Source organism: Podarcis melisellensis (genome assembly GCF_964234715.1).
Source record: "Podarcis melisellensis genome assembly, chromosome: 4".
Lineage (NCBI taxonomy): Eukaryota > Metazoa > Chordata > Lepidosauria > Squamata > Lacertidae > Podarcis > Podarcis melisellensis.
In genome coordinates this window covers 63654274-63725598 of record NC_138531.1, presented here as the reverse complement: position 1 = coordinate 63725598, position 71325 = coordinate 63654274, and the positions used below count along the sequence as shown (strand labels likewise).

At 44.0% G+C, this 71325-nt stretch overlaps 3 protein-coding genes and 1 long non-coding RNA gene across 13 annotated transcripts in view; 2 read left to right on the top strand and 2 right to left on the bottom strand.

Moving 5' to 3' along the window:
* Window positions 1–298, top strand: part of BCL9 (BCL9 transcription coactivator) — a 96456-nt gene extending 96158 nt beyond the window's left edge. For all 6 annotated transcript variants that reach the window (XM_081907853.1, XM_081907854.1, XM_081907852.1 and 3 more), the window contains one exon: window positions 1–298. This exon is cut by the window's left edge and continues 1860 nt beyond it. The gene's annotated coding sequence lies outside the window, so the exon portion shown is untranslated.
* Window positions 299–2037: 1739 nt separating this feature from the next.
* ACP6 (acid phosphatase 6, lysophosphatidic) lies at window positions 2038–16039 on the bottom strand. The gene is made up of 10 exons (XM_081907891.1): window positions 15614–16039; window positions 11264–11392; window positions 11052–11182; window positions 10662–10741; window positions 7909–7996; window positions 6076–6211; window positions 3605–3705; window positions 3229–3324; window positions 2620–2779; window positions 2038–2191 (listed from the first exon to the last, which is right to left on the bottom strand). The coding sequence occupies exons 1-10, from the start codon at window positions 15815–15817 to the stop codon at window positions 2078–2080; spliced, it is 1239 nt and encodes a 412-aa protein (XP_081764017.1). The 5' UTR covers window positions 15818–16039; the 3' UTR covers window positions 2038–2077.
* A 12244-nt stretch (window positions 16040–28283) lies between these two features.
* GJA5 (gap junction protein alpha 5) lies at window positions 28284–46403 on the bottom strand. 2 transcript variants are annotated; one of them, XM_081907904.1, is made up of 2 exons: window positions 45970–46403; window positions 28284–30480 (listed from the first exon to the last, which is right to left on the bottom strand). In XM_081907904.1, the coding sequence occupies exon 2, from the start codon at window positions 30453–30455 to the stop codon at window positions 29346–29348; it is 1110 nt and encodes a 369-aa protein (XP_081764030.1). In that variant the 5' UTR covers window positions 30456–30480; window positions 45970–46403; the 3' UTR covers window positions 28284–29345. The 2 variants fall into 2 exon arrangements, with proteins under 2 accessions (XP_081764030.1, XP_081764029.1); XM_081907903.1 differs by lacking the exon at window positions 45970–46403 and adding an exon at window positions 38230–38722.
* On the top strand, window positions 44366–51898 carry LOC309368105. Of its 4 annotated transcripts, none has more exons than XR_014167536.1 (4): window positions 44366–44498; window positions 45357–45437; window positions 46492–46541; window positions 50100–51898. It is a non-coding gene; the product is annotated as an uncharacterized lncRNA (long non-coding RNA). The 4 variants fall into 4 exon arrangements; XR_014167537.1 differs by lacking the exon at window positions 50100–51898 and adding an exon at window positions 49182–49332; XR_014167538.1 differs by lacking the exon at window positions 50100–51898 and adding an exon at window positions 48454–48652.
* The last annotated feature ends 19427 nt before the right edge of the window (window positions 51899–71325 follow it).

The following is a 71325-nucleotide window of genomic DNA, read 5'->3' as shown; positions in this document are numbered from 1 at the left end:
TCATTCTGAGAGTGTTGCTACTTTCAGGAGGAGGCTGGACTTTGACACTGTTACATTCTACAGTAGTCTTACTGTTCGTTCTCCTTTTCTTAGGAACCCCCCCCCCCCCGGTGACTTTATTAATGTGGGAGTGGAACAGACACTAAAAGTTAACCTGACCTTTTTTGTGGCTATCTTCTTTTTTTTTTTTTGTTCCCCAGCGTAAAACGTTCTCTGTGTAACCTCCATTAAATTTGGTACAAAACCACTTGCCAGGGCTGTGGTGTCAGAAAAATAAAATATATTGTTTCTTACAAAAGCTATTTCTTTCCTCCTTTGCTACAATCTAGCTTGCTTCTAAATATGCCTGTTTGTATCAGGTTTAAAGTGCTTGCGTATATGAGTTTCAGATCGCATCCTTCTGATAAGGTTTTTATGTTGCACACGGGGTAGGCTGCTTCTTAAACCCCTTTCACCCTCTCTCGGTGTAGAAGGGCATGGCTGTGCTACCAGTCTCACCTTTGTCGTGGGGGCAGGTTAGCCTTAACATGGGCGCACAGGTGAAGATCCCCTAGCAGTGAGCAGCTGCTCAGGAACAGAGATATCCACTCTAGTCAGGCAACCAGAAAATGAATTAAGTTGTAAAATGTTTACCTTCAGTAATCCAAAATAAGTTTCAGATGAAGATCTCCAACTCCAAAGCCTGAGTACTGATCAAGCTGTAGGTAGTAACTCCCATTTCCTCGGAATCAGTTGTAATACAATCATAGTATCAACTGAATATTTGAACAGCCATGAGTTTGGTATCTGTTTACTACATTCATTAGGAAAGGGCCAGTGAGCTAGCACCTTTGTATATAAAAACCTTGAGACTTCTTACCTCTGTTTCAACAACTAACCTCACCTACCCCAGTATGCCTTTGGAAGATCCATATTTGTGATGTGTCAAGTTTTCTCCAGCTACACAAAGCAGGTTCTTCCAGGATGCATTTCCCTTTTACTAGAGGGAGCAAACTATTAATAACCCTATGTTTCAGGTACAGAGGTTGCTGTAGCATTTGCACTGATTCGGGTCGTCAATTTGTATTCCCTATAACCCACAGGGCACAACACCAATCTGATTCAACATGCTTCTGTTACAATAAGTAACAGCCATTTTGAATACCCAGTGACTATCCACCTGTCTTGTCTTTGGGTTAGTTATATTAACATTGCTGCCTGCTTTTAGCATTCAGTCTGACAAAGTGCTTGTATCCAATTACATCTTTCCAGGCTTCTATCGGCCCGCTTCCATGTTTTTGCATTTTAGCTAACTGTAGCATTTCCACAACAGTTCACCTCTGGCCTACCTAGCCACATCAAGCAACACTTCGGTTATAAAGTGAATATGGCAATAATTATAATAAAGTGGCTGGTTGAAGGTTCCAAGGAAAGAGACTTTGCCCTGCTAATGGCTGTAGCTTCTGACAACAGCAAGGCTATATATAGGTGTCCTGGAATGAAAGTTAAGCTCCAGTAAAACGCCTTAATTGAGAATTTTGAAAGACTAGTTTAGTGGTTCAGTTTAGCTGCTAAAGGACCACAGGGAACTTAAAACAAAGAGTAGCACTAGCTTCAGCACATTGAATGTCTTAGTGGAGCTCAAAAGCAAATGTAGCAGTAGGTGCAGAGCGGTTGGTGTCCAATTAATGTTCTCTTACTGACAGGCAATTTTCAGGAACCCCCTGTTTCCGGGTTGGGATCTTTTGGAGCAGCTTTGGCTAGGGCCAGGGATTATTTAAAATTGCCTTGCCTCCCCTTTTCACTGGTGTATGCCTTCTGTCAGCAGAGGGCTATCACTTGGCTGCCATCTGCAAGATTCCATTAATTTGAAAAACTGGGTTACAGTAACAACTTTTTGGATATTAAGCCACCACCAACTCTTACCGCAGCCAGGGACCCAATTTTCAAAATGTAGCAGCAGCATTCATCCCTGGTATACTTTACATTACTTGAACTGTCCTGTTAGCAGAGTTAAACCAGAAGTAAATGACACTTTTCTTTATGGCGTTTGAAATGTTTTAGTATTACTAATCATTTATCTGTTCTACGTCTCTTCTCACTGAGAGCAAAGCATTTTATATTCCTCTGGATTAGCACTGTAAGTTGAAAGGGCATTTAGAAAATCCTCCAGCGGACAGAGACCAGCTCTGCATCCTCTTGGAACCAGCTCCTGTGGAAAGACAAGACAAATCAACATTTACGTCACCAAAAAACTGCCATTACAAGAGGCCCTTGGGCAAAAATAATAATAATCTCGTACACTTTGTGGTCCTCCAGATTCTATTAGACTCCTAACAGTACCAGTCAGTGGTCAGAGATGATGGGATTTGTAGTCAAGTGACAACTAGAGGGCCAGAGTCCTGATATCCTGACATACAGCATCACTACTGCCAGCCTTGCAAAGAGAGTTGCTTTAAAAGTTACCAAAAGTTAGCTTGAAACAGGTATGAGATCCCCGCATTCCAGATTCAGTGATTTATCTGTTAACAGCCTTTTTATTTAGATGTTGTGCAAGCTAGAGTATGGAATTTGCCTCTGCCCAAATCTCACTTGAGGTCCCATTTATATGTGTAACATCACCACCATGGAGCCTCCTACCTCTCCATTGTAGAGCAGCCGTATAAACCAGTCCTTGGAACGCTGGTAGAGTTCTATTGTCATGTCTGCTGCGTATGGAGGCCACTTGGAATCAAAGACCCCCAGAGCCAATAGCAGTGGGAAGAGGGTAACATCGTGAATAGCATACAGAGCAAGCTTTCTAAAATAAAAGAAGAAGTGACCAATAATTCAGTCTTGCTCATGACATTGTGTATAGCAGCCATTGCAGCTGCATTTTCCATTTACACTGAATCTCAAGTCAGTTGGTAGATATAATAAGCTAAATTGAGAATTATCGGGCTAATAGCATTCCTTCCTCTCCTTTTTGTTCTCTGTCTTCCACATGCGAGCACATAGTTTGTATTTGTTCATATGAAGCTGCTTTTGTGAGCCAGGTTCTACATAACTTCCATTTAAAGTTAGAATATTTACAAGTCACCTGTACCCAGTTAAAAATATATACACAAATCTTAAATGGTGCAATTGTCACTGTTCCATCAACTCCTGCTCCCCTTGATTTGTCCCATTTCCCCTTTCAATGTTTTTAGCTTGTAGATGCTGCTCAATGGGATGTTCTGCCAAGACCGTAAATACCAATAATCTACATACCTGGCCTTGATTTCAGGAGAGGAAGGGTTCATTGCCGCCTTAATGTTCTTCTCTATTATATTGAGTAGAGGACCAACTGACATCTTGAGAGACTCTCTAGTCAGAAATATAACAAAACAGAGATCCATTTTTTTAAAAAAATAATGTTTCTAACAAGAGTTGCAACATCTTTTAACAGTTCTAGATAACTGGCAGAACTTAATCGGAACAGGAGCAAGTTTAAAAGTAAAGGTTCCTGGCTAGCAGGGACACACATGACGACACACATGACTAGTCTGCACAAGAAGTCCATGTTTTAAAACAGAAGAGTGATTCTGTGTTTTGTCTTGCAGATATCCCCAGGCTTACCACCCATACCATCCCTGGGACTGCTCACCTTAAATTCGATTTTGTGACATAAAGGAGTGAGTCTATAGCCCTCTGCTCGATCAGTTCCATGAAACTCTTCAGAATAGGGCAACTAGGCAGATCATGTGCCTAAAAGACAGCATAGTGTGAATTAAAATAACAACTCTAAGGCTGCAGTGACAAATGGCACCACTACTTTAGATCAGGCATGGACACACATGTGCTTATCGTTAGATATCATAAAATGGACATGCACTTGAACAAGTTGTGTTAGACAAGGAACTAGGCCATTCCTCTAAGTTTAAAGACGAAGAACAATGTGAACAGATAGATATATGAATAGTTATATTACTGTTACAATAAGCAAGTGAGTGATTCCCTTTAAAAACAACAAGCCTTTAGTTTTAACTTGGACAACCTGAAAACATCTTCATGTAGTGGACAGATTTCAGTTCAAGACATATGAATGGTCCCATTCATATGTCTTGATTACCATTTCCTCCCATGTCTTATGTTACCTACTACAATGCTGGCTGCCACAGTCAGGCAACGTAATTACCTGAAGTGGCACAATATTCATTTTGTTTGTTTATTTAACAAATTTATATACTGCTTACTTCAAAAAGAAAGACCCAAGCAGTTTACAAAAGCAATATAAAAACCAAACAGCAAGTTACCATACATACTCGTGTATAAGCCGACCTTTTCAGCACATTTTTTTATGCTGAAAAAGCTCTCGGCTTGTACTCGAGTGAGGGTCCCCTTTGCCACTGTCAGAGGTGGTGGCGGTGGAGGAACGAGCAGCCCAAAACCAGCCCTTTCTGGCGGCTGCTTCCTCCTCTGCCTTTGCCGCTGTCAGTTTTCTGCTTGTTTGTCTGTTAGTCGCCATCTACACGCACAGGCACTCCGGCCCACCAGGAGGTTTGTGGTGTGGTGAACCGGCTTACACTCTAGTCAGTAAGCTTTCCCAATTATTTCTGTGGTAAAATTAGGTGCCTCAGCTTATATTTGGGTCGGCTTATACTCGAGTATATACGGTACAGTAAAAAATTAAAATATAAAATCAGTAATTTTAAAACAATTGCATAATGGGTCAATGCATCTGGCTGTTAACCAGGAGGTTGGTGGTTCGAGCCCACCCTGGGACAGCGGTGGACAGGATTCCTGCATTGCAGGGGTTGGATTTGATGAATCCCAGGACCTCTTCCAACCATAGAATTCTATGAGACTGGATCAGAAGGACAACAGTAGGATAGGGGAAAGTTTACAATGAGGAACCTAGGTTTCATTTCATTTCATTTCCTACAAGTTTTAAGTATTCAGTTCAGTGAGGCGTATTGTACAAAAATGGCTTTCAAACTCGGCTGCAGGAAACCCTGGGGTGGTTAGAAGCATCTCAGAGAAAGAAGCTCCATAATGACGGTGCACGGTTTTTTCAGACAATTCCTTAAAGAAAGGGAGCCCTGAATGTTGAAAGCACATATTTTTATTGCTGTTACATGCTTTGCTTTTACTGATTGATAATTATACTGGTTTACCCAGCTAGAGCATTATTTTTCCTATTACAACATTTCTAGCCTACTCTATATCTATTGATCTCAGGATAAGATATAACAACAAAACAATCCTTGGCCACTTAAAAGCCTAAGCATCCGTAATAGTCATGTTCAGGGTGTATTCCCTCTGCTGTAACTGATGTAACCCCTTAAAATGTCTCGGCACGCAAGCTTTTCCCACATCCAGTTGAATCTTTAGTGCCAAACCTGAGATAAAGTGGAGTAGCAGGCCTTTGCCAATATCCCACCTTGGACCACTTACTAGGTCCAACTCAGGATGTGTTATCTGTTCATATGATGCACTGGGGATCAATCTAATATTGGGAGCACAGATACACCCTAAAGAGGGAATTACAGAATTGGGCCCAACCCCTCCCTGATATCATACTAACTGCTTCATGTAACCTACTTCTGTGTCATCAGGTCCTAGGTAAGATCTAAGAGAAATTCAGTCGATTAAATAATTTTACAAGCTACTTTGGAGATTTTCATAAGCAACGACAGCAAGAAAGAGCTTATCTATTTTGCCAGTGTAAAAGGCAACACATTTTGGGGGGATGGAGAGAAAGATAAAAAGGAGAAGTGTTAAAACAATTAACACAAAAGACAAAAAATGTGATGTTTGAGGAGGGAGTTGAAGGAAGACACATGATTTCCTCTCTTGCCAGAGCTGTCTTGGTTTTCCGATTTGCAACAAGAGCTACTCTGCTGAATAGTTGCTAGCACAGAAATGGTGAACACGTGGCCTTCCATACATTGCTTGACTACAACTCCCATCATCCCTGGGCATGGGGTATTCTGGCTTGGGCTAATGGGAGCTGGAGCCCATCAGCTCCTGGGCTGCCACACTGCTCTACTTCAGCACAGCTTCTCTCACTGGCCTGCATGAATCAACTTGGATGGCTAAAGAAAACAGGCTTGTTCCTACGAAGACACAGCATACCTGTTCTGCAAAAATGTTGTCAAAAAGCAGAAAGAAGTCTGCCCCATTCTTGCTGTCAAGGCCCATCTTCTCTTTAATGGTCTTCAGATCCTCCGCAATTCCTGGTTGCAGAAGCAGCACATTGGCCAGCCTCTCTCTGTCAAGGAAAAACGAAAGCTTCAGAATAATGCATAAATGGTAATCTGCACAAGCTACTGTGCTTGAATCCCCCTGCTTGTTAGAAGGGAAAAAAAAGTGCAGGGCTGTTTGGCTTAAAATGATTGCTTGACCAATAGACAACTAAATGCATCAGAATTAGTTACAAAAAAGAAAGAGGTCTTAAGCACGTGAAAGTAATTTTTTCTTTGTTGACTCAGATCTTTTTCAGGGCAAATAACTAAATAGCTCTTGCCTCACTAGGGCAGATGTTAATGACCAATGGTGCACCAGATGTTGCTGGACCCCACCTCCCATCAGCCAGCACGGCCAGGAGTGATGGAATTTGAGAGCCCAGCAACATCTGGAAGGGACCACAGGTTAGCTGCACCATTGTACAAGAGTAGCCTATGGCCAGGGGCACCAAGTGGGGGAGGCGTGGGGCCAGGTCCACAGGGCATGCTTGCATCATGTGTGCACGCCACACTGATGTTGCACGGCCCCAGGCCCCTTCAATTGCAGGGACAAGGTGGCAAGCTTGCCTACAGCCACCTTTGAAAATTCCTAGTTTTGCCACAGCTTCCCTGAAAAGGAAACTGTTTCGGATGCAGTTCTTAAAAGAGAAGCAGAATTGCATATGAGGTTGTTTTAGAATATAGTGATTATAATAGCATCGTATTGGCTCTGCCAGGAGTTAGGGAATTGGCGTTCACTCTCTGTCCCATGGGCTTTTGACACAAGCGTGATCATACTTGCTTTTATTTGAGCCGACTGGGCACCAGTTACGCAGTTCACCGAATCACTAGAATTGTCAAGCAGCATATTAGAGAGCCCTTTCCCATCATAATCCCAGAGGAGCCTACAGCAAGCACAATAGCCGCTCCACAAAATGCAACCGGTCGCTACAGTATAAGTTTGGGGAAACAAATGCTATCATCTGAGCCGTTTAAATAGTCAAGCTGTGAGACACAGAAGTATGGTAGGCTACTTCATAAGTTTTCATTCCAACTGCTTTTTTTAAAATTGAAAATAGTTTATTCACAACATAGTTGCACAACTACTCTAACATACAATAAGAGCATGATTTGCTTTGGCCATTTTGTTCTCGTCTCACAATCTTACACGTCAGCAGCTTTTAGGCTATGCCTAGATCTGACACAATCATTCACTAAGGAGACTTTTGCAATGGCATAAAAAGTGCAGGGAAAGAGGCAAGGTAAGAATGGCAAGCCTGGGCTTGCTTCACAGAGGAACACTGGAACTGTTCTGTGAGGGATGCAACAAGCCAACCGCCCCCAGGAAGTCAGAAGGTGTCTTTCAGGTTCAAGCGTGTATGAAGGCTCAAACTGAAGCATGTGAAAATGTGCAGCTCCCCAGCCCAGCAAACCTTTGCATGCTGACTGCACAAGTTCCTGATAAAGATGGTTCTGAATGCAGCTCAATCCTTCTTGCAAAAGGAGGAGCAGGGGTGGCTAGGCTATGCTCCTCTGCCCAGTTTGAACACTTCTCACATGTTCTTTTAAATGCTTGAACAGATCCAGAACCGTTCACAGGGTTTAGGGGAGCACATTGCTTTTGGCAATCAACTGATGTCATGCATATAATTTAGGTCAAGGTCTTCTGAAAGCCCTTGCTGCAATAACTACTGCACCCTCTGTCTGCACAGTGGCACCAGACAGAATGTTTGTGGCAAGATACCTGTTCATGACTTTCAGTCCATGGCAGTTCACTGGGTTGGGATAAAGGATTTCAGAGTCTGCTTCATCTGTAACTATGGTAATGGGTCCTGTACAAGACAAAAAAACATTGAATGCACTTGCAATTCATGGTTTAAAGTTTCGGGCTGTTGAGAATTAATTCAAACACATCTTGTACTGATTTAAAATAGTTTATAATCCTAGGACAAGCTCTTACCCATCTCGACCCTCATTTGTGCAAAGCTCATTAGGGAACTTCCCCTGCACTTGGGAGCATACAAGTCTATGCTCCCAATTACATTTGTGCTTCAAGCAAGCATTAAATCATGCCTGCAAACTAATAAGGCAAGAGCCCACTGTGCTAAATGCTCAGCAAAGCACACTTATTAACACATGCCTTCAGATACTTGTTGGTGATATATTCTGCTCTTACACAGAACGACTTACACCACATGATTCTCTTACTTGTAAATTAATTTACACCACAGCATGCCATTATCTTAATCAAAGCAGTTTGTAACAGCCACCGTTGTAAACATTGGGGTTTACAAAACCAGAAGTAAGCGCAGTGTTCTTCCCTTCCTAATCATTTCCCAATAATCAGGTTTAACACAGTAAGAGTTTCTGCAAGAAACAGTGGTTTATGCCCAAATGTTTTGGTAGCAGAAGTTTGCAATTTACTTAATCCTAGTATCAAAACTTTTGAGATTTAACTTGTTTGTTCCATTCTTCTTCCTGGTCTCTGTGCAGCTCCACATATAAGTTTGGTGCCTGCTCAGAGCAGCATATGGAATCTTTGAGAGCCGGGTTGGTTATCTGTGGCCCCCTGGATGTGGTTGGGAACTCTAGCTCCCATCCGCTCCAGCCAGCATGGGCAATGGCCCAGGGACGGTGGGAGTTTTAGTCCAGCAACATCAAGAGGACCCAAGTTACCCATCTTTCTCTAAAGCTGGGCAACTAAAGGTTCTGAATAGAGGCTCATTCCCAACCCTCAAGGCGCATGCCACACGCAGTATGGCCATTGCCTTCCCATTTAGTTTTGTTCTGGCTGTCAGCAGCATCATTTCAAACCTTCTCCTTAGGAACATAAGAAGAGCCTGCTGGATTAGCTAAGGTCCCACCTAGTCCACAATGGCTGACCAGTTGCCTATGGGAAACCCTCAGGCAGGACCTGAGTGCAACAGTGCTCTGACCACCTGCAATTCCAAGAAAATGGGACTAATAGCTGGGTCAGCCTTCCCCAATGTGGTCCCCCCCCATGTTTTGAACCACAACTCTGATCATGGGAGTTGGGAGGAAGATGGAACTAGCCAATTTCCCTTTCTGCCCCCCTTTTCCTTCTCATTCTTTCTGCCTGCATTGTCTCTTTTTTCTGTAAATTTTGGGTTTATTTTAATAACAACAATAAATAATAATAATAATATACCGCCCTATGCCCAGAGGTCTCAGGGTGGTTCACAGAATAAAGTCAAAATATAAAACCACAAAATACATAATCAAAATAAAGAACAACCTCCCAATACCTCCCCCCCCAAAAAAAAACACATTTTAAAAGGGCATAGAATGTCAATCAAATGCCTGGTTAAAAAGGAACATTTTTGCCTGGTGTATAATGAAGGTGCCAGGTGAACTTCCCTGGGGAGAGCATTCCACAGACAGGGAGCCACTGCAGAGAAGGCCCGTTTTTGTGTTGCCACCCTCTGGACCTCGAGGAGGCGGCACATGAAGGAGGGCCTCAAAAGATGATCTCAGAGACTGGGTAGGTTCATATGGAAAGAGGCAGTCCTTGAGGTATTGTGGTCCTGAACCGTTTTAAGGCTTTATAGGTCAAAACCAGCACTTTGTATTGGGGCCGGAAACTAACTGGTAGCCAGTGCAGTCAGACTAGGATCGGTGTAATATGCTCAGACCGTCTTGCTCCAGTGAGCAACCTGGCTGCTGAATTTTCCATCTCCTTCAGTTCTCAAGGGTAGTAGGGTGTCAATGGTGCAATGGGCATGATGCAAGGTGTGCTGACTACGGGGGTCAAGCTCTCTGCTGTATCAGAAACTTATGATTGATGTTTGCCCTGCCTGGGTAAAGGGAGGCATGGAGAGGATACCTGCATGCATTAACAAAGGATTGTGAAGCAGGCATGCAGCAAGAGGTATACTTGTGGGAGCAGCAGGGGTCTGGGCCCTTCTGAGGCCAGCTCTGCAACACGCTACTAGCTCCTGGGCCAGATGCAGTTGCCATTGTGAGCTCACCTACTGAAAACGTTCCCAAAATGATGCAGTGCATGAGCTGCACCCAATTGCATGACTGTACAAATAAAAGCCCACCAACACCACAAACCTTGCAAACTACATCCTCTACCCTAGGAGTTGCAGCAAGGGAGCCAACATAGCACTCCTTTTCTGAGTAGTCACCAGTTCCTTCTAAATGTGAAATTCCTCATTTAGCGTGCAAGTGTAGCCTATCAGAATCCACTAGGGCAGTGTTTCTCAAGCTCAGGTCCCCAGCTGTTGTTAGACTACAACTCCCATCATTCCTGGCCATTGGTCCTGCTAGATAGGGATGATGGGAGTTGTAGTCCAACAACAGCTGGGGACCCAAGTCTGAGAAACACTGCACTAGGGTATGGCATAATAGACAGTGATAAACAGAAGATCTAGAAAGAGAACAGTGGTGTAAAGGGCAATGATCTCTGTTAGGAGAGAGACTCCAAGGCAGGACTGCGAACAGAGGAGCAAGGAGCTCCTCTTCATTGCTGACCTTCTTTCTGCTGTTGGAACAGCCCAGCTAGCAAACACCGCGTGGACTCCAGATTCCGAACAATGTTAGTGGAACGGACACTGAAAGACAGAAGGCAGCCAATGAAATGGGAACACAGTGGGCTGCTCCCTGTACAAAGTGACACGGGGTGGGACTTGAGGGGTTTCAGCAATCTGTGAGCCACCAATATGGCAGTACCAAGCGCTGCTATCTGTTCTAGCTGGAGATTCTTAACAAACTGAACACAGTGGTGTGGGGAAAAGCAAGCGAGGACTTTGGATGAAACTTTGCTAAGGCTTATGATGCCGTGTGGGCTGGGAGGGAGCGGAACAGTCAGCAGGAAGAGCAAGAAAGCTGTTAGGAAGGAAATTGGAGTGTTCAGAGACTCACAAGACCTCAGAAGGTTTGAATGCTGGCGAGAGGAAATGGGTCTCCTCAATGTAACGTCTCCTTAGCCGTTTCCCCAGTGCAAACGTCTGCTGCATTCCTACTTTCGTCAGCTGGCCTGCATTCACTCCACCCTGGGAAGAGAAAAGCTCTGTTGAATGGCTGAAAAAATAAATGGAGATGCAACATTTCCAAAGGAATACATGTTGGGTCACCTTCAGCACTGTTTTTTTGTAGCTTTCTTCGAAAGGAGAATAAGGTCTTGGCCCACCAGCCAGGTTCGTTACTGTGTAGTCAAACTTGGTTTCGGCAGGGGTCTCCAAAAGAGCAGGGTCCCATGCCACCTGTTCCAAAAACAAGGATGAAGGAAAAGAAAAAGCATTTGAGTAGGCAACCTGGGACCTTCAAATAGCTAGAAGAGGTTGACAACCCACTACTGTGGAAAATCAAATTTATTTCAGTGGGCTTAGAGGCATGGAAAACTCCGCAAGCTTCGTGCTAAAACATCTCATTCAATGCTCAGGCTGTGCTACTGCAAGAGGAGCAGGCAGTGACACATTTCACAATCTTCTTACTCCAGGATTTTGAAATATACAAAAACATCAATGTAGGCATACTTTCTGGGTGTGCCCATGCATGCTCTAATGTCTTGAAAAAGGAAAAGTGGCTGCGGCCTCAGCAATGTTTTTACAATGGCAGTAGGAGCGCTCCTACCTCCGTGTTTGGAGAAGCAGTCAGAGCATGGCAAGGCCTTCTTGGCTGGCTCTGCTTTGTGTGTGTAACAAGAGCAGCAGCAGCAGCAGCAGCAGCAGCAGCAGCAGCAGCAGCGAATAGCTTGTTCCTGTGTGTCATTCTTAGACTTTGTGGAGGAGTAGGAGTGGGGTCAGCCTGTGAGGAGTTTTGGGTTTGCTTTGGGGATGACTCAGAAGCCATAATGCAAAGTAGTCACTATGGGATGGGGGGGGCGCAGTTGGGCTCCGTGTGTTCACCTGTGTCTCCATCCCTTCTTTTTACCCCCCCCCCCACTTTGTGTGTCTTTGTCTGTTGTTCTTCAGCCTTGTGCTCGCTCTCCTTTTGTTCGGCTTCATAAGAACTGTGTTGTGTTTCAATTTAATTTACTGGGTAAGCACAGCCCTAATGAAATGTGCTGCACATGCCTTATGGACACCAACATCAGGAAGTCTTGCGAAAATAGATCTCTGCAGAACTGCCAGGGCTAAAATACTATATTCAACTCTTTTGCTGGTTAAAAAGTCAAGAGAGGATTGCTTGCAATTCTTTTAGTCAGGGTTACAAATACAGAGAACCAAGTCATGGTCCTTGCTCAATGCCGCAATTATAGCATCACCTATGGCAGGTGTTCCTACCCTGCTCAGCTGATTTGTGGAGGACAAGGCTATCAATGGCCACCTGCTATGGGGGCTACGTTCTACCTTCACTGTCCAAAATAAAATACCTCTGAAGACCAGTTATGTGTGGTGAGAGCACTGTTGCACTCAGGTTCTGCTTATGGTACTCCCATGGGCATCTGATGGCCACTGTGAGAACATAGTGCTAGACTAGATATGCTTCATCCAGCAGGGCTCTTAAGTTATTAAACAGCTGGTCCTCAGAGGAAAAGCTGGTAGGCTCCCAATCCTTGCCCTATTTCAAGCACTTGCCTTTGGAAACACTGCAACACAGAAAATACAAATGCACATATCTGGAATGTTTAAAATATCAGGGTTTCTCTGTATTCATCCTAAGAAGCGTATCTGCCATCAATAGTTCTTGGCCACTTCCCCAGAAATTCCACTTTAAAGTGTATGGGTTTCAGAACTTTAAAAAGAGCAATCTCAATTTCTTCACAACTGCACTTCCTAATGATCTAGGTGGTAAATCTGCTAAATCTGTTCATCACCAGAAGTTATCACAAGTTGCTAGGTAGAGCCAAGAGAGGAACATGGTGCATAAGGAAAAATAAACACAACCATTAATTCTATTCCAGCTACAAAATCAAGAGGAAATGCAGGTGTTGGGTAAGTAGTTCATATACTGGGTAAGTAGAAGTTGCAATGCCTTCTCTCATCACCTGTTTATGAAAGACAGTGGCACAGACAAACTTTGATCTGGTTGAAGCAGAGTGAAAAATTTCCAAATATGACTATACAGCCGCTCTGAGCCCGGCTTTGGCTGGGGAGGGCGGGCGGGATATAAATAATAATAATAATAATAATTACTGGTTACAGATAGGTAGCCGTGTTGGTCTGCCATAGTCAAAACAAAAAAAATTCCTTCCAGTAGCACCTTAAAGACCAACTAAGTTAGTTCTTGGTATGAGCTTTCGTGTGCATGCACACGGGTATCTGAAGAAGTGTGTATGCACACGAAAGCTCATACCAAGAACTAACAGGTATCTGAAGAAGTGTGCATGCACACGAAAGCTCATACCAAGAACTAACTTAGTTGGTCTTTAAGGTGCTACTGGAAGGAATTTTTTTTGTAATAATTACTGGCTGATTGATGTTCACTGCTATCCTACACTACTGCAAATGCATATTTATGCATGCATCTCCTGAAGTTAAAAGGGAAAGAGGCAAGCACCCCAATCAATTATTTATAGTACTTGGTTAGTTAGCCTATGGGTTGGTAACATTCAAGATAGGAGGAGATGCACAAAACAAGGCTATAGCGAATTGGCACTATAAATGAGTCACTATCCTTACTCATCAATAGGCACGTAACATACATGGCCAGTGGTCAGGGATGATGATGGGAATTGTTGTCCAGCAATGTCTGCAGGACTGCACACTCCCCATCTCTGGCATACAGTTGCATTTACACCTTCCAGCGCTCACAATCTGGGGCTGCAGCACCCAGCTGGTAATGAAGGAAGCATCTCATTGTTGACAGGCAGCAGAGCAGCCCAGGTTAGCACACCCCACCAGTATGAATGGCAGGCATTAAGCAAGTGACCACAATAGAGTTGACCTCACATGGAGCTCACTCCCTTAGCTCTGCAGCAGCCCACATTTTAACATAATTCCCACGTTTGTTTCCATGTTCTCTATGCCAAGGCACTCTGGGGCAAATATCCACTTTATCAGATTGTGGGTTGGCAGTATAAAGGTGTCTTATTGCTGTACCTTCTGTACTTTGGCCTGCGTTCCGCTTGGTGGCTACTGGCACTGAGCAAAGCCAAATTTTCCACCTATGCTTCCTTCACCTGCTGCCTCGTGAAAATGCCCACACTGACAGCCCTGAGCTAGTAAGCTCAGCAACCTCTGCTGCTCCTCGGACCACTTCCGCTTCCTCCAACCTGCTCCTGATGTGCCAAATGGCTTTTTAGGTCAGCTGCAAAAAAAAAAATGCAGCACCTTCTTTAGGAATTGATTGCTGTTAGCACCAGGAATTTCCAAGCCCAGGGCATCATCAGCTCCACTAGCATTTCTGCATGAACATGCCTGATAATTATTTGGCAAGCTGCCGCTTTTCATGCTAATTTACAGCAATTTATTAGTGAGACAATGTAGCAGAGATACTTTTAACACTTAAGGACACAATATTAACATGTTCTTTTAACCCCCCCCCCCTTTTTACCACTATCACAACCAGGCACCCCCAATTAGCTGTTTCCCCCCAGTTTGATCTTGGCTGAGGCTTGCCTGTGTTGCCCAGATCCAGGGGCAGCATCAGAGGGGGCGGTACCAGGGGGCTCCACTCAAAGCCCCCACTTGCTGAGCCTCCTGGCCCTGCTGGACATCCTTTTCTCATTGCCCACCTGCCCTCTTGGGAACAGGAAAGTTGCAAAGCATCAGCTGTGCATGCAGGAAGTCCCAAGTTCAACCCTGGGCGTTTCCAGGTAGGACTGGGGAAAGCTCCTGCCTGAAGCATAGCCAGTGTGGACAACGGATCAGCGGTCTGACTCTGTAGATCTTGCTAGCCAGCAAACAGCGAGGAGAGCAAAAGGGACCCTCACCTTGTGCTTCCCACTTGGGTGGTTGTGTGCATGCAAGTGAACAGACAGTGTGTTTGTGTGTGTGCTGGGGTGCTGTCTTGAATAAAAGATGGGGGGCAGGTGACCCCCAACCCCATATAATTGATCACAAGGCACTGCAGGCACACATACTATTTGAATCACAATGCCCATCAACCTGGGGGGCAGCCACCTCAAATATTTTATTGGGGGGGGGGTCAAATAATATTTTACTTACCTAGGAGTTGGCACCTATGGTGGGGGGCAAGAAGCCAAGAGGGGTCGAACCAACCCAGGGAGGGGTATATTGCTGAATGTCGCCCCCCCCCAGCTGATGCTTCCCCCATGGCCCTTGTTTTTGGGAAGGGCCAGAGGAAAAGGGAAATGCCATGTATGCATTGACTGCATTATTTCTGCCTGGGGTTCAAGGCGGCATAGATGGTTTCCCCTCTCCCCATTTCATCCCGACGACGACCCTGGGAGGCAGGTTCGGCTGGACGGCAGACACTGCCTGGCCCAAGGTGCCCCGCTGGTGGCCGCGCGGGACGGCGAGCCCTGCTCTGCCAGCTCCGTCCCTCTCCTTCCACCCCCGGGCGGCGGGCCCCCTCACCTGCTCCACATCGGGGATGGGTCTCAGCGGAGTGCGGGCGCCGTGCCGGAAAAGAACCTGCACCAGCTTGAGCTCCAGCGGGTCGTCGTCGTCGCCGCTTCCGCGCGGCGCTTTGCTCCTCCTGGGCTCGGCCAGGGCTCTCCTCTTGCTCGCTACGCAGTACGCCAGGGTGCCCAAGATGCCCACGCGAGCCCACAAACTCATGCTGACGGAGCGAGGCAGGTGGCGCGGGACCCTCGCAGCGAGTCCGAGAGCGGAGCAGCCCGCCGCTTGCGCAGCTGCCGGCAGAGTTGCGAAAGCAAAAGTTGCTGCTGCTGCTGTTGCCTCACGGGAAACCCGCCTTCCTCTTCCAGCGCTGGCGCGAGGAAACGCCGAGGCTCGCGGAACAGAGACCTCCTCCCTCCTCCTCCTTTTCAGCAACGCCGCCCGGGTGCAGCTGCTCGCCGGCAGGAGATTCGGCGCCACCCCCCAGGAGGACCCTGGGAAATGCGGTTTCTTCAGCCGGGCGCCTGCCCCGACCAGGAGCCACCAGAAGACTACATCTCCCAGCGGGCGTCGGGGCGCTCTTTCCCAGCCGGTCACGTGTATGGCGTGGGAGTTCCCACGGCCGGGCTTGTGAGCATGTTTCAGCCGGCGAAGTGGGAGGACAGCTTTGCCTGCGGGCTTAATCCGCCCTCTGGTTGGTCTCTGCAGCAAACATGAGAGGCAGTGGGATCTGAGAGATGTCTCGCTTCTCTCCCCAGGACCATTCACTGAACCCATATGGGCGATCTTGTTGTATTCGTCTTATTTATGCTCTCCCATCTTGCTGGGTTTTGCAGTGTGTCCAGTTTTCAAATTATTAGTGAATGCGTAGGGCACTTTATTCTGCTTTATCCAGTTAGCTGCCGTTCCTTGTCTCTGGGAAGTTCTGAACACTTTCAGCCGAATCCCACGTATGTAAGTCCAAATTTGTTCAGTGGAATTTACTTGCATAAACCTTTTCCCCATGATGCGGAGGGGGAGGAAATGCATACTGGATTCGCAAAACATTTGTACGTGCTTTTCATAAATATAGATTTATAAAGAATTTCTTTAAATAGAGAAACAGGACATTTCACCACAGTGTGGAAGACTATGACCAACCAGCTGTGCAGGCGCTAACTGTTGATGAGCAACTTCCAAAGTCCCTGCTTTCCATTCTTAAGGTTATTGTGCAGATCGAATCTGACTTGTTCTCAGTGGCTCCAACTGAGATGTATGGGTCAACCTGTATGGATGCCACTGAGAGGGTGGTGAGTCGTAGGACCTATTCCACATGCTGGGATCACCAGAGGCAAGAGTTTCTGCAATATACATGCCTGTCCATCATAATATGAGCATTTCACCCATAAAGGAACAATGCTGGCTTCTCATTTGATTATACTGGCATAGGCACACACACCTGGCGGATACAGTATACTTCTGAATACCAGTTGCTGGAAACCACAGGAGATGAGAGTGCTGCTGTGCTCAGATCCTGCTTGTGGGCTTCCCATAGGCATCTGGTTGGCCTGATCCAGAAGGCCTCTTCTTCTGTTCTTCTGCATGCATTCAGCATGATCTAAGCTCTTGTCAAGTCAGAGGAATGTGTCGGTACAGCCATTCATGCGCACACACCATATATATTGCTCCATGACACTCTGACTTGCCAAGGGCTTTTCACGAATCACTGGGTGAGTGGCATGGCATGGGTGTGGGCAGGGTGGCCCAAGGCATTTTGCCACCTAGGGCAAAAATGCTCCACTCCCCTGCGCTGGAGTCAGCAAACTCAGTAAGGATTGTCAAGAAGAAAGTAATCTTGGCAGGAGCGGAAGTGTTCCACAGAGCTTCGCTGCCAGTCCCTCTCTGTTCTTAGAGGCCAGGGAGACCAGTGGTAAAGCTGGGTCACGGAACTGGGGTGCCATGCTTTGAGGGATGCTGCCTGAGGTAGCTGCCTCATGGGGCGGGCAAGGCTCTGAGTGGGGACTTACCAAACCAGACTACTGCTCTCCTCTCAGTCCTTTTTGGAAGGGACAGAGGATAGGAACTAACTGTGATGGCCTGGGGCTCGGGCTCGGACTTGGAACCAGAGGAGTCTCAGTCCGCACTGGATCCTTTGCCTCAGGCAGCATCTGAACCAAGTCTGGGGCCTGATTCTGAAGAGCCCCAGTCTGCACAGGTTCCCCCACAACAAACATCAGCTGGGCCGAGTCAGGGGCCTGAGCCTGCCCTGGCTCCAGATGCAGGGATTACCTCATTGCCTTCAGCCGGGCAATCACTTACAGCTGCTCCCTCCACTACCAGTTGGGTCAAGAGAGGCTGAGGCGGCCTCTGGGTCTAGTAACCCAGCGACATATCCCGAGCTGCAGAGACTGAGGACTGAGAGAAGGAGAGATCTGAGTACTTGCAGGAGGAGTGCTCGCCTTTGGGCGAGACAGAGAGGTGAGTCACTGGGGGATCAGGACTGGCCGTTACCCCGACAAAGATAAAAGGCTGTTGGACCCAGCCCCAGGTTGCAGGAGCAACATAGCTGTTTGCCAGAACCTGCCTTAGACCCTTTGCCTGACCTTGCCTGGTTTCCTGCCTTGGCCCTGTCGGACTGACTCCTTGCAGAACCCTTGGATACGGGACCGGACCTGGACCGCGTTGCTTGGGTTACCCCCGGGCCCAGCACACTAACCCAAGTAGAAAGCTGCCACCTGGCTTTATTTATTTATTGCATTTATATATCGCAGTTTTCCTCCAAGGAGCTCAAGGTCATGTTCATAGTTCTCTTCCCCATTTTACCCTCGCAAAATTCCTGTGCAGTGGGTTTGGTTGAGAGTGAGTGGTTGGCCCAAGGTCACCCAGTGAACTCCATGGCCAAGCGGGGATTTGAACTATGATATTCCAGATCCAAATCCAACACTCTAACCACTAAACCACACTGCAGAAAGCTTTTAACTTAGCTGGTCCTGTCACTGTGCAGAGGACATTCCCCGCAAACCAGAGGCTTTTGGGATGTATTTTCACTTTATGCATTCTGTGCCTTTATCCATTCTCTTCCCTTTCCCCCAAAGCCCTGCTGCTGGTGTCGAGGAAAGGAGGAGGTAAGAGAAGTAGTAGTATCTAATATGAAATTATAATGTGGGTTTGCATAAAGTGTTCAAAATCTTTTTGTCCACTAGAGAGCAATAGTGGGATTTGGAAATGGATTGTACTGCTCAATAAAAACCCTTCTGTTGGGTAGAAACCAAGAGTGGAAAGCAGTTCCTTCTCCTTTTAAGTGGTAGAAAACAAAGCAAGATTTCCCATCCAGCCAAGTTGGGTATTTCATGGTCTCTTCATTTAAGCAGTAGGCAAACTCTGCACTGTAAAAAAATATTCCTGGGTTTAAAATGAATGTCCCAGAGAGAGGGGTGGGGGAAGAGGGTGTCACGGGGAAAGAACTAGATAAGGAAAGTAATCTTCCTTCTTGTCAACAGGCAATCATAAAAAATATTTAACAGCTGACAATTCCTTGTAAATAATATTTTATCAATGCAAAGCAGTTCCACTCCCGGGTTCCCTTCAAAACCTGTACATGAGAATGAGGGAAAATGAGTGATGGTAGATAGCTACCAGGCAGTGCTAATTGGCACATTGTAGTGGCAATAGACCTATAAGCAGTCAGAGGTGCATATGGGGACCAAGTATGAAAAGTGTGTGTGTGTGTGTGTGTGTGTGTGTGTGTGTGTGAGAGAGAGAGAGAGAGAGAGAGAGAGAGAGAGAGAGAGAGAGAGAGAGAGGCAGACAGACAGACAGAGAAATTGATCTAGTTGATGATGGGAAAGCAGTGCAGAGAGTGTGTGCACACATTCTGAACTAGGCAAGTTTCTCAGATAGTGTGCGTATGTGGAGAAGATCCAGCATTTAATCGGAAGAGGTGCACAGTTTCACAAATATTGCCTTGAATGGGTCAGTATAATTGGTAAAAAACATTTATAAGCCCTATGGCACTTTAATTGTGAACCGTTTTATTGTTACTTCAGTAAAGGCTGAGCATTTCCACCTGCTTGGCTCCATTAAGAAGCTGTTCTATAGGCAGTTGCCTTCAGGTGCCTGCCAAAGGTATTATGCCAAAACGAAAGTAACTGGGGAGCCCTCCAGACCGTTCTTTCATCGCGGATGTTTCTGCAACATGTTCTTGACACAATAACACTGTTTTGGGGTGGATTTATTCTTCTTTAGGTTGTTCTGCAGTGCTTCCCCAGTGCTGCTACATTATTTCTACCTGGAGGGGATATAGTGCAACAAAAGTGAGACAAAAATGAAATGGGGTAGTTGTGATATAAAAACTTACAGATTTCAGCAGGAAGTTAATGAATATGGACTGATCAGAAACGTAGCAATGTGACCACCCCAAAACTTTGGCAGATTCAGACAGCATTGAAAGTAGGATCACAAATAATCATGAATGCCCAATAACAAGGGTGCCCAGAAGGGGTCCTTGGTACTTCTTCAATGGTTACCCATCCAGGCACTGACCAGAGCCAGGCCTGCTTAGCTTCAGCAAGAGTGTTGGCCTCATGTTCTGTCAGACCTGGGGAATTTGTAAGTGAAGGAACTATTACAAAGACACCTCAAAATTCCATTGTTTCTCATCCATTTCTCAGGTAGCTGGGGAAGATTACATAACAATATAGGCGTCTCCCCACTTACACTCGTGTGACTTGCGCATGGCGCTGTATACATGTGGCACTGGGAAATAATTAAATAAATCAATTTAAACTGCAAAAAGGTGAGGACTGTGGGGAAATGGCTTGAAAATAGTGAGAAAACTGAAAAAAAAAAAATGGCCTGAAAAGAGTGGGGAAACATCTAGTAATCCAAAACATTTTGGGGTACCAGTCTACTTGTCTACTTCTGAATCACAGCCAGGCACTTTGAGGTAACGATCTACCCCATTTGTTGTTGCTTACACATTGTCCTTCAGTGATGAGGAAGACTGAGAGCCACCATTTTTGATAGTCTGGCGAATGCTGCTGGTTTTTTAAAAGGGGGTTTCAAGGTTTTACAGGCTTTTTCTGTGGTGTTCCCCACTATATGCGATTTCACATATATGCCCGGTACCCAAGAACGTATCCCCCACGCCTGTATGTTCAATCTTAAGCATTTATTTGCTGTCATAAGTTTGTTCTAATGTGTAATGGTGTTGAAAAGCCTTCAGTCATTTTAAAGGTTTGAAAGGTAGTAGACTCCCGCTGCTGCTACACCCGATAAGCAATTGAAGTAAATAAAGTTTGGTACTCCTATGTGGACCATGTTTCTCATCCCCTTCTGCACTGCTTTCTGTTTCCATTGCCATCCAACTACTGGACATGAGTGGGGATCCAGCAATGGATAGAGAGGGCTTTAGCCTTGTCTTAGGGATCATGGTATGCACATTCAAGACATTGCTCGTCTTCCCAGCTGTTGCATGTGTGTTATTTTCAGAAGCTCAGTAATCCCTGGGGGGGTCATGGGTGGAATTGTGTGAATATGCCGGGTAGCTGAGGTGCAGAGGCTCTGGGAGTCCCTAAGGCAAGAGCATTTCAAAGAGATGATATCAATTTGCAGCCTGGCAGAATCTTGAAGAAAAGAGCAGAAGATTGGGTAAGAGTAGGCATGGCTTTTTGAAGGCAAGATACTGAAGGAGAAAAAAGAGGTTGCAATCCTATAATACTTGCCTGGGAGAATGTCCCATTCAACTCAGTGAGACTTCTGAATATAGACAGTGCAAATCACCACTGGAATGCATAGGTTCCTTCCAAAGGGCTGTAAGAATACACTGGATTTATGAATGGCCATGAGAATGCCTTAAATTAAACCAAGGGTGTGACCCATTTCGAGATTTGTTTCCCAACAGCACCTGTCTCTCTCTTAATATCTATTTCCCTACTTCTGAACATATTTTTAGCAGATATGGCTCCAACTGATTTGAAAGATGCTGCAGATTATAATGGTGCCTGGCCAGGACAGCCAGAATAGTTATGTTTGTCAAAGTTTCCATTATAAATCTCCTTTTTTTGAAAGGTTTATAACTTCTCGTTCTATTTGTAGCTCACAAATACCCTCTTAACTTCTTTCTCTGTCTCTTTCTCTTGCTGCGTTCCTGCCCACTGATGGTTATCAGTTAGGCTTGAAATGGGGTTTTCTGAAGTTATCAGGAATTGTTTGGATGCCATCACCTTTACAATACATGGTCATCAGACAATGTCAACTGTGCTTTTCTGCCAAGCAGACTGCGATTGGCAGCAGGTTGGTCTCCCTCCTGACAATGTTCTTGGGCAGGGCCGACCCAGCCATTAGGTGAGGTGAAGCCCATGCCTCAGTCGGCAGAAGTCCCAAATGGTGAAACAAAATGCGCCAAAATGACCCTGTTCTTAGGTAACCCTGGAAGCACCCTGGTCAGGAGGGAGGTAAGGCTTGGTTAGGCAACCACCCCAGAACTAGCAGTAGAAGGTATTATGAGCTTCATGTTCTTGAAGGTGTCTCTGCCTCAGAGAGACAGACGTCTTCCTTCTTCAGGAGGAAGTTGCACAAAGAAGGGGGGTGCCCCCAACCCCCCCACACCTTTAAATGTCCAGCTTTTGAGTTCCAGAAAGTCCCCTTTCCCCCCTTACTCTCCCCAGTCCAACCCACCTTCTTCAGTTCGAATCAATTTCTTCCCTCCCCTCTATTTAGTACTTTCCAGGTACCTATACAAATTTGAACTAAATCACACAGTTGAACTATGGAGCTCATTTCCACAAGAGGCAGTGATAACCACCAGATAAGATGGCTTTAGAAGAGGATTAGACAAATTCATAAGACTATCCACAGCTACTAGCCATAACTGCTTATGTCTTGCTGTCAGAGGCAGTGTGCTTCTGAATGCCACTTGCTGATAATTGGAGGTGTAGAAAGTGTTATGGTGCTCAGGTTCTGATGGCAGGTGTCCCAAGGGCATCTCACTGACCATTGTAAGAACAGGATGCTGGTGTAGTGGCCTGGGACCCGGGCTCGCTCTCGGAACCAGAGGAGTCTCAGTCTGCACCAGATCCTTTGCCTCGGGTGGCATCTGGTCCAAGTCTGGGGCCTGATTCGGAAGAGCCCCAGTCTGCACAGGTTCCCCTGCAACCAACATCAGCTGGGCCAAGTCAGGGGCCTGGGCCTGCCCTGGCTCCAGATGCGGGAAATACCTCTTTGCCTTCAGCTGGGCCATCACTTACAGCTGCTCCACTACCAGTTGGGTCAGGAGAGGCTGAGGCGGCCTCTGGGTCTAGTAACCCACTGACATCTTCTAAGCTGCAGAGACTAAGGTCTGAGTGAAGGAGAGACCTGAGTACTTGCAGGAGGAGTGCTCGCCTTTGGGCGAAACGGGGAGGTGAGTCACCGGGGGATCAGGACTGGCCGCTACCCCGACAAAGATAAAAGGCTGTCGGATCCTGCCCCAGGTTGTGGGAGCAACATTGCTGTTTGCCAGAACCTGCCTGTGTAGTTACCATTGATTTCATGGGTTTATGATGAGTGTGCATCCCCCTCCTCTCTCTCGAATCATTTCTGTTTCTCTTTGAAGTTCTTGGCTTAATTCTGAATTCCGTACTTGCGTAGCTCAGGCTCAGCAATGGCATTTGGGTCTCAACAGCTGATCATCAAACAGCTTTAGAATCAGTGCGACAAAATAGTTCAGAGTGGGGTGGCGTTCCACATTAGAAAGAGCATAGGAAAATCCATGGCAAAATAGGTCCACACATGGGCAGGATCCCCAGTTCAGCCCACAAACCAAGCAGCCAACTCTAAGTTGCTCCTAGCAAAAGATTTAAGAAGGTTTAAGGTGGCCCCACAAACAAATCTTCATTCTCCATCAAAAACAAAGCCATACTATGCTCTCTCCCAGCAATATTATTATGTGGGTTCCTTCAGTAAGTGGCTGGAAGTAGGGAAGCAGAGAGAAGGTTCAGCTCTTTCTTTCGCTCTGCAAGAGTGAACACAAACCCTGGATTCCCCCCTTCCCTCAGATCTCATAGATCTCTCTGCTGCCACCTTAAATGAAGAGAATGCAGCCCGGTAGCAATGGATTGGGTTTGAATTTTGCTTTGCTTTTTGAAATAATATGAGAACTGAAACAGAGCCATTTTTCAAAATTCACACGTATCTGAATTTTGCAATGCAGTTCTCCAACCAACTAGTGTTTTAAAATATGCCTTTTATTGGGTCAAATTGTGCCTAAAATGAAAATCATTGTAAAAATAACATACAAAAATGTATTGCATCATGAGAAAATGCTTGCAAAAAGGAGTGCACCAGTCAAAACTGCATACAAAAATGTGCTTATTAGAAAAAAATATGTATGCACTAAGGATTTGAAGAATTTTCAAGAGGATTTTAAAAAAAGAAAATCCACAATCTGGTGCAGAAATAATGGAGAAAATGAGAAACTGAGAGAACGAACATTTACAGAGCCTTCTATCCCTAGCCAACCGTCTGGAATAATCTGAAGTTGGACTGGATGCTGGGGCTTGATTGAGGCAGAGCCTCTCTGGAAGGAGTTACAGTGCTGGGAGTACCATCTCCCAAATGTCTGTGTCTGTCCTTGAATTCTTCACGTGAAGCAAAATGGTCAGGACAGCCATTGAGGTGTCAGGGCTCACTTTGCTTCCCAGTGTTGTGCATCACTGCTGGTTAATGAGTGGAGGGAAAGACAGTGGGGAGTTCAGAGTGGGGTGGTTGCCCTATTGGGTGTACTGGACTGGCCCCATCTCTGTGTAACAGGTCCTCTCCAAGTCACATCCCAGAGTGGTGATATGTATATCCTCTGCATCATTTTCATTTGTGAAAAGGAGTAGCTGTACATAAAGACCTAGGGTATTGCAATCAATTCTAGGCCAAAGGTGAGGTACCTGTGGTCCACAAGTTGTTGCTGGACTGCAATTCCCATCAACAACAGTAAGTGTGGCCAATGGTCAGGGATGATGGGAGCAGATACCTAGAGGACCACAGATTCCCCATTAGGAGTGCTACATCCGGATTTTTAGGCACTTTGTTGGTGAGCTGAAAACAGAGTCCTCAGATTGTCTCAGTTTATAGTGCAATTCTATAAATCTCCCTGTGCTCAACAGAGCTTCCTCCCTATGTTAGCATTGCGCCCCTGGAGACATTTTGGACATATGTAGGATTCACAGTACATAGCTTGGGAAAGGGAGAAAGGGAACAGCACTAACAAAAGTGCAGAGTGGAGAATGAGAAAGGGAAGAATCAGACTGCAGTCTGATTCTTGAAAGAAACATTGTGCTTTTAAAAAAGATTAAACCAGTGATGTTGCTTGCGGGCAAAGGGTTTTACTATGTTGTGTTCAGTGGTGTCTTGAACTAAGACAACTGAAGATCCTTTGTCCCTTGTGAAGACAGGCCACCGATCAAAGCAACAGGGTGTAAACTTTACAGAACTAGCATATTCCAAGCATCTGGATGAGGTCTGGCTCCGCCTATACCTTTTAAAAATTGTTGTTGATATAAGATGTATTTGTGCAGCACACCTGATCATCACAAAATCCCCGTGCACAGGGGATGCAGTCAAAGATGCTGTAGGGCTAGCATGGGCTGCACAATTGCACCACAACATTCTGATGTCTATGCTAGGGTGTTCCAGTGGAGAAGGCACACAGGTTTTGGAGAGTGTCTGCCTGAGTGTAACAAACAGGAACTCACGCAGGAACACAAAAACTTCCAGTATGGAATCTGCATATCTTTCAATATCTTGTGTTGAATCCAAAGTTGGATGAGCAGACTACTCAAGCAATGGCTCTTTCCTGCCACTTCCTCAACCTTTCACCTTGCAAAAAGCCTCATTGGACAATTGGGGGACCTTCCTGATACACTAGAGGACTGCAGTGAGAGGAGAGAATGGTTAAAAGTCTCACATGAGTGGAAAAAGTCACCCTTCCATAGCAGTCACTTCCACCGCAGCCCATGCTATTCAGGATGGTCCCCCAACCCTATGGTGAGGCTTTTGGTTGGATATAATAAAGGACAGGAAAGACCCATAGTTGTCTTCTGCTGTCTGTCTTTGGGTCTACCTTAAATATAATGATATGTCAATGAGCCTGTGCTTGGGATATACCTTATAATTATACTGATATGTTTTCCAATTCATTTCTGCTTGTATGCTATGAAATGCTAGAGCTGTTGAGCAAAATGGCAGAAAGGTTTGACGACATGGTCTCTGTACATAGGGATTTTTACCATAATAAATTGCTGTGTTAACGCAGTAAACTAACTAGGCTAACTTCCTGGAATTTCCTCCTACCAAATACAAGGCCTTTCTAGTAGTTATAATTTTTGAAGGTCAGAATATGGGGCCACAATTCATCCACTGTGTGAAGCTTTATTGTGTAGTGTTTTTAATTTTCCCATCTTGGCTTTGTTGAGAGCAGACACAAATCAGAGAAGTTGTAGTCCAAACTTTATTAGGACAAAACAAAGCATAGTTTTGAAACTTCTTTAAAAGAGAACATGCATCTTCCCACCCTCCTCCTTGAAATATGGAGAAATCAGGGGCCATAAAGGAAGCAAATGTTAATTAAGTACAGGATTTTGTTTCTCATCCACCCTTCTATCACAAATACATGATTGCGCTTGTTCTCTCTGCTCAATATAAGGTAGTGGGATGCAACATTAATTCAGTAAACACATGGTTTTGAAAGGGCAGCAGAACACATTACTATTTGGAAACTAGATCTTCCTAAAAGAGGATGACAAAAATTCCCTTGTCTGAGTTTTGTGATAAACAAACTGAGCCCCCTATTCCTGGGTGTCATCTGAGCAGTTTACAAGGTTAGTGGTGTTTGCTATCTTGAGCATCTAGTCTAAACTGTAAGGTGTTGGTGTGGGATGGAACTGAGAATTTTTCTAGTTTCTTTAAGAATAAGTGTCAGCCATGCTTGACACTCCATCAGTAGATAATATTCCCACTCTTAAGAGGTCATGTGAGGGCAAAGTTGAAGTGAACTTGCAAGACAGTGAAGGTGCCCCAAGTGTATGAAACTGGTCCTGGTCACTCATGGAGCATGAAGACCGGACACAACCACCCCAGGAAACCTAGGAGAAGCTATAAGGAAACATATCATTCTAATTAACTCATGAGAAGTTAATTTCCTGTAGCTCTTATTAGACTTTCAACAGTGCTAGAGGCTCTAGAAATTGCTTGGGCCCGATTCCTGACCACTGCCCCTGTAAGGTGGGTGCCTCATGATTCCCTTGCCCTCCTCCTCCAGCTGCCAAAACTATGTGGCTTTTCTAGGTCTCACCTGCTTCTGCCAGTGCTTCCTGCTCAGCTGCATGATTAGAGAAATGGTTTAGAGCTCTCTAGAAATGATGTTGAAATTCTGATGGCCATGTATCCTCCTTCACTGAGAATAATCATCTGTGTGAAGGTCTGCCAGAGGACAACCTTCTGTTTGAAGGGCAGTGGAGGTTGGTTCATTAGGGCAAATGGGGCTAGCCTTCTTACTTATATCCAGTCCAGGGGGTGGCCCTTCCTGTCAGCTTCTTTTGTCTTAGGCTCAGTGTTGCCCTTGTAGAACTCAGCAGGGAGGAGCATGGGGACAAGACTAGAATTAGTTGACTCTGCCTGTCATTGGCTCTGGCTCCACCTACTGAGGGGCTCCCTGCCTTCCACCCTACCATTTTCAATGTTGACCCACCACCACCACCACTGGATCCAAGTCCAGTTTAACGCTAAAAAACTAAAAGAAGGGAGAGCAGGTGCCTTGAAGGTGGCTGTGATAGTTAACATTTGAACAGAAAATCGAGCAGGCACACAGACTTCCCCACAAAGGTGAGATGTAGCTCTGGTCCACACTTCTGTTTCTCCTGCCACTTTCCCCCAGAGAAACCTGCTCTTTACCGCTGAATTAGAGCAAACATCAATTGGGTTTTCTGCAGATTGATGTTTGCTCCAATTCAGTGGTGAAGAGCGGGTTTTCTCGGAGCAAACGGAAAATTGCTCAGACCAGTGTCTAGAGAGCATGAGAAAACCTCTTGGACCTGTGCTTCCTAGGCATGAGGCAAGCAGAAGTGTGGATGAACCCAAAGTGTACTACTACCAATTAAAGGAATCAGTTCTAAATTTGCATCTCTCTATAAATTAACATACACAAATTTTATGCGAATTCACGTCCTCTTGGCTCCTGTTTCTTGGTGAAAGATTTCCTCTCCTTTGTGCATACAAGAGGCCATTCTAGTTGGAATGGTCCTCTTAACCCTTGCATTCTCTACTTTTGATCCTGAGTGTATTCTTGCCTGATCATTTTTTAAAACAAACAAACAAACAAACAAACAAACAAACAAACAAACACATCACTGCTAAATTTAAAATTTAAAAGCAAATTTAAAAGAATGGATTAAAAAGAGTACAAAATTTTAAAAACTACAAAATATGAATGTGCTTCCCCACACTGGGTTGCTTCTCATTAAAGTATTATTTCTCATTATTAGAAATAAAGTATTATTTCTTCACGTTTCTCATTGAAGTATTATTTTCCATGGGAAATATTGTTTCCATTGAGTAAATATTTCTGTTGAAACAACTCTAATAAGTCTATTCAGTTACTGTCATACAGAGCTAGTCTTTATCTAGGAGGCTATTCAAATTCTAAAGTAGTTATATACAGACATATCAAAAATTCAAGTAGAATTCATTGCACATTTACTTGGCATAAGTAGGGCAAGCTGGAATAGTATGCGGGGTCCAGTGGAAAGATGAGAAGGAAAGACCACTTTATTTTTCACTTTTCCAGGAAAAGGGAAGCTGCCCCATGGTGTGCTTGCAAAATGTCTGAAAATGATGCTAGAAGGGAAGTGGAGAAGTGGAAGAGCAAAGGCTCATAGTCATCACGTCAGTGCTGCATATAAGAAACCAGCCTCATCTGGGAAGTAAATGTTTAGCTCAGCAAGTCAGTGTCTCTGCTTTATTTGAGAGAAGAGATATAGTGGATGTCATAATCAATGGCACCTCCCTATTAAATAGCAGAGTGTTAGGGTCTGCTAGTTTAGGGATTTTTCCAAAATAGCAACTGAAACCACTGCAAATTGAAACCATCATAAATCCAATCAAGAAATCCAGCGATTTATAGTGATATAGGGATTTATGAAAGGGCTTGGGACTTCCACTAAAGATGTCACCTTCTCGGTAGTGACACCTGCCCTGTGGAAAGCCTTCCCATCAGATGTTGAGGAAATAAACAACTATCTGACTTCTAGAAGACATCTGAAGGCAGCCCTCTTTAGGGAAGTTTTTAATGTTTGAAGTTTTATTCTGTTTTTAGTGTTCTGTTGGGAGCCGCCCAGAGTGGCTGGGGAAACCCAGCCAGATGGGCAGGGTATAAATAATAAAATGATTATTTTTTTTATTATCACTCCAGGATTCTTTGGAAAAATCAGAATGATTATACTGGTTTAAGTGTAGAGTGATATCTACTCAAAGTATTCATCAGCTTCAGTCCTTTCTCTAGTAACCAAAGCTTATTTTAGTATTTGTTTTGAAATAGATCACTTTCCTTTCTGACTGTATGTTAACAAACTCAAATAATGAAATAAGCTTTGACATAAACTTTTTGCAATATGCCAGGCCATTCACTTAATGAGTTGAACTGGCTGATTGGACCCCAGACTGCCAGGGTTTCAAAATCTACACTGCAAGTTTTTGTCACATCAGAGAGTCTTCCCTTCCTGTTGCCCCCACAGAACACAATTCACACGGACAGGTCATCAGAGCGAGCTTTACTGCTGGCGCGGCTGGTTTTGCTGAGCCTACGTTTGTCGTGGAAGTAGCCATTGGGAACCATGGTGGGTGTGGAGCTATTGGTGGCCTCCGAAGTCTGAGAATAGTTAACTTGGATAAATGGAGCTTCCCTGTCTACATCGTCTTGGTTGTGAACCCTCTCCGTTGCAAAATTGGCAGTGTTCTGCTGAGAGGCCATTTTGTTGCTGAAGGGACTGATAAATTTCCCACCAGGGTTGGCCAAACACTGGTTAAAATCTGGAGGAGGGGTACAGCTTTGGGTCATCTTTGCTTGGGGATCTGTTTCCAGTTTGCTGGCGACTGGGCTGGGGCTGCGTTTGTAAGAAGGGGAGAACTTCTGCTTGGCTTTCTTCCATCCCAAGTGATATAGTTCAGCCAGGCTTAAGAACAGGGAGAGTGCTGCTACAGCCAGCATGAAAATGATAAAGATGTTCTTCTCAGTTGGCCGAGAGACGTAGCAGTTGACTGGATGGGGGCAAGGCTTCCGTTGGCAGATATAGAGCGTCTCAAGGAAGATTCCATACAGCATGTACTGCCCAATGATGAATGCTACCTCCATGGTGGTACGGATTAAAATGCTGCAGACGTAGGTGTTCAACAAAGTGCCTTGAAGAATGATCCTCCCACTTGGCTCATCCCAGCAGGACAGCTCCGCCTTCTCGGGCGCTTGGTACTCCTGCTGGTGGAAAGAATCTCCCTTGCTCTGCATTGCTGTCGACGCTTCTTTGGCCTCCTTTAGCTTCCTCTTCTCCTCCATGCGCACTGTGTGCATTGCATGTCCCATGTACAGCAGGGAAGGGGTGGAGACAAAGATGATCTGGAGGACCCAGTACCTGATGTGGGAGATGGGGAAAGCTTTGTCGTAGCAGACGTTCTCGCAACCCGGCTGCCGGGTGTCACACATGAAGTCTGACTGTTCATCTCCCCAGGAAGACTCTGCGGCTGTGCCCAGGACAAGCATCCGGAAGATAAAGAGCACGGTCAGCCAGACTTTCCCCACCACTGTGGAATGCTTGTGGACTTCCTCCAGGAATTCTCCTAGGAAGCTCCAGTCACCCATTTTGGCTCAGCAGAGAGACTGGCCTCTGAGGGAGAGAGAGGGGAGAGAGAGAGAGAGTGTGTGTCTTACAGATATAATCTTATTTATGCATAAAAGTATTTCTGTACAGTGGTACCTCGAGTTACAGGCGCTTCAGGTTACATACGCTTCAGGTTACAGACTCCGCTAACCCAGAAATAGTGCTTCAGGTTAAGAACTTTGCTTCAGGATGAGAACAGAAATTATGCTTTGGCAGCGTGGCGGCAGCAGGAGGCCCCATTAGCTAAAGTGGTACCTCAGGTTAAGAACAGTTTCAGGTTAAGTACGGACCTCCGGAACGAATTAAGTACTTAACCTGAGGTACCACTGTACTTCCATATCATCTCATATCAGGGCAATGTACGATGTTACAACATATAACACCATTTTTTAAAAAAATTAAAAATGCAAATATTTGCCAATAAATAGTACTTCCTTTGTAGACAGAGTGGCATTTAAAAGGCTCCAAAACTGCCACAAAAGCAACTGTGGAAGCAGATAAAGGCAACTTTTTTGTGTGTAGATAAAGCATTATACCACTTCATTATAGTATACTGAAGTAGGATAACTAAGTCAAAGTACTTCTGGAAAATTGAAAAATGTGTCACTTGGTCTCAGCACCACCAATTCATATTTTGCCCCGCTGTGTTATTTTAGTTGTTTAATCTAGCAAAGAAATTGATTAACAATATAATAATCCTAAGCACGTCTACTTAGAAACAAGTCACATTGAATCCAGGGGGGAGTACTCCCCAAAAAAGTAGGCAGAGGATTGCAGCCTAAAGCTTGCAGTTCTGCTTTTTTAATACATCCAAGCACCTCTGTAATCATATCACAAGTACTCTCAGCCACCTTGCATGGGACCACTCGTTCCTAAGTCTTTGGTCATACACCCATGCCTGTCTACCATGAACTCACTGTGCGATGACCTCATTTAACCTAGTAGCCAAACTCTCCAGTGTTTCCATTCACCACACCTCTACTTAAGTATCTATTTCCCTTCCTCAAAACAGTCCCATTGTAAGTTGGGCAGCAGAACACAACTTTGAGTGAGCGAATGCTGTTCATTTGAGAGCGGGCACCTACACATCTGGATGTTGCAGTCGACATCCCTATGGCACTGTTTCTTTGAGATCACCCAGCTATAAAAACCTTTTGTTACCTTCTTTCAGAGGAGGGAAGTTTTCCCTTCCTTGTTTTCATGGCCATAACATCCTTTCGCTTGTGGTATCACATGCACTGAATGAGAGGGAAGACAGAGACACCGTACTCCATTACTCTTTGCTCCAGACAAAGCAGCGTCCTTGACAAGCAAAGAATAGCGAAGCAGTTTAAAGAACTCCCTGTTACGAGGTGGGCAGGCCATTCCACCCATGTGAGCTTCTGCTTCAGAGAACTCTCTTTGTATGAACTTCTGTTATTTGCTGTGGAGAAGCCAAGAATCCTTCACTTAAAACACACACACACAGAAACCTTGGAGGCCTAGCTAAAATTGGATCTGCAGGGATATAAATAGCAGACCTCAACAGCCAGCACTATGTTTTCCCACAAGGAAGGTGACCAAAGACAGCCCTACAGAAGAGGGTTAGTGATTAAATGTATTTTTTTAATGCATGGCTATTTCCCTGCCATATGGTACATGGAAATCTGTTGGCTGGTGCAAATATGAATGAAAATCTGTATGGCCAATATAAATTGGGAAACTTGACTTTTGAGGTTTGATCTCAGTATACGTTGGACCCTTTCCATATAGATCTCCATTAGGAAATGAAATCCCCTAGCAATGGGGAAAAGGGCCTATATGAGTCTGCCTTCAGGACTTTCTCTGTCAAATGCTTCTTGTGATGGGTGCTGAAGTTGATGGGTGAAATTAAGATATTACAATATTCACTGCACAAAAGGAATGCTTGAAGCTAAGCCCATCTAGTATGGATATTCTTTAACAAGGATGCCTGTTCAAAAGGAAAACATTGATGCTGTTTGCTTTTGGTGCCTTTTAGATGTTATAGCAGAGGCTTTGGAATAGTTTTTCCATAGCTTCATCCCATGGTGTGGTTGTAACATTTAACGGTATGGTACCGTGCAAACAGGGCCAATTGTGTTGGTTCCTGATTCTGGTTCAGCTACGATCATATATGAAGGATTTGCACAAATGGCCCCACCTATGCAGTGCTGAGCTTTTAAACATTATGACAATCTTTCTCACACTTTCGTCCCCATATGTTGTTGGACTACAACTCCCATCATCCCTAGCTAGCAGTGATGGGACTTGTAGTCCAACCACATATGGGGACCCAAGGCTGAAAAAGGCTGCATTATGGCCACACTATAGGATGAACCTCATGGAAGAATAACTTCATATCTGGAAGTTAACTACTGAAAGGACTTTTACTGTGTTGGCACCCATGCTAGAAATTTCTCCCAAGGCAACTTTGCCTAGTGCCTTTAAATTTTGAAGTATCAAGAAAAGGTTTTTCCAGTGTGAAAGTGTGAAATGGTTTTTGTAAGTGCCCTGAGAGCTTCTGCCCCAAAGTGGGACATAAATCTCTCAAAGAGACACATACATTTTAATTGAAATAAAAAGTGAATCCCAGGGATGACTTACAGCAGGGCAATCAAAAATCAATGCAGCATTCAACATTATGTTGCTGCATTTTAAAACTGTACCAAATAAACGACATACTTAACAATAATCAATCTAGAACTCACCCTACAAAGGTAAAGGGAGAGGGGGAAAAGACGCTAGTTGTCTTTGAGATGCTCTGAAATTTCAGAGAGTCTTCTGACTCATCATTAAAGTGCTGTAAGAGTCTCTGTTGTTTTGCTGAAACCACAGAGTTTATTGTAAAACAATTGAATTGGAAAGTATACTCCAAAAGCTTCCCTCCATGTTTTTGAATGCTGTGAATATACTGAGTTGAAGGACTGCAAGCAAAGGATAATGCTAAGTGGCGTTATCATACCTTGGGTGTGAGTCTGCTGAATGCTGCTGCACAAATGGGCGTTTTACTTCGTATCTTTATCAGCGAGTTCAAAGCTGACTGAACTGGCATGTAACAAAGCATGTAAATCTTATGTCTGGTACTAAATTGGGAGGTGTTGGATACGCCAGCGAGGACAGCCAAATAATACGGATGAACCTAGGAAGATTAAGAAATACTGTATTGACATAGTTTGAGTGCGGTGGAAAGAGAAGACTACATCTTCATTTTTCAGGCTGTATTGTGGTGCAGTCAGTAAAAGGGAGATTGCTTTTATTTGTTTATTTAAGTAGACGCAGGGAACAACATGGATAAATGCCTCGTAGCAAAAACTTAGCATGATACTGGTCTAAAGAAGGACTTCATACAGCTTTCTCAGCATTATATGGAACATCTGAATTTTGCACAGATGCATCACAAGCTGTATTTCTTGAATTCCATGGTGCTTGGCTCCACTGTTTACTCTACCCCCTTCCAGTCTCTTTTCATGTACGTGTGTGTATGTGTGTGTGAGAGAGAATATCTAACTGCGGGTAACACTCCATGCATCACAGTGGGCTTTAGTTCACAAAAGCTTCTGCCATGACTTCTGTGTGAGTTTTAAGGCACCATATGTTTGCTGGCTTGCTGAATCAATGGTGTTTAGTTTATCTTTTTTACTAGAACCTCAAGATTCATCAATTGGAGCTTGTGGTTTGGGTGCAAAACAGTGGCTCAAGAGGCCAAGTAAATTACCTATGAGTGCAATGGCCTGTATATACGTAAGTACAAATCTAGTTCACTACAGATCAGGGATTCTAACTACCTGATTTAGGGTGGGGTAGGTAAGGTATTGTAACTTGTACTGGGAGATAGGAAATCCTTACATTGCAAATTATCCAGCAATCTACCAATAGATCCTGACCTTCCTTTCTCCCATACCTGTTCTAGTAGACAAATGGACAGATGTTTCTTACTGACATGGGTCAATATGTCCACATTCTAACCTACATACAAATTAGCTAGAAAGGGGAAACATAACATAATCCAGAGGGGGCTGGGCTTTTAATTTTTATGGGAGCAAATTAATCAAACACATTTTTGAGCAGTTTTGCTTTTCAGTAGATATTCACCCAATATTTAAATATCGGAGCTTTTTATTTTTTAAAGTCTCCTTTGAAAAGGAGGGGAAATCAATTTACTACTTTTTCATTTTGGTTGTCTGATGAGATCTTTTGGTCTGTTCTTGATCCCCACTGCTCACGTAACTGCTCATCCGTTCTCTTTCTTTCAAGTGCCGTGATGACACAAAGGAGACAAGGACAGTGGAGGAGGGTATGTGAAATCAGCCTACAGGCCAAAGAGAAAGGAGCTGGAAGAGGAATGATTGCCTGTGCTGGTATGTTTCAGATTCCTTCCAACCGAGTCCTGACATTCCCAAGGGCAAAGTACAGGGATAAAATAAAATGTATGTGATAAAAATAATGCATAACTTGTTTGCAACAGTGAGAATACTTTGCATAGTTCCCAAGAGACTGTGGATTCAGAATCTCACTATTCTGAACTCTGAACCCTTAGGAATTGTCTCACCATAGGAAAATCCAGAGAGAAGACACAGGGGCAGCTGAGACTGTTCAGTTTGGTGTCTGATTGGTTTTATATATAGTCCATCACCCAGAATTTGCTAATATAGGAACTGCTACAAAGAGGAGCCATGTAATATTATTTGTGCTAGAACCATAACCAGGGAAAGAAACAGCTATCTGATTTTTCAAAGACATCTGAAAGCAGCCCTGTATAGGGAAGCTTAAAACGTTTGATGTCTTACTGTGTTTTAGTTTGTTGGAAGCTGCCTCGAGTGACTGGGGCAACCCTGCCAGATGGGCTGCATCATCATCACCACCACCATATCTGGACAGGCAAACATACTCCTCTGCTGCTGCAGCCTCTGGTACAATGTAAAATGTTGAGTACCAAGCATGAAATAGCCTGATCAAGCATGTGCAGTTGAGAGCCAGTGTGGTGTAGTGTTTAGAGTGCTGGACTAGGACCCGGGAGACCAGGGTTCGAATCCCTACTCAGCCATGAAACTCACTGGGTGACCTTGGGCCAGCCGCTCAATCTCAGCCTAACCTACCTCACAGGGTTGTTGTAAGGAGAAAATGAGGAGGAGAAGTATGCAGGCCACCTTGAGCTCCATGGAGGGAAGGTGGAGTATAAATGTAATAATAAACAAACATGCAGACAAACACCTCCCACGTGCTGGTTAGGGTTTTGTACAAAGGCTGAGGGGAAAGAGTTCAAATTCTCAATACCATACAGCAGTCGTGAGCCTACCACTAACTATACCTAATGTACCTCACAGAACAAGTCTAGTACTTGTGGTCTGTTAACTGGAATGAAATTGGACACATTCCAAGTGCAAGCACAAGTTTGTGATGATAGTATTTGGGGATCAGTCCTGATGGAATGGTACTTTTTATTTTCCCTGACTGAACAGCTGAGGGTAAAGAGGGCCTCGATTTTTCCAGAGACCTAACATACATGGACTGACATGCAAATATCTACACATAGATACATTAAAGAGGAGTGGGATAATATATCACACACACTCACAAATCAGACATCTAGTTTCACATGGGACGTGCACTACATAATCATCATATGGGAATTTATTGGCAGAGATATTGAGGAATTCCAAACAAAAAAGAAATTAAAAAGTGGGAAATCAAAAGAGCTGTTTCAGCTGAATTCAGATCATGGGCAAGTTGGCTGGTTTTGCACAGCTTGCCTCTAGTAATAACCACTTCAAAAGAATAACAATGCAATTGTACTTGGTGGTCTAACAATGCCCCCCCCCCATCAGCCTGGTCCAAGAGCATTTGGTTTCTCTGGTCTATTCATCTTCCCATAACACCCTGACTATGATGAGGCCAGCTCCAGCATTCTTATAACTTAAATAAAGAAGAAATTTCTGTTAGCAAGACCACTCATCTGTCTCTAACCATAGGTAGCCCTTGATCTCTAATTCTATGCACATGTTCTTCTAAGTCCCATTAAATAAAGTAGGACATAGTCTCAAGTCAAAATGCCTCAGAACAGTCTCTTGGTTTCTAGAGGTTAAGGCAATTAGAAGAAAGCTCTTGTCCTGTCTTCTACTTCCAAATCATGTGACTCCCCCCCTAATATTAGTGTATGTGCAGACTTCATCACCACCACTAAAATATTCTTTTTATGTAATGTTTTTTATTAGTTTTCAATTACAGTCCAATAATAGCCTCATTATTTAAAAAAACCCAATTTATAATGCAGTTGTTAATACCAATCGTTCAAATACCGAATTATATAATTTAGCCAAAGAGGCCCCCCCCCGCAAGGTAGATTTGATGGTTTGATGATTTTCTTTATTTCTGTGTTCCAAAATCTTATTAATTTCAATCACATTTGTAATCATTTTATTCACTTCATAAATAATAAAGGATGGGGACGAGTCAGCTCTAAGTCTCCATCATAAATCTTTTGCAAAATAGAGCTTCCCTTCCTTTTTCAACACACACAATTCCGTTTGATGCTATAATCCATATTTATAATCCAATTTATTCCATACTTGCTTGTATAAATATAATTTGAACTAACATTCAGAGGATGGTTGCTGAATCATAAATTTAGAGAAGAAAACTTTAAATAAAGAAACCGTAGGCTCCCCTCCCACTGTCTTTTGCACCAAATGAAGTCTTATCTCAAGTTCACACTTTAAAGTCCTTGCAGTTGGTTTGTTCCACAGTTTGTGATCTCATCTCTTCTAGTATGTGCCTGTACTTTAGTCCAATTAAGCTCTAATTAACAGGATAACCTCTGCTTCTTAATGGTGGTGTTGGAGGGTTTTTGCCAGGCAAAGGGCTTTTATACTCTGCGCCTCCCTGCCTCCCACATTCCATGCCGGAGCGAGAGCCAGGTACCAAGACGAACTGCGAGTGAAGCCCATTCCCCACTTTCCTTGGGGGGAATTTGCAAGGATAATTACTCTCAATCATCCTCATTTTTCCTTCGCCAACAATCTCCCGCTGTCTTGGAGGCTACCTCCATTAAGTCAGAACAGACCTGGAAGCTACCCCTAAAATATTCTTATTTAGATCAGGCAGTTTAGCAGCACACTTACCTGGGAGTAAGCTCCAAGGAATGCAATGGAACTGCTTCTGAGTAGAGTATGTATAAGATAGTGCCGTCAATTTTACTATGCATGTAATGAAGAGCAAATATTCTACAAAATGCGCACATACAAAAAAGAAACAATGTAAAGCTTCCAACTATATCTAGCAAGAAGAATCCAGCCATATGACAGCAAATTTCATCTCTAGTGGTTATAGGTTTCTGCAGTTATCAGATAGCCTTCTCAGCAACAAGAATCCGTTTAAATTAAATAGCATCAAACTCTCTCTAGGCATTAAAGCTTTCTTTGGTTATCAGATATCAGTGTCATATGAAAAAGCTGAACTAACAGGAAAGCATAAACGGCTTACTGTTTAGGAGATAATAAAAACTAACAAGGACAACATTCATAAGGACGTGAGCTTTCTCACATTAGATGGACACTATTAAACAAGGAAAAATACTTCAAAATTATATAAATAACCCAGCACATGTCGTCCTTTTTCTGTAAACAGAGAGAAGGCGGCTGCCTCACTTCAGATTTCTGATGGTTCTTACTATTGCTTGTTTTAAATTTAAAGAAAACCAGTTCCAAATTCTTACTCCCTGAGCTTCCCGCAGTTTGTCACATTGACCATTTTACTCACCTGAATGGCCTCTTGTCTTTAAACGACTCGTTGTTCTGTTACTTCGTATGGAGTCTTACCATGGAGTCTTTGGACTTTTTAACCATCTTCCCACTGCTTTCTTTTTCCTCCTTTCCTTCACCTGTGGTTTCTCACACCCCCTTTGTATCTCCTTCCTCTATGTATACCCACTTCCCTCCTCACCCTTTGTCTTTCTCACTCCTCCCCTAGTCACTGTTCTAGAAAAAGGAGTCATTTTATAGGTTTCCTCCACCCCTTGTCCGCTTTCCTCCGAGGTCTTCCCCTTGTCTCTGCAGGCCTGTGATGCTGACTGTTGCTCTTCTCACTTGTCAGGAGACACAAGCGCTGCACACCAAGCGCTCTTCAAATAACAGGTCACTATCTAGCTATCCTTGAAAGTCAGGAACAGTGATGTCCCTTCTGCAACCAGAGCTCTCTGAAGGCAGTTTTACCCGCTGAAGACAGGAAAGGGTTAGGGTTGAGGGGTGGAGGCAGGCTGTCCCTTGTTGATTCTGGAAAGCGCAACCAATCAAAGCATAATTCCTAATGTTCTGAGATTCCCTTATTCTGACAAGAATACTTTCCAGCAAGCCTGGTTGGCGGGGGGGGGGGGAGCAGAGGAAATACGCATGTACATAAATCAACATTTGTGCATGGGTCAAAAGTTAAAAATAGAAGGAGCGGGTTCTGGACCGTGTTTGCAACACGAACAGCCTATTGAGAAGAACGTAGAGAGTGACCCAGCATCAATATCAACGCTTCAGAGGAGAGCAAGAGCTTTGCTACAGATGATAGTGCCAACTGAGGGATGTTACCTGTAGTAAACAGGTTTTACTTGGGCTTGGTGTGTGCTAGGAAGATTGAACCACACTTCAGTGTGTGGCATGCCCTCCGTTTTGGATGAAATATTGTCCTTTGTTGACTTTGAGACTCCCACCCTGTCCTCTTTTTCACTTCTGTCCGTCATACTTTCAAATAGTGAGATATTCCCCACAGTGTGGGAAATGTGAGGGGTATGTCTGAAGTTATTCTCATATGTGTGGCTTCTAATAAAACATACATTGTTCTGCTATTATGAGTGTTATGTTCTCTGCCTAAAATGAGAAGGCAGTCAGAGGAGATCGTCACAGCAGCCATGAAGTCCTGAGCCACCCCAGAGCCAGTCGCCTCAGTGTGGATGTTGAAGTCCCCTAGAACCAGCAGTCTGCGAGTCCTCAACACTGCCTCTGAGACCACAGTGAGGTGGGCGGTAAACCAGCAGAATTCCTAATCTGTCCTGATTTCACAACACCAGAAACACACACACTAGATCCCTCCCCCACCTGACTGGATAGAAGGCCTGGAGAGACAGAGCTAATTTCTATAGACCACAGCAACTTCCCCTCTCTGATCCTCAAGTCTGGCCTGATGCCGTACCATATACCCAGGTGGGCACAGCTGGGTGGGACCAACTCCACCCTCTTCATCCACCCAGGTGATACAAGCCAGACTGGCCTCCACAATCATGAATAAAGGAGGTATTTATATGGCAGCTTCCAACAGTGAGATATGCATAAAGTGGCTCACAACATAATAAATTGGTGTATTATTTAATGCAAACACTGAAAGGGGGAGGTTGGGGGAAGAAAGCAATATTGTTGCTTTGTGAAATGGCCAGTTGTAGCTACATTAGCCATGCATCTCAACTGGCACCCCTCAACTGTGAACCTGTACGCCGCCTTCTCTTGGAATTGCAACACTGAATTTTTTAAATGATCTTCACTTCAACTATGTCTGACATTATGAAATTGAACTCAGGTTCTTACACACCTCTAGACAAATCAATCAATGTGATGCTATGTGCTTAAAAGGGGTGTGTGTGTGTGTGTGTGTGTGTGTGTGTGTGTGTGTGTAAAGGGTGTCTGTGTCATAGAATGGTGAAAAAGAATCTTTAGCCAATATGCAGAAAAAGACTGGAATATCTTTTTCTTGCCGTGGTTTGTTTGTGTGATTTGGAATGGGGAATATGGTGCGGTACTTTACCCTTTCCCTACCTGCCAGTTTCCTGCTTCAGATCTCTCCCCAAGCATCTTTTACTCCCCAAACTCCAAGTCTGTGTTTATGCTTGGAGACCCCATTGCAGAGTCTAATGGGGAAAAGTTTGGAGTGGGGAAAACTTTTTGATCAGCTTCAATTTGGCCAGAGAAAGCTAACTTTCTTGTGAAGCTCTCCCCTACTCCATATCTATTGTTAATAAACATTTATATGGCAGTTTGTCCCTTTGCAGCAAGGAAAGAAATGCATTGTCTCAAGGAGGATGTCTTTTACAAATGCAAATAATACTTAAATATGCATTTGATTTTTAGGCTCAGGGAAGAACCTGTGGAGTCATGACACATGGTTATTCAAAAGCCCATGTATAATGCAAGAGTATGAGCTCTTTTTGACTTGCATATAAAAGACAGAGCAGCAAAGCAAAGCATGAACATCCATTGCATTATTCTACACATTTAGTTTGATAGACTGGCCCAGACCATTCAGTCATTGCTAGAGGAAGAGAGAAAGCCCCAAACTGTAATGGATTTCATGATGATGTGATGACAGCAAGGAGGAGACACATTAGGTGCAGATTGCCTAAACCATGGTGATGTCATGTAATATGTACAAACATTCCAACTGTCTTGGGGAAAGTTCACAGTAATAGCTTGCAGCTTCAGTTTGGCTGGAGAAAGCTCTCGTCGATCCTAGGGCTGGACAGGAGGGCCTAGGCAGGGAGAATGCAGTCTAGAAAGCTGAATGTGGAGAGTTTTCAGGAGGCAGATGGGCTAAGGAGTAGATGGTAAGCCTAGGGTCCAGATGGGGCTGAGCTGAAGAAGGGAAGGAACTGAACTGAAAAAACAAGAACCTCAGAAGAGAGTAGGTGGAAGAAGATGAAGCCTGCAAAAAAGTCAGGGAACTGGGGAAGCAACTGTAGAAAAACATTCCAAGGCCTAAATATAGAAGGAGCTATGGGGAGGGCAGGGGGAGATGGAGGGAAGGGAGAGATGAATCTGCTGGCCAGGCTCTATAATGTAAAGAACACATATATATCTTGGAGAATGGCAGTGGTAGAGCATCTTACATGCAGAAAGTGTCAGGTTCAGTCAGGTTTAGCGTAGATTGACCAAGAAACTTTATACTGTTTCTTACCATTTGTTCAAAAGGGAGGTCTCTGGAACCTCTGAAGACAGGATTATTATTCATAGAGAGCTGTCAAGATTGTTGCAAAGACAAAATAGGAACTTCCCTTATGTGCTGCCCTGAGCAGATTGCAGGAATAGTAGCAGACCTTTGTGACAGACTGATAATACTTCACAACAATAAATACATTGCACTTTCTACCTTTCTGAAGAGTAAAACTATGAATGGAAGAAAGTGGCTGGCGCAGTGAACTAAGGGAAGGGAAAGTGTGAAGAAAGGGTATTCACTACCCATCTCCTTTGGGGAAGAGCCAGAGCTCAGTGGTGGGTCACGTGTTTTGCATGTGTAAGGTTCAAGGTTGAGTCCCTGGCATCTCCAGGAAAGGCTGAAACCATGGAAAGCCATTGCTAATTGGTCTATAGACAGTATTGAGCTAGAAGGGAAGCGGGTGGTGCTGTGGTCTAAACCACTGAGCCTCTTGGGCTTGCTGATCGGAAGGTCGGCGGTTCAAATCCCTGCGACAGAATGAGCTTCCGTTGCTCTGTCCCAGCTTCTGTCAACCTAGCAGTTCGAAAGCATACCAGTGCAAGTACATCAGGGGTCGGCAAACTTTTTCAGCAGGGGGCCGGTCCACTGTTCCTCAGACCTTGTGGGCGGCCGGACACACACACACACACACACACACACACACACACACACACACACACACACTCTCTCTCTCTCTCTCTCTCTATATATATATATATTGGGGGGGGGGAATGAACAAATTCCCACAAATAACCCAGAGATGCATTTTAAATAAAAGGACACAGCATTTTATGCAAGAGCACCAGGCAAACCCAACAAATAACCCAGAGATGCATTTTAAATAAAAGGACACATTCTACTCAGGTAAGCCACCCCCCATGACTCTCCCCTCCCTTCTCCACAGCACCAAATAAGCCCCGGTGGCTGCTTATCTGTGTCTTGCGAGTGGCAGGGGCTGGTGGCAGGGGGACGATGAGCAGCGCACGAAAGGGCTCTGGAGAGGGGCTGGCAGCAACAAAGCCCAAATTGAGCCTGCTTACAATGGCAGCCGCTCGAGCGCTAAGGCTTCTGTTGCTGGCACCAACAAAGCCTAGTCCCCTTCCTCTTGGCTCTAGGTAGGGCGGGGAGAAGCCAGGAGGAGGGAGGAAGGAGGCGCTGCTGAACATGCGTGTTGGCACAGCCTGAACAATCAGCTCCACGCCAATCCACACGGTGATCCACACGGCCTTAGTCTGCCTGCCCATGGAGTAGCTAAATAGGTACCGCTGCAGCGGGAAGGTACACGGCGTTTCTGTGCACTCTGGATTCCCTTATGGTGTTCCGTTGCACCAGAAGTGGTTTAGTCACGCTGGCCACATGACCTAGAAAGCTGTCTGTGGACAAATGCTGGCTCCCTCATCCTGAAAGTGAGATAAGTGCCACAACCCCATAGTCGCCTTTGACTGGACTTAACCACCTTGGGGGTCCTTTCCCTTTCCTTTTTACCTAACTGAGCTAGATGGGCCAAATGATCAGTCTTAGTGTAAGGCAACTTCTTATATTCTACTGTTAAAGGAAGACCTCTCCTGGCCCTCTTCATGCTATTTGTGTGAACAGTGCAGACACATAGAAATAAAGCTGTGTCGGCCAGATTGTCCTATCTAGCTTGCTTCTGAGTTGGCAGCTTAAGCTACTCCCTTTGTCTCATCCAAGTTGGTGGCCATCCCTGCCTCCTTATGGCAGTGAGTTCCACAGTTAACTATGCACTGTATGAAGAAGTACTTGATTATATTTGTCTGGATCTTCTAACATTCAGCTTCATTGGATAATGATGAGCTCTAGCCTTGAGACGGAGGGGGAAAATTCTCTATCCGCTTTATCCAAGCTGAGCTTTTCCCATGTCTCTTATTTGCCTTGTCTCTAAGCTGAAAAGCCCCCAATGCCATAGCCTTTCCCCATAGGAGAGTTACTTCATTCCCTTGACCATTCAGGTTTCCATTTTCTGTTCCTTTTCCCACTCTGCAATATCTATTTTCCAATACATGGAATTTGCATTTTTCGCAGTTCGTGCACACGGAGTTGACATTGCCGTTGAACTTTCCTCTACGACTTCAAGGTCTCATTCCTAGTCAGTCACCGCCAGCTCAGAACCCATGAGCACCTACCTAAAATTAAGATTTATTTCCCTATGAACAAAAATGGAAAGATGAAGTAGTTCCCACCACAGAAGAATGGAATAAGCAAAGTGATGGGCTATGCTGAATCGGAAAAGTTAACAGCTAAAATAAGAGAACTGCTTTATGGAAGAATGGAAACCTTTTCCAGACTATTTAAAGAAATATTAAAATAGGGTGAATTTGTGAGCAGGATTTGAACTATGAGCAACAGAAAGAACGAGAGATTATTGTACAGTGGTACCTCGGGTTACAGGCTCATCAGGTTACATATGCTTCAGGTTACAGACACCACTAACCCAGAAGTAGTACCTTGGGTTAAGAACTTTGCTTCAGGATGAGAACAGAAATTGTGTGGCAGCGGCGTGCCAGCAGCGGGAGTCCCCATTTGCTCCAGGTTAAGAACAGTTTCAGGTTAAGAATGGACCTCCAGAATGAATTAAGTATGTAACCAGAGGTACCACTGTATTATGGTTATGATATAAAGAGGGAGGATAAGGTGCAGCAAAAGGGTAGAAGTTTTTAAAAATGGGATGGGAAGTTCATAAAACAAAAGAAAAAATATTACTGTATTGGCCTGAATATAAGCTGCACCCGCAAATAAGCTGCACCTTCGAAATTCGGCGGCTTGGGGGAGGCTTGTGAGTGGTGGGCAGGCAGCACGCTGTTGCCCCGTGCTCCTGGGTTGCTCTTGGGGCGGGGGGGGGAGGTGGGGAGCCACGCTGCTTTGCTGGTGGAATAAGGTCCCAAATATAAGCCACACTTAAACTTTTCACAATTGGAATTTGGGGGGCCTTCTATATCCCTCAGATTGGGTAGTTCAGGATCAGCCTGAATTTCTCCAAGGGATTTCCTACTGGACAGCTCAGCTGACCTGAACAGCTGAGAGAACTGAGAAGTGGGGAGTCTTGCTAAAATGAACAAATTCAGGTGAGAATATTGTGCATGAAGGCCTTGCCCTTCCATGTGCTTGCATGCATAATTCTTTCCTGTTTCTTCACCCATTCAGCCGAAGTTAGAAGCCAGGAAGAATTACAGATTTTTATTTTTTTCAAAGAAAACAAACCCACTCAAAAATGTATTTTAGCACGAAATGATTAGTTTAAGGACAAGCTCTGTAAGACAGATGTAAACACAAAGACTACAAGGCTGAAAGAATTAAAATTAAATTATTCAACTGTACAGAGATTTTTCTTTTTTAAAATGTGAATCTTGATTGTCTTTCCTTCATAGCTCTCCACTGTGACTTTAAAAATGTCAAAATCTGGGAAATACTCAAAATTTAAATTTTACCTCAAATGGTGATATCTGAAATTCAGAAATGAAATCTGAGATCATCATTCAATTTTCAGGAGTATGGTCAATTTCATTAATGAATATGATGTAAATAAAGTTTCTATATTCTGTTCCATGTGACCTATGCTATCAACTATTGATTGCTACAGCCTGTCCAGTGTCATATTTAATGCTGATTTCATGTCAGCTGCTGCATTTCAGATGCTGTCAAGTGATGACAGCTTTTGCACATCAGCCATCAAAACTTGAAAAAATGCTAACTACTTCATGTCAACTGTCACAGATTGTCCACTTATGTGCATTGAACCTTATGCAGCATTTTAATTTAATGCTTATACTCCAGCAACTGTTTGAGGCATTTGATTCTAAATAGAGAACACATTCCTTTGCATAGATCACTTCTGGAGATTAAATCCTATAACTTTAGATTCATCGTCATTATCTTCATATTATTCTCCACTTATATACCTTAACAGCCTCCCTCTCCCACAGCCACAATAGATCAGGGCAATCAGTCCACTCAGAGGTACAACTGGTAAAAGGGGAAATAAGACCATCCTATTTGCATAATGGGTAAGAAACAAAATATCTAGTTTGCAAAGTGGTAAACCAAAGGAAATTATCTTTCCTAAAGTAAGGACTTCCCCGATGTGAACTTTGTATTAGCTACTGCAAAAAAATTCAGTACTTGTAGCTATTTTGCACATTCTTTATGTTTTTCCCCCTTGTTATCCGCCAACATTCATTCAGTTAAAGCTGCAATTCTGTGCACAGTTGAATGTAAACTTCACTAAATGCATTGTGACTTACTACCAAGTCAGAGAGGAATTCCTTTCTCCCCGCCATCCCAGAGCAGAAAGTGTGATTTGGGATGATGTGTGATTTGGGCAGCACATCATCTTGAATAAATAAAATCTGCTCAAACCTCATTAAACAAAAGAATTTCAGTGTAAGACCCCAAAAAGAACCTACAAAATATACTCCCCCCCCATTCATTTTATCAGATTTTCGATAGACAGAGGTAGGGGCACAAAAATAGACTGATGAAGAGGTTTCTACTAATAATTTAGCTTTGGGGTTGATCTTTGGACTTGCAGGAACATACCTTCTCTGCTTGTATATCCAGGAGGGATCCTTGTCTGATGGAGGACTCTTCAGATTGGATAAACAAATCTCAGAAGAGTGTCAGAGCAGCACGTCTTCTTATCAGGCAGCTGCCAGGAGGTTCCCAAAAAACCTGAAGGAAGCAGGCTGTAGGGTCTCCTAGCTTCTGAGTGCCGTGTGACATGCCCCAGCAGCTGTCGGGCTCCTATAGAGTCATCGTGGTGGATTGGGTTATAAATGTGGTCCCAAGAAGGCTTTATTGTAAGCAGTGACTTGGCTCTAGCCGAGCACTTCCTCTGCCTCCCAGCCTCTCTATTTTTAATGAAGGAATCTGGGGCTATCGCAAAGGAAGTCAAATTGTTTTAGGAAAACAATAGCAAAGTAACTAAACGTGTATTGGTTTCCTCCCTTGGGGTCTGCGATGGAGTTGTCAATTGGACTGAAAAGATGGACGTACTGTTTGTTTAAAAGACTTAATTCACTGGACTAAATCAATCTAGCTTATGTCATTTTTTTTTTAAAGAGCGAGATCGTAGACTGATATGGAAGTGAAGCAGCAGCTTAAAAGTGCAAGTAAGATTTGATCGTTAAGCTATGCTTTTTAGAGTTTGTGGTTATGAAAGGATTGGCTTGTATCCAACAAAGTTGTTCCATTAGCACAAGGACTTCTGCCTGTGGAACTAGACTTCTTCTCCCTCTCCTGCTCCAGAAGGTTGGGGGAACCACCCCCAAAAAGATTGGGGGTATGTTAGAGAGCAAAGGGAGAGGAGAAGAAAAAGAAGGAGTCCTGTTGTGCAGGCAGAAGTCCTTGTGCCAATGGGATGACTTCATTGGAGCCAACCTGTTGCCTCTAGACCTAAGTGTCCAACTCTCCCTAATACTTACTGTACCTGCAATGTTTCCCCACTTGAGTCATTCCATGTTAAGTCTAGGCTTGGAACCCAAATACCTGATGCCACCAGCTTTGCCAGCCTTCCCACATCTTAAGACAAACGTGGACAACCTGATGACCTCCAGATGTTTTGGACTATGATTCTTATCACCCCCAGCCAGTCCAACTGTGCTGGCTAGCTGGGGCTGGCAGGAGTTGCAGTCAAGAACATCTGGAGGGCACCAGTTTGGCCAAGGCCATTTTAAGATCTTTAGAAGAGGCTATAAGGAGTACCTTCAGAGCAGGGGTGGGAAAACTTTAGGCACCTTGGATTTAGGGTGATTTTTACTCAAACCTCAAGATGTACCAACCATAGCCAGATACACTTTCCTAGAATTAAGGAACAGGATGTGTTGAGAATGTGCTGAGCCCAGGAATTTGTTTTCTCTATCAGAAGGGAGTCCACAGTCCTGCCACCTTTTGCTAAACAATTGGGAGTCGGAATGCTTGCTGATCTACTGCACATCACTTGGAGATCTACTAGTTGATCCCAATCTACCTTCTGCCCATCCAATTGTTTGCTATATGATTGTTCTGGGATACCCTAGACAAGAGCAGATTTTATTGCTAGATATGTCTTGTGCAACTTGCAATGGTGTGTTGCATAAAGGTACCCAGAGAAAATATTCACGGGTTTAGATGTGCAACACATGAATAAGATGTATATGTTTTTATTGTGCCTAAACCCTGTTTATGGAAATGCCTCATTTGTAGATGATCCCCCATTACATTTTTTTTTTTAATAAAAAAATTACTGAACAAAAACTTCCACAAGTGAACTTCTGAAATGTCCATTTGCGATTGGGAATAGTTTTGCATTGGCAAGTTGACAGATTTGTGTAAAAGGGAACCTCCTGTTTGTAAACAAGCATTCTGTCTATTGTGACAGTGAGTAGACTGCTCCAAAGTGCTGTGCCCTCAAGAAATTGTTACCAGTCAGAGGATATCACGGGAGTCCTGGAAATGGCTGTTTCCACAGAGCTGCCAGCTGAGAAGCCATCGGCACTTTGGAATGCTAAACCTTACCGGGCTCACTTCTGGAACATCTGGTGCAGGAGTCTTTTTCGAGACTACCTGCCAGCCTGCCCATTTGCTACATAAATGAACATCGCCTCCAGAGCCAGGAGCAACAAGAGCTTCCACTAGATTAATATTATTCAGTTTAGATGATGAGGGACAATTGGAAGTGAATGGAATTGTCTGTACGCATAAGAAAAATACAGGCCTTTGCTGCCATAAAGCAGTTCCTGGCATCATTGGCATTCACTTTGCATCTCTGTCATCATCATCAGCAGTTACAGATAGGTAGCCGTGTTGGTCTGCCATAGTCAAAACAAAAAAAATCCTTTTATTGTTTTGTATCATCATCAGCAAACTCTCTTGATTTTGGGCCCACTAGATGTCCCTAAGTGTCGTATTGACTAGAATAGAGGCATCAACCCCTTCCCACCCATGTGATCTGGTATCTGCCCACTCCTTGCAGTGAATGGATTTTGGAAATGTTAGTTTCACATTCTTGACGTCTCTCTCTTTTCTTGTGTTGCTCACACATAGGGCATTCAACCTGACCTTGACACCACATTGTCCAACTAGCTTTGCCATCCAATAACTACATGTTGAGCATGGTTGTCAGCAAGGATTCCGTCCACATGCACATGCTTTGACCCTGCCAGTCCCAATGGGCACAAGCCCCACTACTGATGAGAAAGATCGCCACACTCCAAGTGCCCTCAAATGAGTAATGTGTCCCTGGGGCTTCCAATCAAGCACAGCAAAGATGCAAAGTTGTGATGCGAAAGTTCACGAAGAAGAAGAAGAAGAAGAAGAAGAAGAAGAAGAAGAAGAAGAAGAAGAAGAAGAAGAAGAAGAAGAAGTAGTAGTAGTAGTAGTAGTAGTAGTTTGGATTTGATATCCCGCCTTTCACTCCCTTTAAGGAGTCTCAAAGCGGCTAACATTCTCCTTTCCCTTCCTCCCCCACAACAAACACTCTGTGAGGTGAGTGGGGCTGAGAGACTTCAAAGAAGTATGACTAGCCCAAAGTCACCCAGCAGCTGCATGTGGAGGAGCGGAGACGCGAACCCGGTTCCCCAGATTACAGCTCTACCGCTCTTAACCACTACACCACACTGGCTGCTATGCAAACTCATACTTTCCCTCAGGATGGGATGGGCGCTTCATTTCAGTGTTCTTGAATGGCTTGCTTGGTTGACCTGCTTATTTTGCTAGCCATCATTGAAGCCCCAGGTGACTCGAAGGCTCCATTTCTCACTTCTTGCCCCCAGACCCTTCTTTGTGCCTTTGACTGAACATTGGAATGCTGAATGTTGGGAGATTCAGGACTTCTTCATGCAACACATAATTAAAACTCCGGAGCACACACCCACAGGAAGCAGTGATGGCCACCAACTTGGAAGGCTTTAGAAGAGGATGGTGGCTGTGCCCTGCCTCTCCAGTTGGAGGCTGCTGGAAACCCCAGGAGGAGAGAGTACTTTTGTGCTGTTCTCTTGCTTGCTGGTCTCCTGCAGGTACCTGGCTGGCCACTGTGAGAACAGAATGCTGGGCTCAATGGGCTACTGGCCTGATCCAGCTTGCTCCGAGCTCAGACTGCATGTTTGAAACTGCTGTATTTTGTACCTAAGAGTATTCTAGCTGCTGCAAGGAATAAGGCATGAATCAGACCTTTGAATTGAGTAAGTAAAGTTTTTAAACTTACTTAACAGTGTGTGGTCTGTTCATTGTCAGAGGGGTAGAGAGGGGGGCAGGTGCTGCAAGCACACTAAATGGGATATGAAAAGGGGTCTAACAATCTATATTCCCACGTTACGCTACTGCTTAACTCTGTGACCATTTAAAACTTTGCTGGGGACTCTCTGCTGCTGGAGAGTGTGTTAAGCCCTGTGTTTTGAATCCAGGCATCCTGCCAATTTTTTTTGGTTAATTACTCACATGTGGGTCACAGATCCTATTTTCCTCCCACACAAAAGGTGCAGAGGAAAATGAACCGAGTGAAAACCAGATGTCATGTAACAGCTGATTGGGTAATGTGCAGAATTAGATATGATATATGTAATTGACACATCAGAATCCTGCCATTCCTTCTCACCTTCTTCAGCCCTTTAAACTCAGCTCCTTGGAGCTTGCATCATGTTAATACTTTACCTCATGTGATGAAAAGTATCTCTATTTACTTTTCACCACAGGCCTTGACATGTCCTGAAGAGGTTTCAGCAGAGCCAGGACAAAAATATTTCTGGGGGGAAAATGGGACCAATGAGCTTGCCATGTACACGTGTTGTAACTGGATCGGTCTTCCAGGGAAAGTGTAGGTAATTTTCCTACTTGGGACATAAATATATATATTTAATAGTCCTCATAAATGTGCTCATGCAAAATGGGTGGTGTGTGTGTGTGTGTGTGTGCCATTATCACACAATACTTAAGGGAGGCTGTTAGCAATCAAGTTCCTCTCTGGGTTACAACTTAGAGGAGGATTTCTTTATATTTATTATTTATATTTATTAAACTTTAAATATATTTACAGAAATATACAAATATTTACAATTATTTTGTGATGTCTACCTGTACATCTATCTGTATTGATATAATAATGTAGTAATTATCCATCTATATTCTTTTATTTGTTATTAGAATTTGAATGCCACATTTCAGTGTTCAAATGTCCCCAAACCACTCACATCAAAAGCACAGAACAACATAACACAATCCATTCATTCATTCTGGCCTTAATCCAAGCGAGAGTTAGGCATTCTTAAAGTCTATGCAACTTAGGTTGCCTTCAGTCAACCTACTTATGGTGCACTCATCCTGATTTGTTTGCAAAAAGTTTGCAGGAGGTTCAACAATGTTGGCTTTTTGTGATTGAGCATTTGTTCTGAATTGTCCGCAGAGAGAGTAAATGGCATTTTGTCAAGCAAATGCTACCCATACTGCCCAGTGCATTTTCCTGTCACTTACCTTATTGTAAAACGACCGGATTTTGGGAAGTGTGTTTGTTGTTCCAAATCAACTTTAATTGTACAATTTGAATTTGCTGGGGATGACTGAATCATACCTGAAAATGGCCTGGAAGCATCTTTAATGTGCTTAGGCAAGTGCACAACTTGGTGTTGGATTTGTGCCACTATCTGAGCCCACCCACCCCCAATCCAACTCCTGTGTACAGTATCGGTATCAACAGTATCACACTCTCCCCAGTATCAACATCAGGGGAGATTGTGGGAAAAGTGGGATTTGCCTGTTAGAAACTATTAAACAAAAAGAAGTGTTAACAGAATGGGTAGGGTGGATAAAATTGTGACTTTCACAGATTAGGAGGGTGAGGAAAAGCCCAGAGCCTGCCTTGAGGCATGATTTGGGGTATCTGCCTATTTGAGAGTGATGCATCAGTCCTGCATGTGATCCTCATATGGGCTAAGCAAAGCTTTTCGGAAAATTATTTTGTAAAGCAAAATAATTGTAAAGCAAAAAGAAATTAAATGGTTTTTCCAAAATCAAAGGGAACCAAAGACTGGTTAGCACAATGCACCCAGTATTTGCAAGCTTTGTTATAATGCCAAGTATACCACGGGATGTTACAACAGAAATGGCAGTTAACATAAATTAGACATGGTTTAAGAGGCAGGCGGAAGATTTTTCAGAGGAGCTTGAAAAGTGATGCCTCAAACTGTTTTCAAAGGCCTGTATTCGTTTTCCCCCTACATCCAAAAAGAAAAGAGGGCAGGCATGGAGGAAAATTGATTCTAAAATGTGGGTTGTTGTTTTTAAAATAAAAATAAAAATGACAAATTATAATTTGACTAGCATTTGGCAATTGTTCCTTGAGCTTTCAGATGAAGGACCTAGGAGTATATTGATATATGATGGCCATGAGCACTTTTAAATCCGACTAATTTCCATGATTTTGAATTATGGTGCTGGAGGAGACTCTTGAGAGTCCCATGGACTGCAAGAAGATCAAACCTATCCATTCTGAAGGAAATCAGCCCTGAGTGCTCACTGGAAGGACAGATCGTGAAGCTGAGGCTCCAATACTTTGGCCACCTCATGAGAAGAGAAGACTCCCTGGAGAAGACCCTGATGTTGGGAAAGATGGAGGGCACAAGCAGAAGGGGACGACAGAGGACGAGATGGTTGGATAGTGTTCTCGAAGCTACCAGCATGAGTTTGACCAATCTGCGGGAGGCAGTGGAAGAAAGAAGTGCCTGGCGTGCTCTGGTCCATGGGGTCACGAAGAGTTGGACACGACTAAACGACTAAACAACAACAACAATTTCTATGAGAGCATATACTTACACCCAATGGTCAGATAGATAGATAGATAGATAATACTTTATTCGGCTATAAGCCCACAAGGTAAAACAAATCAATAGATAAAATGGGTTGGGGTTTGCTGACCTCTTACTATTTCTGCAGCCTCTTCCAGATCCAGCATGAAATGTAGACTTTTCAGCAACTGAGAAGGAAGCCTTCTCACCCCTTGTGCTGACTGGAGCCAATCAGAGCGGAAGCAGATGAGTCAGCCACGGAGGATTGGCTCCTAGGTTCACTCTGCAAAAGGTGTGTGGGAAGAACACCAAGAAGTAGTTGTCCTGTAAGGATCCTAAGCTAAGCATTTAGGAACACTGGAAACACGGGGTGTTTCAGGAGTAGGGTGCGCAAGGTCCATTATATGCCATGGAGCTTTGAGGGGAAACACAGCTTAAGTCACTCCAAAATAAAATATTGTGGCACTCCGATTAATTGGCCTGTTTATGTGCACAGGAAATAGTAGATCTAGCTGAAAAGCCACTCATGGAGAACTGCTTTGATGGCTGCAATGCATCCCTAGTTATTATTATTGTATAATTACAGGATTATTGTGTAATCTTAGAAGGAGACAAGGCAGTAAGGGTGTGTGGCTGCGATGGGGCATGGCAATGGTTAATGTGAAGGGCCCCTGCCCATCTGATTTTGCCACTACGCTAACACTTATACCTCTGATTTAAATAAATAGGAATAAAAAGTTGTTAAGTCTACCATACTTTCTGTCTGTGTGTGTGTGTGCACATCTTGGAAATAGTTCCATTCTTTGGCACTAATGAACATCTCATGCATATTTCTTGATTATTTTATTGGGCCTATCAGCTGGGGGAGGGCTCTCAATGTGTCCTGTTGACTTGTCCCCAAATTGGTAAAACTGCTGAGCACTTTCATAGTAAGCAGTGCTGTGTGTCTTGTGTGTGGTTGTGGGTATGTCTTGGAATAGCGTGCTGATCTTGAAGTTGTTTGCTAAACGTTGGCTCTTCATTAACTATATAACTTGCAAAACTTTTTAGCATGTCTCTTCTTCCATTAAAAACTCATGAATGCTACTTTGCGCTTCAGGAATGGAGCTGGAATTCACATTAATTCAGAAGTTCACAAGCGAGAATTCTGTATATCTTCTTGAAAGTCATCATACCCTTGGCTAAAAAAAAAAAAGTAGAAATAAATAGAAAAGAGAAATGAACCTTGCCTGTTTTTGCGGCTTTCAGAAAAGGAAATTCATTAGTCATGTGTTCTAGACATATTCTGGGAGTGATATCAAACACGCATTCTTACCAATGTTATTTTCTGCTGGTTTGAAAAGAAGCAAAGCGCAGTGGTGACTTCAAGCTTTACATTTAACATCATTATTTTATTATTTTATTTTCTAAAAAGACAATCAATGATGCAGGCAAATAATTAAATTCTAAACCATATTTCAGCTGAGATATTGGGCTTGCAAAATGGGCTGGGGGTCAGTTAGTGCATATATTGACCTTCAAGCCATCTCAGAAAAGGGCACCTTCAAGGGCATCTCAGAAAAGTTCTCTTCTGTAAGCTCTGCATATCTTTGGTTCCCATATGGAAGACGGACATGTTATGCTTGCATTGTTGACAGCATAATGTATAACAAGTTGCAGGGTTCCCACGGCAGGAGGTGGTGATTGCTGAACAATAGGAGTGCAATAAAGAATGGTCCTTCTAATCAATATCCTGCCCAGACACTGAGTCAAGTGGCAGTCCTGGCCTATCTAAAACATCTGTAGTCTTTGTTAGTTTTTCATTTGTTTAGTGATAACGTTCATTTTCCCGAGGCAATAAAACTCAGGGACTATCACGTCTGCGTGTTTTTCTCTCTACAGTTTTTTTCAGCTGATTCTGTCCCAGCTTCTACTGAGAGATCACAGTAGTTTGCTCTCCGACACTTTGAGCTGAATACGATGCGATTTACAATATTGGCTATCTTCAGACGTTTACCAAAGCGGGTCAGGTGAAGTGGTAGAGAAGAATGTACTAGCCCTGCCATCCAGTAGCTGATGGTGTGGTGGCATGCTGTCACTCACCTGACCTCCAGCTGGTTATGTCACTGTCCTTATGGGGAGGCAGAGGGGAAGTAGTGAGGCTGACGTGGTGCAAACACGGCCTGGTGCTCCTGCAGCCTCGGACCCTTGTACCTATGGGACCGCCTCTCCTGGTGTATCCCATGGAGGACCTTAAGGTCCACAAATAACAATACTTTGGAGGTCCCAAGTCATAAGGTGGTTAGACTGGTCTCAACTAGGGCCAGGGCCTTTTCAGTACTGGCCCTGACTTGGTGGAACGCTCTGTCACAAGAGACTAGGGCCCTGCTGGACTTGATGTCTTTCCGCAGGGCCTGCAAGACAGAGCTGTTCTGCCTGGCCTTTGGTTTGGGCTCAGTCTGACCCTTATGTTTTCCTCCCCTTATGGTTTTGATTTATGGGCTACCATTAAAATGAGGCTGCATTTTAACCCGTATTTTAATAAACTGGTTTGTTTTGTTTTGTTTGTTTCCCCCCTATTATGTTTTATTGTAATTTTATTGGTGTTAGCTGCTCTGAGCCTGGCTCTGGCCGGGGAGGGCGGATAATAATAATAATAATAATAATAATAATAATAATAATAATAATAATAATAATTCATTTATATCCCGCCCTCCCCAGCCGAAGCTGGGCTCAGGGTGGCTAACAACAATAAAATAATACAACATTCTAAGATCATTTCATTATAAAATTAATTCAAATCAAATTAATGATGATGATGATGATGATTATCTGTTTGTGCTGGGCCAATCTTCCCACTCATCTACCTCCTAGTAAGCAGCAGCAATGCCTACAGACCGAATATCAGGCGAGGAATCCCATTCCACTCTGCCATCCCCTTCTCCCTGCTCCATCATCACTCCCATTGCTCTCAATTCCAGGAGGAAAAGCAAGGAGCCTTGGGCGTTCATTCATGCATGCATTTGGATTTCTGGGAAACCAGGGTTCTAAAACATGCAATGAGCAAAAAAGGTTCCCCACTTTGCATAGTTGCCCTCCACAAGCTGAGGGTGATGGGAATGACAATGAGGGGGGCACAGCTAGCTTCGTCACCCCCACTGCCCCATCCCCAAGTGTTTTCATAACTTCTAGTAGTAACACCTGACTTGGGATTTGGTTACACAATTAGAACCAGTCTGAGTAAGATTGCCCCAAAGTACATATCTATCACCATGATAGATAGCCTGCTGAACTTTAAAACAACAACAACAACAACATAAAAAGTTATAACCCACTTTTCACCACCTGGCTCCCAAAGCAGCTTACAACAGTTGTGCTTCTCAGTTATGTGAAGATGGCTTCTGGCTGCACCAATTTTGAGATCAACCGCAGCTTGATGGTGCAAGTGAAATTCTGCCTAGGCTAGCTATTGGTGTAAACATTCCTTTTTAGTTTGTGATTATATGTCAAAGCTTGAGCCAGGCTTTATCCTAGGTGGGACTGTGGTCTTCCTTCCGCTACCCTACTCACTCTGAGCAGATGCACTATGATAGCATCATGCACTGTCTGAGAAATGTGGATTTCAAGGGCTGTGGGGGTCATGAGAACAGGCCCCTGCTCTCCTCTCCCTGCGAAGGTTGATGTTTGAGCCCCACAGGCCACTGCTTTGATGCATGCCACTGCCACGCTGAAATTATCTGCTGCTAAAAAAGGCAAGAACGCAGACATGAAAAATCTAATGAATTTTATCCTGAGCAAAATGTTTCCATGAGACTGCAGAAGCCCGTTACAGAGGGCATTGCGAACTACTTGGTTTCCAGTCGAAAGCTAAGAAAAACAACATTCATGTAAATGACTTGCCAAAATGCTGCATTTCTGTTTGGTCAGATCCTGCTCTCATCACCCTGCCTGAAGGATTGAGGACAAAAATGACCATATGTCATTTTTGAGGGGGGTGGGAGGGAGCAGCTGTGCCAAGTGGTTTTTGGCAAACTCGGTCTAGACCAGCTTCTTTTCAAGCTGCAGGAAATCTGCACAAATCGGGAAGCTTGTGCAAAACACTTTCTGTCTCTCTGCACAGTGTTGTTTCATGCTCAATAGATTGTAACATTGGCACAGTGATCTTGTGCTCTCATTGATCTATAACCCAAAGCTGCAGCATGTCCATCACTTCCAAATACACAATAAAAGGATGCCCCACAGAATTAGGATGTCAGGGGTTGAATCATGGAAAATGCACTGGTTTTTGTAAGTTTGACTTCCTGACCTTGATGTTTCTTTCTGCTTTCCTTCTTGTGGGGACAGCAAGACGTGTTGAGCTTTTATTCATCCCACCAAACATCCTGAGTTATCCTTGCCCTTGTGTCAATGTATGTGTTGAGGGGCAGCTGTCTCCAGGTTGAGAAGGAAGGTCTGAAGGGTGCTTGGAAGTGTGGTTGGTTGGGGGAATTTAAGAGTCCTCCTTACAGCCAGGAATCCTGATTGTGCAAGGTCTTTGACCACAGGGAAGATTGAAACAGCTTAAAACACTTAACCATCGCAGGGACCTGTGCCAACTCAAGCAGGTAGAGCAGAAGGCAGGGAGACCAGTGGTAGGTGGAGCCACAGCCAGTACCTGGCTGAGCCAAGTAATTCTAGCATTGTCCCCATCCTTCCTGCTGAAGAAGGAGGGCAACACTGAGGCAGTGCCACTCTTAGTCTAGATGCAAGCAAGAAGGCAAGCGGGGAGTGGCTGGCTAAGGGCAGACTGAGGTTGGGGAGATTGTGATCCATTCACCTTAAAGGAACAGCCTCCACTGCTTGCAATCCTGCGCAAGTCCTTCCCGCTCAGTACAGAAAGGTTGGTCTGTTGCCCCTCCATGGATGCAATTTAAGAATAGTTGAATACGAATGCTTGAATGGAACAGGTGTGGGGAACCTCTGGCCCTGCAGATGCTGCTGAACTGTAACTCCGACCAGCCCCAACAAGCATGACCAATGGCCAGGGATGATGAGCATTAAAGTTCAGCAATATCTGGTGGGCCAAAGGTTCCCCCACAGCTGCTCTAAACAGCTCTATTCTTTTGGCTGAAAAGAGTAGTCTTCTGCTTCCAGTCTTCAGCTGGAGCTAGTTGACTCCCTCTTATGCCAGGAAGTTGGAGCAAAACCTTGGATTTGAATCAACCATTGCTTCATAGCATGGATCTTTCTGTGAGTGCCATGGCAAGTGCCCCGGACTCTGAGCTTTCATTAAAAAACTAACCAACCCTACATCTCTTGCCTTCCTAGAAGGAAAAAGTTCTGGGGCAAAATGTGCAAGTACCCCAAAAGAGATTTCCATGAGTCTCCTCGTATCTGCGGGAAGGCCTGACGGGGCTTCTCGCACGTGGAAACTGTTACATAGAAAATGGAAAAGTGGATTTTCTTTGGCTGGAGCTGGCAAGAATAAAAACAAACAAACATGTCCCTAACTAGTGCCAAGGATTGACTATGGAATCTTCTGCATACATGGCATGTATCCACTACAGTGGTACCTCGGATTAAGAACTTAATTCGTTCTGGAGGTCCGTGCTTAATCTGAAACTGTTCTTAACCTGAAGCACCACTTTAGCTAATGGGGTCTCCTGCTGCTGCTGTGCAATTTCTGTTCTTATCCTGAAGCAAAGTTTTTAACCCAAGGTACTATTTCTGGGTTAGCGGAGTCTGTAACCTGAAGCGTCTGTAACCTGAGGTACCTCTGTACTACCAAAGAGCTATGTTCTCCCCACCAGGGCAGGAAGCTTCTGCAGAGAAATCCTCAAAACATCCTGTTTGTTTGACTTCTAGAAAACAACTACCATGAAATCTTCATCCTGCCATCATCTCTCCTATAATAATAATAGGACTGAGACCATAGAAAGGAGAGGTTGGAACTGCTCCCTGGAGAAGTCCCTTGCAAAATACAGTGGTACCTTCGGTTAATAACTTAATTCATGCTGGAGGTCCGTTCTTAACCTGAAACTGTTCTTAACCTGAAGCACCACTTTAGATAATGGGGCCTCCTACTGCGATTTCTGTTCTCATCTTGAAGCAAAGTTCTTAACCCAAGGTACTATTTCTGGATTGGCGGAGTCTGTAACCTGAAGCGTCTGTAACCTGAAGCGTCTGTAACTCGAGGTACCACTGTATCACTGAGCTGCAGAATATCCCCAGGCTGGCAGGGAGCATGTGCCCAGCTTAGTCCTCATCAACAACACCTCCTCGTTGACTTTTAACACTTCCTTATCACTTGCTGGTTCACCTCCCAGAGGTTCTGATAAAATGCCATCCCCAGTGGAATCTCCTGACCCAGTCTCTTGAGAATGCAACAGCTTTAGAGGTGGAACTGAAGCTTCCTAGCCTGGAAAGGGAATGATCCGTGTGGGTGGTTGGGAGCAATCTGACCCATCTTCCTGTACCACAGGACACTTAAAGTATCATGGTCTTTATATCCACTTTTTAACCTCCAGTGATGGACACAGACAACTTCCCTAGGCATTTTGTTTCATTGTACAGCTATATTTCTTGTCTGCCACTAACTCTATTCACATCAAACGGGAGGGTTTGCCTTTGTTACTTTCACATTCTCCTACTTTACCCTTCATGCTCTACTATTGTAAATCTCATCGTACTCCTAGGCATAAAATAATCGCCCCCTCATAGAATCATAGACTTGTAGGGCTAGAAGGCACCCTGAGGGTCATCTAGTCTAACCCCCTGCAAGGCAGGTATCTCAACTAAAGCACCCATGACAGATGGCCATCCAACCTCTGCTTAAAACCTCCCTAGGAAGGAGAGTCCACAACCTCCCAAGGGAGACCGTTCCACTGTCAAACAGCTCTTCCTGTCAGGAAGTTCTTTCTGATGTTTCATTGGAATCTCCTTTCTTGTAACTTGAATCCATTGGTTTGGTTCCTACCCTCCAGAGCAAGAGAAAATAAGCTTGCTTCATCTTCCATGTGACAGCCCTTGAGATATTTGAAGATGGCTATCATATCTCCTCTCAGTCTCCTCTTTCCCAGACTAAACATACCCACTTCCCTCAACTGTTCCTCATAATGCACTTAAACTGCAATGCTTTACACACTTTTCTGGAAGCAAGCCCCATTGAATATTTGCTCTGTGGGCAATGGCCTTCTGTTTTTCCCAAACCAAGTTTTTTCTCTCTAAAAAAAATCAAAATACAACTTTTATGGTTCCAATGCCATTAAAACCCAGGGGCAAACTCTTATTAAACATACACAAATCCTATTGCAAATATCACCTCTTAAATCTTATCAAATTTGCAACACAGCCAGTAGTCTAAATCTTGGAAGAATGGGCTTGCAGGGGGGAAAAGTCCTAACAGTACAATCCTGTGCTCTTACGTAAGGCCTACTCTGAAGTAAATTCACTGTTGTGTATAGGATTGCAGCCAAAGTTAATTTAGGCTAGACATGTAGATCTAAATACATGGCTGGATTTATGTAAGGGAGCACATGGATTCCAATGAACATTCAGTAAACTGATCAAAGGACTTTGTAAGCCTTTGTACATTGCCTGTCATTCCAAAAATGTACGAGGGCTGTAAAAAGGGATGGCTCCCAATATGCTTAGTTATTAATCATCCTCCCAGATATAGGTGACATATTAGGTTGCATTGACCCAGTAGAATATATGATAGCACATTTGCTGGAACTATGAAGGCAAAGCTGATTTTAAGATGTTTGTAAAAGGAGAACAGAACACTTTGTGTGTGTGTGTGTGTGTGTGTGTGTGTGTGTGAGAGAGAGAGAGAGAGAGAGAGAGAGAGAGAGAATATTCCTGGTCTCTTCAGCTGCTTGGCCTGAAAATGGAAAGCCCAAAGCATTTCAAATTCCTGGAGTCTTTTGTCGCTAATGCTTTGCAGGAGGCTTTACTGAGCACCAAGCATCTGGGAGAAATTACAGGAATGTTCTCTTGTCTGCATAGATTTAGGGGAATGGTGCCACTGGGTGGAAGGGTTAAGAAGAAGATGGGAATGGACAAGAGAATGAAGGAAGCAGGAAGGAGAGAGACAACTGTCAGCAGAACGAAGAAATAAAGGAAGCAAAAGTAATACAAATCACAGCAAACATAAGACAGATGTAAAAAGGGCTTTTTCAGGGGGAACTCACAGGAACTTGGTTCCAGCATCTCTCAGGTGAGTTCTGGAGCCTCTCAGGTGGGAGCCACTGCCATTCTAAGAGAACAAGGTGGTGTTCATGGTGAGTTCTGGAACCTCCTTTTCTAAAAAAATAGCAATGGATGTAAGAGTGGTAATTGCAGCTTTTGTGCCAGGAATGATAAGCCCCTCAGGGTTACCAGAGAAGAAAGGGTTTTCCTTTGTCCTTTGCCATCAAGAACCAGGAAGCCGGAGTATGAACAGCTGAGATCTGTAAGGACCTGCTGAATCCCGGGTGGCCAAACTGTGTGAACACAGCAGGCCTGGCCGTGTGCTGGCTCGTAGTGATAACATTGTGTGCTGAAATTGGCACGAAGTCTTGGGGAACCGTTTCGCAGAGACCTGCTGCTTACAAGCCACTGCTCCGGTTCTCTATCAGCCAAAGGACTCAAGTGCCCTGTGTCCCTGACAATTTTACGCCACACCCAAAGTGTTTATTGGATCATTGTATTTTGCTTCCCCCACCCCCATCCTGCTCCAAGGCAGGCCACCCTTCATAAATAATAATATTTTTTAAAAAATCTGCCAGCAGACAAACAAACTTGTATCTAAGATCCTGGGGCAAGACCCTTTTGCTGAGCCTGAGGGCTCATCCACACTTAACTTTCCCTCATATTTTGATTGTATTTACTATTTAATTCCCCCGGGGGTCCAAGAACTTTTCTTGTTGCTCTGCAACTGTGCCTTGTGAAAATCCGATCTTACCCACTGAATTGATTGGTTAAGCAAAGCATCCGATAAGATCCAATTCTGTGAGTAAGGTCAAAATTTAACAAGGCACAGCTACAGAACAACAAGAAAAGCTCTTGGAGCCGGGGCCATTAAAAGGTACACGGTACAATCAAAGCTAGTCAAGCAAAAGTGTGGATGAACCCTAATCCACTTCACAAGATTGTTGTGATGATAGAACTCTTTGCTGGGATATCATCAAAAATTAAACATCATGCAGAATCAAATCCGCACTCTCCACCAAAGAAATGTTTATCACTACCACTAAAGTCTTCTTGAATACAAATGTATGGTTATACATAGTGCTTTTTTCTTTAAAAATGTTTAGGGGTATTCTCATTTTGACTCAAGAAAATCACTATTTTATAGTTCAAATTGGGAAAAATAAATACAGTAAATGGACAAAAGTACAAAGATTCACAAAATGTTTAGGGGTATGCGTACCCCTACGTCCCCCCAGAAAAAGCACTGTTTATGCAGGAACTTATATATTTACCTCCTTCTTAGAATCTCATCAGACAGTTAGCAATGGGAGTAAACAACAGATGTTCATCTGATTGCTGGGAATCTCTCTCCAGCCTTGGGTTTGGAGGAGAGGACATCCCCCAGCTAGTGGAAGGTGGCACAGAAGCAGTTAAGACACCTGTTTGTAGATTGAACTTAGGGAAAAACAGATACAGAAATGCAGATAATGTATAGAACTGTCACTGGGCTAAAGATGAAACATACTGGGTGCTCTTTGGACTCTGATACAAGATTAGCAAATTTGTAGTCTGCTGTTGGAGTGCTGATTTGTTTCCACCATGTTCTGCTTGTATGATAGTAAATTAATATTAGAAAAACACCACCAGTGCTTTTTCAACAAAGGAAGCAAAACCTGTAGAACTACCATGAAAACTTCTCATCGCTGAGAGAAGTGGGGAACATGGAACAATACTTAGAAATTTTTGGTGAATTCAAATATTATCTGCTTTTTCTCTTAAATTGCTTCGAATTTCGGAAGCACGCCAGGCATGATTCTTTTTAATTACCGGTAATCTGTAAAATTAGGTTTATATTAAAATTCATCTTTTTGACTCTTGGTTCCTGATTTGTTTCTGATTTGCCCTTATCTTTTCTTGCCTCTTGACTGCTTTTTATCACTAGAATCTGAAACTGAGTGCCCATCTCCCACTCTTTGAATGCCTATGCTCTTTTCATGATCATGGGAGACGCAGTCAGATGGGTGGGGTATAAATAATAAATTATTATTATTATTGGTCACATTGGTTCAGTTAGTCATTTAGTTGCTTGTATCTGCTCAGGTGGCATTCTCAGCCCATTGGCCTCAAGAGTCTTAAAGAGAAATTTGCCCTTTTCCTGAGATTTCCCTTACCTATTTATGGTTTTATTCCTGTGATTCAGTTTCTTAAAATTTATTTATTATAAGCTGCCCAAAAACCTTTTTGTTACGAGGTGGCATATGAAGGACACAAATTAATAAATAAGCAATACAGCATTTTAAATACTGTTTGTTTTAAAGTTTGCCCTTCTTTTTCTGTTTCGCTGGTCTATTATGTTAAAGACCCACTGCCTCCTTGAGCTTGGGCCCTGATACAGATCAGGTGTTTCACCCTGACATAGTAACAAAGGAAGCTGAGTTAAACCATGGGCCATCTAGCTTGGTATTGCCTACACTGGCAGGCAGCAGCTCTCTGGGATTTCAAGCAGGGAATCATTCCCATCCCTCCCTGGAGGATGGCTTTCTGCATCCAAGCAGAGAATCGATCAGTGAGCTACAGCCCTTCCCCAATTTGCACCAGCAGTAGTAGGTTTTTTAAAAACCACCAAGAGCACAGCTATAGAGCTAATACACCTTCTAGTTCAGCCCTTTCTTTTTGATAAGAGGTAGGTAGGAGTTATTTATAGCGTGTTCATCTCCTCTTTAGTCCACCACCTTTGAGAACTGGAATGTAGATTTTTCTTTCTAAAAAAGAAATGATAACAACTGAACTGCAAGGTGTTAATCTTTGGGGATTAGTTGCTGATGGAGACTTTCCACATAAGGACCCAAGTGCTGTCACGCTTCTGTCTATATCCTGAGGGCATGGACAAAGTATTCGGCACCCTTCTGAGGATGTGAAGACAAGCATTATCCAGGATTTGATACCAATGCAAGAGAAAGGCATGCAAAAATGGCACCAAAGGTTTTTTGTATCACACCAACACCTCCAGTCCACCTAGCCTTCCTTTTTAAAAATAGCACAGAGATGCTATGTTGTGTCATCTTGTCGGTTAAGTATCCGGTACCAATGAAGTCTTTTCTGAGCATCCCTGGTGTTATTAGTTTTCAGCACAGAAGTGACCCTCATACAGCACAATGATAAAAAGACTCTGAGTGCCTCCAGATGACTTATTTTATTGAACATTCATCCTGGGACTCAGCTGTTGTTGTTGTTGTTTAGTCGTTTAGTCGTGTCCAACTCTTCGTGACCCCATGGACCAGAGCACGCCAGGCATTCCTGTCTTCCACTGCCTCCCGCAGTTTGGTCAAACTCATGTTCGTAGATTCGAGAACACTGTCTAACCATCTCGTCCTCTGTTGTCCCCTTCTCCTTGCGCCCTCAATCTTTCCCAACATCAGGTCTTTTCCAGGGAATCTTCTCTTCTCATGAGGTGGCCAAAGTATTGGAGCCTTAGCTTCAGGATCTGTCCTTCCATTGAGCACTCAGGGCTGTTTTCCTTCAGAATGGATAGGCTGGATCTTCTTTCAGTCCATGGGACTCTCAAGAGTTTCCTCCAGCACCATAATTCAAAAGCATCAATTCTTCGGCGATCAGCCTTCTTTATGGTCCAGCTCTCACTTCCATACATCACTACTGGGAAAACCATAGCTTTAACTATACAGACCTTTGTTGGTGATGTCTCTGCTTTTTAAGATGCTGTCTAGTTTGTCATTGCAGCTCAGCTATACAGCTGCAAATACAGTAAAACGTTTTAAATGTATTGCAAAGTGCAATATGCAAATGTGACACTAGATGGCGAAAGTGAGCTATGCAAAATTCAATGTATTTTTCAAAACTTTTTTTTTAAAGCATTTTAACAGCATTTTTTTAATATGTGTGTAGATTCCACACTGATTTGCTTGTACAAAGCTTATAGGGAGGTTAGATTATATCCGGTCTTTATTGCACATTCATTCTGATCTCTTGGCAGGGAGGTTATACAACAATCAACACGCCTCCTGATTTGCTTGTGGGGTTTTCTGTTAATTCCATTGATCATTTGTTCATTCCGTACTTTTCAGTGCATCACCTAGTCCCTTTGCTGCTTATTTTTTTTCAGTTAATACATCTGCTTTAGTGTGATGGCCTGGGAATCCGATTCAGAGGCTGAACCGGAGGAATCCCAGCCTGCACAGGAGTCCCTGCCTCCAGGGCCGGCTGAATTGGGGCAGGGCCTTGATTCTGAAGCGCCTGCAACTGTGCCGGATCCTCAGGAGCAGGCACCAGGTGAATCCACTCTGGCTCCGGAGGTGGTTGAGGACACAGTGCCTACAGGTGCGCCTCTCCTAGCCCTGTGAGGGGAAGGTGAGTCTTCCCCTGGGTCCAGTAACCCTCCAGCCTCTCCTGAGCTGCAGAGGCTCAGGGCAGAGAGGCGGAGGGAACTGGTTTCTCCCAGGAGGAGTACTCGCCTTAAGGCCAGAAGAGGCGGGTCTCCTGGGGGCCAGGACCGCCCCTGGCCTCAGAGAAGATAAAGGCCAGTCAGGCCGGTCCCAGGTTGCGGGAGCAACGTCGTTGAAGAGCTGTTTCGGCCAGCACCCAGTCCTGTTCCTCCAGAGTTCCTGTCCTTGCCCGGCTCCTCGCTCTGGACCCCGCTTTGCCCGTGGAGGACTGTCTGCCGACCCTCGACTCAGGTCCTGGACCTCACCCCACGGTAACCTCCCCCCGGGACCAGCACATTTAGCAGAGATGTATCTTGCAAACATCCAAGTCTTGTTGGATTCCAACTCCCATCAGCCACAGCCAACCTGGTCCAATGATGGGAGTTGTAGTATGAATTTGTCAGAGTTGAAGACATGGGAGCTGAGTCACGAAATGCAATTGTGAAATTCAGTATGTTAGATTCCTTTACTTTTCCAGTTAATGGGGTTGCAGTCATTGTAGCCTGCATCTCCAAGTATGGGCAACACAAGATTACCACTGTAGCAGTAAAGGGCTGTGCTGCTCGCACCTTTTTGACCCACCACACAGCCAGCAACATTCCCATGGAAAGGCCTCCTTCCATGATTCAGAGAATGTCTGGCCAGTTGTTCTGGGAAATTAATTGCTTGCAAATGGCCTGGATCCCATGTTAGGAAAACAGAACTTACAGGCTCAACTGCTTCCAAGCCTGACAACCTTTTATTCTTATTTTTTTAAATAAATTGCTGGAGCATGAGAGGCTTCCGTTCTTTGCTGGCATATTTTGCACCGTGCCCAGAGAAACAATCATATCAGGCTCAGGAAGGCTAGTGCCTGGAAGGGCAGGGAAACAGGAACTGCCCCCACGGATGTCCTCCCTGGAGGGAGTCAGCCACTTTTCTGGGAACAAAACATTGTGGTGAAAAAAAAGTGGACGCCAGTTTCAGCTCAAGGTTCACAGCAAGGTACCTACTTCATTCTGTCAGGACCAGGAAAATGGAGACAGCTCCAAAGCTTTCTTTGGGAGCCGAGCTAGGATCTCACATGTGGAGTCCTGGCTGTGGCAGGGAGTTCAGGCAACTGTCATAAGGCTATATTGCAAACCCCAGAATCTGAGGAAGAATAAGACTGAGGTGTACATCCCATAAATTTAAAGCAAATTGTTTTCTTCAAAGAATCCTCAGAACTGTAGTTTAGCCCTCACTGAGCTAGTTCTCAGCATCTTCACAAACTACAGTGTCTAGGATTCTTAGGGGCAGGTCATGGGTGTTAAATGTGCTTTAAATGCATATCACCTTTGACTAGGTGGAAACAATATAAGGCTATATTGCAAACCCCAGGAAGAATAAGACTGAGGTGTACATCCCATAAATTTAAAGCAAATTGTTTTCTTCAAAGAATCCTCAGAACTGTAGTTTAGCCCTCACTGAGCTAGTTCTCAGCATCTTCACAAACTACAGTGTCTAGGATTCTTAGGGGCAGGTCATGGGTGTTAAATGTGCTTTAAATGCATATCACCTTTGACTAGGTGGAAACAATATGTGTTTAGCTCACAACTGCTAGCCAAGTGGGCCTTCTTTGGCTTCTTTCATTCCAATGCTATCTGGGTGAATTGAAGGGTGTAATGCTAATGTAATATTCAATAAAAGGGACTCCCCGAGACATGCTCGGGAGATGCCTCCCATATGACACTTGCCATTTGTCTGTCTTTTATTTCAACCCAACAGGTGGCAGAAACAAATGCAAACTCAGTCAAAATGCTATCTTCAAAAATGTATCCAGAATATTTGCCCGGCTTTGCACTATGGAAGAAAAAGCATGGATCTTGGGCACTATAGCATTGTTGTTGTTGTTGGGGGACATAGCCTTTCCTACGCTGCAGGCCATTTGGTTCACTTGGGATCTACCACTGGAAGAAGACTTTACATTTTTAATGCTATAATTTAAATTCTTGATCAATTCATTCATTCCGTTTTCAAACCACCCGTCGTGAGTGAAGATCCCAGGGTGCACTTGAAGCAAACCACAAATGGACGTCATCAAAACTCTAAACAGTCATTCAAACCAGCAATATTCTTATCATCCAATCATTACATCCTTACAGCAGCAGGCATAATGAGAAGGCATGACCTGGAATACATCAATATTACCTGGGTGGAAAGCTGCATCTTGAGTTGATGCTTGGAAGCTCAGCAACAGGGGTGGCAGCCACATCTCTAGGGCTACAGCTGGGAATTGCAGAAAGTGACAATCTCATGTCCCTGCAAGGTGGGCTCCATCCAGTGGAGGAACCACAAGAAGGGTCTGTCTGTTACCAGCTCAGACCATTGGTCCATCCAGACCTTTTGCAGTGACAGCCACATCCTTCTGCAGAGTTATGCCCTAATTCCCCAGGTGAGCTTCTTTATTAAATGCTGAGGATACCAGTAAAAAACAAAAATAAAGCATTCATTAAAATCTACTGAGTAGAAAGTTTAGGGTGAGTTTAACTGTTCATTTACTGTGTCCAATTTATTTCATTAAGTATTTTTTGCATTGCTCTAATGTGGCATATACGGTTCTCCCTCTCCTCATTTTATCCTCACTACAACCCTGTGAGGGACATTAGGCTGAGTAACAGTGACTGGCCCAAGGTCACACAGTAAGCACTTGAACCCTGGTTTCCCAGGTCTTAGTCTTGCCCTCTAACCACTACATCACACTGTTCTGTTTTCACAAGAATGTACTTGTGAGATCACAGCTCTAGAGGAGAGGGATCATAAAACAGTGCATTGCAATGCATGTACGTAAGTGTTTATGTTTGCTTTGTAACGGGGGTGGGGGGACCGCTCAAGAAGGTTCGTCATTCAGCTCACTAAAAAGCTACTATCACACAACGGAATTCAGTCCACAGTAAATGGTGGGGGAAAGCACCAATAATACTGTGTATGTGGGGATTATTGCTTGTTATTATGGTATGCATTTTGTGCTTTTATATTGTAAACCACCCTGTAATCTTGGATGAAGGGCAGTATAGAAATCTAAATCTTCATCACCACCACTGCATGAGTCCTTAGGATACTCCTCATAGGAAAGAGAAGGTAGTTTAATAACCACCTAAACTAGGAAATAGCACAAGGATGGAAGAACGAGGAAATCCCAATGAAAGAACAGTGGCAAGAAAAATTGATGAGCTATGCAGAACTGGCTAAATTGACATATAAATTGTGGGACAAGGACAACTGTGACTTTAAGGAAGAATGGGAGCTTTTTACAAATTATCTAAAAAGACAACAAAATGAACAGGACTTCTTGGCAGGTTTTGAGTAAACACACAAATTTATTAGTCGATAACAGGGTAGATAGATAATGTAAGGAAATGTATAATTTCATAACATGCAGAGAACAATATGTGCTGAGAAATCAGAGGAGCTGAGGTAAGTCTCTGGGGAGAGGAGAGAGGGTTTGAAGGGGGGATGAGGAAAAAAAGGGAAAATAATGAATATGATATGTTTTGATAGTTTTTATGTTGAAATTGTTAACTAAAATATTTTTAAAAAATAACTACCTAAACTAGGACTAAAGGAATAGGCTCAGGTTACATCCTAAAGTTACTATGGTATATCAATCCTAAATAAACCATATTCATGTGAGAATACAGCACCCCCTTGTGGGATTAACCAAAGGCCTGCAGTCAAACAGCTAGCGACTTCAAAGCACTATGCAGTCCGTTATCTCCACTTTCTCTTCCTAAGGTTCCTTTTCATGGTCAAACTCATCCCTTTAGTGTTCTTCTCTCCTCCTCATTTTGGTGAACAATGCTCGAGTGCCAACCCTCCTTTCCTAAGTGTCCCTGGTTGCTCCCCCTGGCCAGCAGCCCTTTCAGACCTATTCCCCTTTCTTCCTATCCCAAACGCCTTCCCTAGGCCTGCCCTAATCCTAGACTGCATACACACCATACATTTAAAACTAATGTTCACCCACCCTCTTGGCAAATCCTGAGAATTATAGTTTACCTCTCACATTCCCAGCACCCTTAAAAACCTTCAGTTCCCAGGATTCTTGGGCGTGTGTATGTGCCTAAAATGTATGAGGCTGACATTAACTCACTTTTACTCATGGGTATACCCATTGAAATTAATGGACCTAAGTTGTGGCTATTCCTTTCAATGGATCTACTCTGGGGAAAGTTAGTTGAATATACTGCATGGTAGGTATGCAGGAAGCCCTAGAGATCAGGGCAGTTCAGGCAATGGGAACCACAAATTGTTTGTGAGGATAAAAGCAGCTGAGCCAATGGCTGCCACAGAATGAATCACCATTACCTTCACCACAGAACCCTTTAGTGATTTACAATACAGATAATTTGCAAAATAAAATAAAATAAAATAAAAATGATACTCTCTATCCTTAGCCAGGATCCAAAGGGAGAAACACAGATACACAGTATATACAAAGAAAAATATTTTATTGGTGTGACTAGTTTTAAAGGAACTTTAAAAGTGCGTAAATCTTACGAAGTTCTCCTTCAGGAACGTGTGTCCATGGTTAAAATAACATTAGATGGATAGCTAATATAAACTAATATAAACTCAGTTATAAAAAGCGTCGAGAAAAAGCCGATATCTCGATAAGAGGAAACCTTAGCCGAATTGTTCTTGCGATGGCGCAAGGCTTAAGCTGTTGAGCGTTTTTGGGAACAAACTACAAAACCACACTGAGTCAGGCGAACCCTTAAAAAGTTAAGCACAATTTGTGCTACTTCATTTGAGTACAAGAGGAGGCTCCGCCCCCTGCAGTAGGTTGCCATGTCATTGTGCCTTGCATTTTACTTCCATTATACTAAAGATCAGCCGGCTTTTTACAAAATGTTTTGTTTGGTCTCGATCTGTAAGGAACATCTGGCCCTCCAGATGTGGACTCCAACTCCCATCAGACCAAACAACACAGCCACTGGTCAGAAATGATGGTAGTTATCATCCGACAACACTTGTAGGGTCCCTGATCTGGACCCCAATAGGGGGGTAATCTTAGTTGTGGCTTCTAGAGCCATTGTGATCTGGTAGCTGCAGCAAGGACCAAGGAGCAGAGATGGTGGGGTGTGTGGGTACAGCTGAATTTCATTGATTCATTTGAACTAACCAGTTCAGTTCGCAGCCACACACACCTACAACACTCAGTGTTGGAAGGTCCTCTGAAAACTTGCACAGCCATATGGAGAAGTCAAGAAGTACGGGTAACATTCGATATTCGTGTGCTGTAGCCCTTACACTAACTTTGTTAAAGTGACTTAGAAACTCAGGATTTCCAACCATATGAGGCAACTGGGGTTTTCTAGTAATGTAGCACAGTTTTTCTTGCAGGGGACTCCTCAGTGTTTAGCCTTAGCGTTTAGCGGATGGCCTGTAGGTTTGCTATGTTCAGCACATTAGCAGGAAACATGAAAGCTGATTTTGAGCTAAGCAGATCAAGAGATGATAAGTTTGTTGCAGGGGTCGTTCAGTCCCACAATCTGCAGCTGTGTCCTATCTATCTGACAGGAACGCGCCCTCATGCATGAACTGCTCTGCTCAACAAAAAGGCCCTGCCTTACCCTGACACCATTGTGTAGGAAATCCTCTTGAAACAAAAAGCTGCCACTCGTTCTCCTCTCTGCCGTTCCATGCACTGGACTCCAAGGAAAGGTCTGGGTCACAAAGGCAGCTTGATTTCTCTGTGTTGCTGCAAGGAAAAGTGTGATGCTTTATTTCCAAAATGAATGGTGGCCAAGGTTCAAGTTGACTTGGAACAGCTTCCATAGGTTACTAGATTTGTCTTCTTTTACATACATACATACATACATACATACATACATACATAGCTTTCAACTTTCAGATTTGAAAATAAGGGATCAGCAGCCTCACCTGTCCTGGGGATAGTCTACGGGATATCTGGGATAGCAGTGGGAAATGGCACTGGAAGAAGGGAATTTCCTGCAAAAAAGGGGAAGGTTGACAGCTATGGTATGTACACACACACACAGTGTTTTTTTTATAAAAAATGTTTAGGGGTACTCTCATTTTGACTTAAGAACATCACCATTTTATAGTTCAAATCGGGGAAAATAAATACAGTAAATGGACAAAAGACTCACAAAATGTTTAGGGGCATGGGTACCCCTGCATCCCCCCAGAAAAAAGCGCTCTCTCTCTCTCTCTCTCTCTCTCTCTCTCTCGCTCTCTCTCTCTCACACACACACACACACACACACAGCACTTCAGGCTGTGTGCCTCTGGGTACCTGCAGAAATCCCCCCTAGGACAACAATATTTTTTTTTCTGAACATGGGAAAAGGGTATTTCACTTGTGAAAGAAATGCAGCTTTGACTTTCCTGTCTGCTGTCCTTTGACTTACTCTTAGCTTGCCTGCCTGGGGCAGTGATGGGGCAGTTACATAGCCACAGAGGTAGCCATAGCTTAGGAAAGCAGAAAATCACTTGAACCTGAGAGGGAGCCTATGCATTGGGCTGTCTTCATTGCATGGCAGCTAGAAGATCAACACTCACAGGCGTGGGCATGCAGTCTTGCTGAATGC

Coding starts and splice junctions, on each gene's coding strand:
- ACP6 (XM_081907891.1), bottom strand. CDS start 15,817: ATGAGTTTGTGGGCTCGCGTGGGCATCTTGGGCACCCTGGCGTACTGC. Junction 10,742..11,051: donor TTCAAACCTTCTGAGGTCTT/GTGAGTCTCTGA, acceptor TCTGTCTTTCAG/TGTCCGTTCCACTAACATTG. Junction 2,192..2,619: donor GGCTGCTCTACAATGGAGAG/GTAGGAGGCTCC, acceptor GTCTTTCCACAG/GAGCTGGTTCCAAGAGGATG.
- GJA5 (XM_081907904.1), bottom strand. CDS start 30,455: ATGGGTGACTGGAGCTTCCTAGGAGAATTCCTGGAGGAAGTCCACAAG.